Source organism: Ictidomys tridecemlineatus, chromosome 2, assembly GCF_052094955.1.
Source record: "Ictidomys tridecemlineatus isolate mIctTri1 chromosome 2, mIctTri1.hap1, whole genome shotgun sequence".
In the NCBI taxonomy this organism is placed as follows: Eukaryota; Metazoa; Chordata; class Mammalia; order Rodentia; family Sciuridae; genus Ictidomys; species Ictidomys tridecemlineatus.
The window spans coordinates 77,954,221-78,025,696 of NC_135478.1; the positions used below are offsets into that span (position 1 = coordinate 77,954,221).

The 71,476-nt window shown below is 44.7% G+C and overlaps 2 protein-coding genes across 2 annotated transcripts; both read right to left on the reverse strand.

Moving 5' to 3' along the window:
- Positions 1-18,251: 18,251 nt before the first annotated feature.
- Positions 18,252-29,058, reverse strand: LOC144375184 (2'-5'-oligoadenylate synthase-like protein). Its single transcript, XM_078038981.1, has 4 exons — positions 28,859-29,058; positions 24,698-24,980; positions 22,777-22,952; positions 18,252-18,454 (listed from the first exon to the last, which is right to left on the reverse strand). Exons 1-4 carry the CDS (start codon positions 29,054-29,056, stop codon positions 18,380-18,382), a joined length of 732 nt encoding a protein of 243 aa, XP_077895107.1. The 5' UTR covers positions 29,057-29,058; the 3' UTR covers positions 18,252-18,379.
- Positions 29,059-36,140: 7,082 nt separating this feature from the next.
- Positions 36,141-49,854, reverse strand: LOC144375185 (2'-5'-oligoadenylate synthase-like protein 2). The gene is made up of 6 exons (XM_078038982.1): positions 49,599-49,854; positions 41,982-42,267; positions 41,000-41,175; positions 38,870-39,111; positions 38,274-38,415; positions 36,141-36,763 (listed from the first exon to the last, which is right to left on the reverse strand). Exons 1-6 carry the CDS (start codon positions 49,794-49,796, stop codon positions 36,281-36,283), a joined length of 1,527 nt encoding a protein of 508 aa, XP_077895108.1. The 5' UTR covers positions 49,797-49,854; the 3' UTR covers positions 36,141-36,280.
- Positions 49,855-71,476: the final 21,622 nt, after the last annotated feature.

The following is a 71,476-nucleotide window of genomic DNA, read 5'->3' on the forward strand; positions in this document are numbered from 1 at the left end:
TGCATTTCTTTCATTGTTAGAGATGATGAACATTTTTTCCAATGTGTGTGGATTGGTTCTATTCCTTCTTCCATGAAGTGTCTATTCAGTTCCTTAGCCCATTTATTGATTGTGTTATTTAGCTTTTGGTGTTCAGGTTTTGAAGTTCTTCATATATCCTAGAGATTAGTGCTCTATCTGAGGTTTGTGTGGTAAAGGCTTTTTCCCATTCTGTAGAATCTCTCATCACGTTATTGCTTGTTTCCTTTGCTGAGAAGTATTTAGTGTCTGTCCATCCCATTATTGATTCTTGATTTTACCTCTTGCACTTAAGATTCTTACTCCCATCAGAATGGCAGCCATCAAGATTACAAACAACAATAAAAGTTTGCCAGAATGTAGGGGAAAAAGCACACTCATACATTGCTTGTGGGACTGTAATTTGGTGTAGCCAATCTAGAAGTAAGTATGGAGATTTCATGGAAACTTGCAACATAACTACCATTTGACCATGCTATCCCACTCTTTGGCTTAGAAGAAAAACAGCTTACTACAGGAACACAGAAACATCAATGTTTATAGCAGCACAATTTATAATAGCTAAATTGTGGAACCAAACCAGATACCCTTCAGGAGATGAATACACAGAGAAACTTTTATTTATATACACAATGGAATATTACTCAGAACTAAAAGAGAATAAAATAATAGCATTTACAAATAAATGGGTGGAGTAGGAGAATATAATTCTAAGTGAAGTAAGCCAATCCAAAAATACCAAAGGCCACATGCTTTCTTTGATATGAGGATTCTGACTCATAATGATGATAGCAGGGCATGGGAGGAATGGAAGAACTTCAGATAGGGCAAAGGGAAAGGAGGGAAATGGAGAGGTCATGGGGTTACAAATGATGGTGGAATGAGTTAGACATTATTACCCTAAGTACATATATGAAGACATGAATTGTGTGAAAATACTTTTTGTACAAACAGAGACTTGAAAAATGGTGCTCTCTACGTCTAATATGAAAGAAATTGCATACTGCCATCATATATAACAAATTAAAATAAATAAATATTTTAATAGAAAAGTGAATAAATAAACAGGAGGAGGCCATCCACCTTGTTTTCATGAAATTAAGAAATAAAGCCCACAGCAGCCATGGCAGTGGAATTTGGCAACCATGCCAGTGGTCCAAGGCAGGAGTCATGAAAGAGGAAGATTAATTCAAAGGACTGGATTAAATCCTACTAAATAGAAAATAGTTTTGTTTTCAAATTTAAAATAAGGGGGATGTGATCTTAAAATTTCTTCTTCCTGAAAATTTCTTCAACTCTTAAAGGATAATACTTTGTATATATTTTCATTCTGAATCAAAAAGACATTTTAATTTTTTCTATCTACAAATGTTTGGAGGTTCAGAAAGATTGAGACATGTGTAGGTTTAGAATTAAAAGCCAAGAATGGAATCTTCTTTGATTCTCAAAACTATAGCTATGCATCCCTTTCATCCCATGATTTTTTGATCAATGAAATAATTTTGGAAGTAAATCCTTTTTCCTTAATTTAACTTATTTTCATAAACAAGAAATACTAATATGTGGGACTAGGTTTCAGTTTTTGAAGCAATTCACAAACTATTCAACAACACACTTGGACATGAAAATACACTTACTAAAAAAACATTAGCAGCTCAGAATGTACCATGTGCTCACAATGAAAGTTCCATGGTGTCCAGTCACCATGGTAATGTGGGATGCACATCTTACCTTCCATTTCCACTCAGTTGGTGAGGTGAGCGAGGTGGTTTCAGTGAAGGTTGGAGAAGACTAGGGAGGTTTTGAGTTCTTGGTTGACCATGGAAAATCTAAACTGCTGCGGGGAAGGTATGTTGTCAGTGATATTTTCAAGGCTGTTTCTTCAAAGGGCAGTTAATGTTTACTGAATATATTTTTCTCTTGATGTTTTCATCTTCAACACTGAATCTTCTCTCCTGAGATTGAAGTATTTGGTGATATTGTTTTATCACAAAATTCATATATTTGCTTGTTCTATTGACCTGGTTACTGAAAATGTTTTTCTAAATTTAGAAAATGAACCATTCCTAATGCCAATAACATGTGTGCTCTTACAGTGATTTACAGGATAATAACATGTGTGCTCTTAAAGTGAATTACAGGAGGAGGACACCCACCTTGCTTTCATGAGATGAAGAAATAAAGTGAGAGAGTATATGGATGCTAAGTAAGGCAATATATATCCCATGACAGGGCAATTAGAAACCAAACCCATCTCAATGTATATGAACATCTAAAAAGAATGTTAGAGAAGTCTAAATCAAGACATTTGTAAAAGAAAAGAGGACTGAGATTTCAGGAAAAGTTTCCAATTGGTTGATGACTACAGGACCCCAGGTGTTTGGGGACTACTGGGAAGGAGGCAAAAAGGACAGTGCCTTGAGGTCATTGGAGTGGATGTCTGATAATGGAGGAAATGAGGGCCTCAGTGGTCTACAGGGGGAGGATCCATTGGTGGAGGTTCACAGGTTAGAGTTAGTGGTGGTTCCATCTAGGCAGATAAGTCTCTGGCCCCTGGCCATGCAGGATCTAGAAAAAGGCTTGGAAATCCAGGAGCAGTAATATGCCTGATCAGAGCTAGTGCATCTAGAGAAATGGCATTTTAACCAGATGACGACTGAGCCATGACTCCTCAGATGATGGCTCAAAATTTTAGACTGCAGACATGGGGCAGGCCAGCTTCTGACATGGAAACAACAAAGCATCAGCCCAGAGTATTCGTTTCCCTAATTAATCCCCTCTAACAGGCCATCCAGGTGGGAAAAGCACAAGAAAACTTCATTCTGGGCACAGCCATCAAGTGGCAGTTTGTTTAGAATGTCCTAATTTCTCAAAACAGTTAGTAAGCCCCAGAGAACTCTGATGATTTAGATGGTCAACTGCTCATCAGGAAGGCTCACTGGGAGGCAGCTGGCAGTGAGTCGACCCTGGGGGAAGATGGCTACAAGTGTGGACTCTACCATTGACATGCAGATAGGCTTCATTTGCATGAAATCATCATTTTTAAGTCAGTAATTGTAATGAAGAGACAGGAGCCCAGGTTATGACTTGAACATTTTTCATGGTGTCTGCTACTGAAACCTCATGCCAAAGAGGCCTGAAGGAAGGAGTATTTGAAAAGAACTGAGAAGGGTTCTGGCTTCCTGGTTCTAGGATATATGCTAGAGGACTCAATTGCTCAGGGATTTCTGGTCCCAGGTAAATAGCTACATTCCTGTCCCACATCCACTGCTCATCATTCTTGTAAATCTGGGCAAGTCACATAAAATCTTTAAATTACAAACACCTAAACTCAAAATTGTGGTGGACAGACTCTGCTCCACCCATCCCTTTAGGCTGATATGGAGTCACAGAAGGTCACAGATATTATCCATCTGTAAAGAATGAGAAATAGACTTCTTTACCTATTGCTCTGGAGGATGACCTCTGTTTGACACCTCTCTGTTCAAACACTGTCAGCGATTGAGCTTATTTCTCCACACAATTAATGAAGTGTCCTATTTAATGACAGGAAACATTAGCACCCATATGAAGCTCCAGTCCTCTTAAGGATGCATGGATGTGATCATTGTCAGCCTTATACCATTACGTGGATCAGATGCACACTTTTTTCAAACAATTGAGAAGGGGTATATTTAACTGCACAGGTATTTAATTTTTGAGGTAGGATTTGAACAAAAGCCACATACATAACCACAGCCTCTGCTGATGGTCACTGTTTTCTCTGACTTTATATGATTCTGCCTTACTAATTCTTTTTGACCACATAATATTGTGTTGGGTTGTAGACCTCACACATTGCAATGTTATCCTAAAGCACAATCTGAATCAGGTGCTTTGCTGCACCAATGGTGAAAAATGAACTCAGTAGTGTGAACTCTAATAACATTCAAATCCCTCCTTCAAAATTTATTAAACATAATTTTTGTTATTTTTAAAAATCTTTATTATTTATTCCTGGACCTTTATTTATTTATGTATTTAAATGTGGTGCTTGGAATCAAACCCTGTGCCTCACACATGCAAGGCAAGCACTCTCCAAATGAGACTCAGATTTTATTATTTTTAACTCTGTTAACAGACTGCAAATAATACATCAGAACTTTTTTTTCTAATATTCAATTGTAACATTGTCTTCCCTGCTCTGCTAACTAATACTCTATTCTCACCTTCTATGATCAATTTTTCAGTTTCCACAAAAGAGTGATATTATGCAGCATTTATCTTTGTGTCCCAGGCCAATTTCTGATAACATAATTATCACCTCTTGTTGTTGAAAATGACAGAGCAAAAAAATACAAGAAATATTTAAGTTTCTGGGCATGCTATTAGTGTATAAATATATACTTGAATTCATAGCTCAAATTATACCCCCAGATATTTACAATGATCACTTATCAATTAAAACTGGTTGAGCTGTTATTTGAATTATTATTGATGACCCTGTGTTTTCTTGCTAGCATCTTATCAACAGCTCTGTTTTATCACATTTCCCAGGCTGTTGCGTCCCATGTTGGAAGAAACCCTTAAAGGCAGAAGACTTACGCAGGCCTTGGTAGAGAGGAGTGCGCCTCTGGACACCAAACAGTGTTGTGCCAAATGAAAAGTTCAACAAAGGTACTGTGGAAATCCTGAAATTGTGTCCATTCTGCAATAATGATTCTAGTTGATTCAGAGTTCCAATTCTTCTTTTATTATTTAACATGTACAAATTTACATGCTTTGAGTCATTCAGCAGTGCTATAGCTCCAGAAGTAAAGATCTAGTTACCTTTAAATTTTGTGCACTTGATTCTTTCAACTGTTGATGGACATCTGGGTTGATCATACAATGTATTTATGGTGAATGCTACAAACATTGAAGTGATTGTATCACTATAGTATGCTGACTTGTAGTTCTATATATTAAGCAGGGAGGGAGTGTAATAGCTGAGTCCTATGAGTTCCACTCTTGGGCTTTTCAGGAATCTGCACATTGCTTTCCAGAGTTGTCACAATAATTTATAGACCCACCAAAATTTTGTCAGTGTACCTTCTTTCTCCTATCCTTCCTGGTATTTCTATGCTTATCCAGTTTGCCCAGCACTATTGGTTTAAACCATAATCTCCTCTCTAACAAATATTTTGGTGCTGTTGTCTGGTATCAGGTGGATGTAAGTATCAGGTGGGTTGTCTCTGTGTGGTATATTCTATTCAAGGATCTTCATATCTATTTTCAGTTCAATAAGATACTGTTTTTGCTACTCATCTCTGTAGTAAAATGTAAGATTGGTTATTACATTTTCTTGCTCAGAATTGCTTTGCCAAATAATTGTTATTATTATTATAAAATAATAATAAATATAATAATTAATATAATAATAATAATATTATTACTGTTGTTATCATCATCATCATCTCAAATGAATTTCAGGGTTGGTTTTTCAATACTGTAAGGAATATCATTTGTAGTTTGAAGGGGATTGTATTGAATTCATTGAACCTGGATATTGCTGTTGATATTATGGCCACTTTGAAAATATTAATTCTGCCTATCCAAGAACACAGAACTTCTTTGCCACTTCTGAGGTCTTCTTCCATTTCTTTTTCAGTGTTCTATAATTTTTGTTGTAGAGATCTTACTTCCTGTTTGGTAGATTTATCCCCAGGGCCTTTTTTATATTATTATAAAAGAAATGGTTTTCTTGAATTCTATATCAGTTGCATCAATGTTGGAGTATAGTGACAATATTGATTTATTTGTGTTGATCTTTTATCCTGCTACATTTCTAAATTTATTAGTTCTAGAATTCTTCTGGTGAAAATTTCTGGGCCTTCTAAATATAGAATCATGTCACCAGGTAATGTGGACAATTTGAATTTTTCTTATTGTACCCTATTAATTTCCTACATTTGCCTGATTGTGCTGAAATTACTTCAGAAAAATACATTGATTAAAATTGGCAAAAGTAGACATTCTTTTCTTCTTCTTAATATTTGAGGAAGACCGTTCATTGTTATCTCTGTTCAGTGTGATGTTGGCTTTGGATTTCTCATATATGACTTTTATAATATTGAAACTAAGTTTTTTCTATTCCAGGTTTCTCCTTTGGTTTGAAATGAATTGTTTCTCCTTTTTAATCATTAGCTTTTCTACATCTATTTTATGAATATTGTTCTTAATTCCAACTATGGGTCTGCTAGTCACCTTCCCCCCACCCACTCTGCTGCCTGTGGAGCAACCTTTCCATGCTTTCTGGGCTTATGGTCTGGGCAGCTATTCAAAGCAGCCCATTTTTACACCAGCTCCTTAAAATTCTCAGTCCCCTTCAGCTGGTCCTGGGAGGCACCAGACTCAAGGAGGATAGAACCAGAGCTTTCCTGCCCATCTCTGACTTGAGTTCCCCTGGGGAGAATGCTCTCCATGCCTTTTACTCTAGCTCAGCCAGGCAAAGCCTAGGTGCTGTGGCAGATGCCTTTCAGGTCAATGTGTGCCTACCTGCTCAGATCTCCCAGGTCCTTCCTGGCTCCTGCAGTGGCAGTATCAGCTTGGCTGTGTCAAGGTGGCTCCTGCCTTGCTCTCTTGGGACAGAAGGAATCACAGATCTCCCTTCATGTACAGTGCGCAGTGCAAAGAAGCCTCTTCTTCAGCCAAGAAAACATTGCCTCTATGATCTCAGGATTTTCACACTGAATCTGCCTGTTTTGTTTCTGTGCATTTTTTCCTTTTTCTGTGATCTAGCTGTGCCACTATTCCTGCTGCTGCTGCCACAATCAGCTTGGATCCAATGTACTTTCTTTTTTCGTCTTTGTTTAATATAGCCAAGTTTCTGATTCTCTAAGACTCCCTGAGTGTCCACTATTGAGTTTTAGTGAAACCCCTCTTTGCCCACCTGGAAGGAAGGAGTATTCACGCTGTTTGCATTACAGGTTGTGGAGCTGCAAGAAATAAAGGTTCTCTCTATCTTAAATTTGCTTCTGTCTTGTAATGTATTATTTCTTTTGCTTGAGTTTTTGACTTTATATGCCTGCAGATTTTTTCCATTCACTATTAAGTTTTGGTGACTTCCTTTAGTTCCTCTCTCACTGAGAAGCAGTCTTTTTGCCTTCTAAGTCTGGCACTGAAGAACTGTCGTGGGTGCATCCGTACTCCAAATTGCCAACTTCTCTTCTCCTGACAGCAAATTTGCACAATTTCTCCACATGCCAAGTAAAGTTTGGTACCAAAATATATTTTATCTTGATAAATACCTCATGTTAACTTGAAAACAAATTTTATTCTCTCACTGTTGTATGAAGTATTTGTACAAATGCCAAATAGATCTATGTGATTGATAATGGTTTTGGTAAATTCCTAGGGTGGCCATGTCTAAATACCAGCTTTCATGGGTTGAAGTAATGCAAGTGTAGTATCTTAGAGCTCTATTCCCTAGAAATCCCACATTGACCTGTTAGCAGAAACAAGCTACTTTTGAAAACTTTAAGGAAGGATTTTTCCTGCCCATTCCTAACTGTTACTGATTTGTTGGCCATTCTTGATCTGCTTTGTTTTCAACTGCAGCACTTTACGCTCTGCTTGCATCATTACATGGCATTAGTCTCTCATGAATGTGACCCATCTTCATAAGAACAGATGCCCTAGTTGGGGAATGGGTCCACCCTGTTCAAAGAGGATACTTTTAATTGCTAAGATCACAATGACTCTCATTTCAAACTCAGTAAAATTTGGAGGTACTGTTTAAGTTCTAACTTAACCATGTTTAGAACTTAAACATGTATTTGCCTGGAAGTAATTTGACCCATAACAGAAATGATTGATTCACAAGTATACTTTTTCTTTACTTCCTGATGGATCTGTCAAGTGTTATAAATGAATGCTGAAACCTTCTAGTGTAAGAGTAGAATATTTAATTTCTCATTGTAGTTTCATCAATTTTTTGTCTATTTTGTTTTTTTTTCCTTGTATGCTCCTTCTCTTGCCATTCAGTAACAATCATGTTCCTGCAGTAATTGAGCCTGTGTGTTTTAAACAACCATCTCCATACACTTTAGACCCATGTCCACAGTTAGGAAGCCCCTGGAGTGTTTCTTCAGCAAACCAACATACTGACAGTTACTCTATATTTCCCTAGATTGTTATAAAGTCATAATGGAGGTGGTATCCGTTGATTTGGGAGGAGACCAACAAAATTATATTGCTGAGGTAATGTGACCCTTCTTTGTCTAAGATATAAGTGTTGTTTTATGCCTTTTAATTCAAATTCCTTCATAAAAATATGACAGTGTTCATTATAGGTGACTCATAGGTGGTGAAATTACAACTGCTCATCTATTCCCTGTGAGAATGATTCAAGATGACATTCACATATGAGAACAACCATTGTCAAATGATTGTAGTGAGCATTTTCTTCAGTGGCACTTTTTCTTGATAGAACAAGAATTTTTTTCATGTCATCAAATTGTACCTGAGAAATCCCTCATGCAAAGCTCATGTCTTTTAACAGATGCCCTCTGCCTTACTTTGTGATCTTTGCCCCAAATGCTGTTTCCCATCTAGTTAACTAATGTCACCACAGCCAACAGTAGACTTCTGAAAATGATCTCCTGCTCACACTGTCTTCATTTCTGTAACTACAGGTAGCCTCTGCAACAAATGAGCAAAGTAAGTATTCTCAACTCCCTAACATGCTGAGGAAAACCTGTGTATTTAGATAGGTCAGATACTCCTTCCTGTTTCTATGTAAAAAGTTATCCTGGATTTAGATTATGTTTGGAAATGAGGATTGGGATATGGTGACAAAGTGATAATCCAGTGAAGGATTGTGGCCATCTACCATGATCCTGAAACAGCTGTCTTTTGGGTGGTGTGCATTTATGTGAATGAGCATGGGGCGGTGTATCTGAGCATGTCCATGTGTAATAATTGTGTATGTGTTTGTGAGGCTATGGAAGCTTCCTCAAAAACTCTCTTCTAACATGTCCAGAACAAGCATCCATTTTCTAAAAATAAAAACCCAAACTAATGCATGATTTGTTTGATATAATTTCTTCCCACTTCATGACACCCAAATGTAAAGTTGTGGTTACTAGGCCCTCTCTGTAGATAGAGATATTGCTGAGCCAAAAGTACAGGTTTTTCACTCTGTAAGTGAAAGAAGCTTTAAGAATTCAGGAGATTATCCTGATGGTGATGCTTTGAGATAGAAAACTATATACATCACTTAGCAATATAACACATTGCAGGTGATTACAATATATTAATAATAACTAATCTCCTACAGAGATGTGAAATATTTTGCATACATTTAAAGTGGCCTCAGTGGTCATCTCTAGAGACAAACATACCTCTAAAGGTACAAAATAAGAAACACACATATCACACCTGGTTCCAATCTACTGGAAACCCAAACGCTGTGCTTCTCATTCATTCTTGTTCTTATCTTTGCTGTATATTTTCACTGATGTCCATATCAAGTAATGCCCTGAACTATTCATAAGCAATAAATCAGTATACTAATCGTTATTCTGCATCCTCCTAGTTCCCCCAAATGGCATGGTGGAGTTCATTCCTGAAGAAAGCATGAGTCGAGAGACCCCATCAAAAGCCATGGTAAGGTTGCTTATCTTCCTCTGAAATCCAAGTGTTGCTCTTTAGTTTCTCTTTCTCTTGTAATATGATATGGTTTCCTTGAGATGACATATACAATTTGCTGAGTGTGCAGATTCTCACCGGAGTGTCTGTTGCCAAATGAGACCTCACTGAAGGCAACATTAACAAGAAACAGTATCAACTACACACTGTATGATATCAAGCTTTGTGCCTGGCTGTGGTTTTCCCTCCTGGCCATCGAATTCTTTAATTATCACCTAATATAGACCTGTGACACAAATCCCCTAGAAAAGCTGGTGTCATTTGGTGAGAGTGCATTTGCTATGTGTTCCCTTGATTTGCCCACATTCTCATTGGATTTTCTAATGTCACCAAGTAAACAAAATACATGAGCACACAGTACAGAGCATGGCTTGATCTTCATAGTGACACCTTTTTGTATTATCCGGAGGATTCAAGAGGATCCATAGTTGGTATGTATCCTGGCCTCACTCTCTTTCTGTTGCAAAATGTAGATGATGCCAAGAGTCAGAAAGTCTTCCTTCCTTTTGAGTGTAGAGTCTCAGTGATTCCACTACCTCCTTGAGAATGATAAGTGAGGGGGTTGTATTCCAAATTAATTTAAAAAAAATCTATGGCATTCTGCATATTTCCTTGAAGCACCTATGTATGTTGAGCAAATTGGTTAGGTCAATGAGAGTTTTATACATGTGTTTCTGTGTGCATTCATGCAACATGATTCTGAGTGAGACTTTGTGTTCGTTTTTGCACATTTTTTGTTTCTCTAGATATATACATGCCAAGATGCCAATGTTTACATGTTTAAACAAAAAAAGCCATCTCAATTAGATCATGATTTTGTATATGTGTAAATAGATCAAACTGTAAACTTTCCATGTGTGCAGTTCATCCACACCAATACCTCAATTAACATGCAAAAAATATCCCATCAAAACCCAGAAAATTTTCATGACACTCTATATGGAAAAAGCTCGGGTTCATTCCTGTCACTGCATCAGTAGCAACTTTATTTAATAGCAAACCTCACCTGTCAGTAGGCCCTGTATTTAGTCAGTGCATGTGATTGTTCACAACACTTCACTCATGAAAAATTTTCACGTTCATATACATTTTCTGTGAGAGGTGTCAGAATTCATCTTCTAATCCCCATTCTAGGCACAAGTTTCTGGACAGGGCCAATCCTTAACAGTGACCCTCAGGTCCACCAATGCACTATGCTCACTTATGGTGGGAATCTGAGACACAGGATATACACAGGCCAGAGGTTAATGTAGCTAAGGAAGGGCTTAGTTTGCATGTTCCAACTGACAGTGAAAGCTACCTTATTGGGTCTTTTTGTAGACATTTCTTTGTAGAAACATGTTTTAACTGGATGGATTTTCATGGGGCCTGATAAGCACAACTGCAGCTCATCTAGTTACAGAGCAAAAGGTGGGCTCTAGTGAAGGTCCAGCTAAGCACAGCAGTGGTGTTCGATCCCTAGTGTAGATCTGTGCTGCTCTCTGTGTGGCCTGCAGGATATCACATTGACAGTATATATGATAGGTCTTCATACTGTCAGTCTCAAATGCTGTCCAGGTCCTTCTATTCATACATACATAGATACTGACACTGACTGGTCACTGTGAGGATAGAACTACTGTGGTCATCATTCCTTCTCATCCCTGAACTCCTCCCTGGGCAGAGTGTCTTCATCTTAGTCCATGTCATCATTGATAAATGCAACTCTATGCTAAGATCTTACTTGTCAAGCATGTGGGGCTCTACAATGAACCAGGTATCCACCTGGGATCTGACCAGGACCAGCCAGAATCAGTAGATAAGTTAAGAAGATAGCATTGTGTCCAAGCTTTTCACACACATATCTCATGAGCTCTAGGTGGGACGTGCTTGATCTTGTGCAGAGCCATATGGATCTTAATGTTGACTTTGTTTATGTAGATTCCTCAGGCCCTCAGAGAGTTCCTGGCACTTTTCACTTTTGCATGACTCCACAGTCTACTTATAAATGAGGAGTATGAGGAGTGAGAACATGCTAGCAAACTGCTGTCCAAAGAAACCCAGGGGAAGAAAATTATTGCCTGCTTCATCTTTTAACTCCAGGTCTTGGCCATCCAAAATAACAGTATTTTAAATTTTATTTTAATTTTAAAACAAAACTTTTAAAGTGGCCAGTAGACCCATGTGCATAAAGCAGAGAACATTTCTTTTTGTCTTGTGAGCAGCTAGTTGGATGCTGGCACAGTATATATTCTGCGTGTTTATGTTTATAATCCTGAAACTATTGGCATTAGAGTTTGCATGTCAGTTTGGTCTGTTTCACGGAGACAGTGATAATGTTCTAATGGAAAAAAGTAGTTAAAATTTGACTCCTTACAACTCCACTCTCTCATTAGAAGGTTTGCCATTGTTTGCAGCATCCTGTTTGAGGCCTCTGACTCCCCATAACTCAGAGAGGGTCTGAGAACCCAGAACAGAGATGAGGATGATCCTGACTATTAATATTAGTATCGTTATGTTTTTCTTTCTAATAAGGAAACCCAGAAACTGAATAAATTACACAGGTGGGTGTGTTTAGCTTACAGTTCTGGAGATATAAAAGCATGGCACTGGCAAAAACTTGGCTTTAGTGAATATACCCTTTTACCTGAATTGCATGATTGGTGGTGTCAGCAGGGATGCAGGTGCAGGAGGAAGACATCACATGGGGAGACAGGAAGCCAGCAAGGATCAGATGATTTATTTGCTCTTCTTATATAACAGAATCTAACAAGGGTTTGAGAAATCTATATTCTTACTTCTGACTCTCATACCGTCAAATGTCCTCAACACCTCCAAGCACACCCTTCCTCACACAGATTTCACAAAGCTCATTGTGGCCATACTGAGAACCAAGCCTCAATCACACAATCTAGTGTGGGATAAAAAACATCCAACCCTAGCAACCATCATAAGCTTAATTGTGTAGAAGAAAGCATGAGTCAATCTTAAGTAACTCTGTTGATGGTGTCTGTGTCTCTAAAGGTTGGATATGGAACAAAGATTATGATTCAAGCAGTGATGTGGAAGAGACTGCAGGTAGGAACAGCCCTTGGGGTATGACAAAATGGGAAAGGTTTCATGGTACAATTTGAGTTCACATACTCATGTGGGAAATTAGGGATGGGAATAAAATAGAAATAAACAGAAATACGTGTTATTTTTATAAAAATAAGAGTTAGTAGACCTTCGGACATCCTTTTCATAAGAAGACAACTTTTGCTTTGCCAGTTAAACACAATCTTTCATGTTAAGTCCCATTCTGTCCTAAATTCGCCTCTAATAAACATCAAGTAGCTTGGCTTTCATTATTGATTATTTTTTTGCATCATGCATGAAAGAAATAGGATCTTCACTTTAGGTTTGACTGACAATGAAAAGAATCTAGTTGGACATACTTTCTTAGAAGCACTTTGAAAACCTGTAATTGAAGCTCTCACTAGTGATAAGCAGTGAGTATGAAGTCACAATTCCACTCTGAATGTTCTCTTTTTAGAGCAGCACTTTCTCTTCTGTTTTTTGTCTATTTCTGGTTGAAAATAAACTCCCAAATGTGGAAGACTTAAAAAAAATTGTTTCAGTTCTCCTTGAACAGGCCACTGTATTCTCCTGTAAAAGAATGGAGAGAAGTTCCTCCTTGAACATGTTTCTAACCTCAAGTCTTCATTTAATTCCCAAGCCCTTGGACTAGGAGGAAAATCTGAATTTGCTTGTATTTAAGAGGCCTAAGTCCAGAAAATCAGGGAGACTGTGGCTTCCTCTTGGAGGAACAAGATGACACAGAATCCCTACCAAGTACAGTGGCAGAATGTGAACTATAAAAGAGCTCCTGGGATGCTAGATCTATTTTTCATTGCAGAGGTGAGGTGATGGAGGCAAGGAGACAGGAATGCAGACAAGAGGAAGAATGGAGAGCTTTGACTGTGGGTTCTAGAACACCAGGAAAAGGAGCAACTCTAGTTCTCACCGTGACTTTATCTCTGCCTTTCCTTTTTCTAAGGCCACATCATCACCATCAAGGCCATGGTCCCCAGAGAAAATATACAAAGTGATTTAGAGGATGAGGAGGAGGAAAAAAGGACCAGAAATCTGCAAGTAATTGATTTTCTATTGGTTTCTCTTAATTATTCTTTCTTATGTAAAGGCTGTAGATTTTCCATGTTTCATCTTTCCCACATTTTATAACTTTTCTAAAGGTACTTTCCTCATCCAGATCTTTGAGTCCTTGGACCTTCAATGTCTGTTAAATCTCTCTGCACTAACATTCTTAGTCATTCCCTGTTTTTTTTTTTTCACCACAGGCAACACCACTTAATTATGCTGAGCAATACTGCATACCCATACACTGAGTTTGAGTTGTAGGGAGCATCAGAAATACTGAGTTGTTGCCTGATGCATGAGACACAAACAATATGGTTCTGTTTTACTGACCACTGAATAGCTGGGTTTTTCTGCCTTTGCTGGCTCTGAGCATGCATGAATTTACCCTTCCTTTTCTAGGTTAAGATTACACAATTCGAATGTAAGTCCCCTAACATGAATTGTTTCCAGGGGCCCTCTTCTGATTTAATATGTGGGCTCAATATAGAAAAAGTGACAAAGCAGTTTAGGAAAAGGAAATGTGAGTCTGGAAAGAATGGGAAGGAGAGAAGAGGTCAAATCAGTCCACATATTCTCCATTGCTTTCTTAAGTTTCTTTGTTGCACTTTATGCAATCCATCAGAACCAATTAGTGCACTGAAGGTTCCATAGTTGCATGTGACCATGGCCATGCAAGAAAGGTACAATTTGGTTAAAATCAGTGCAGGAAGCTCTCTGAGAAATGGCGCTACAGAGGGTAGGGCTGGAGAAGCCAGGGTCCTTGCTTCACCCTGTGTCATCACAGGTGCTGCTCCTCAGGGTCTCAGGTGTGTGCTACTCAGCCTTTACACCCAAATGTTCTAGAGAACCCTTCCCATTGACTCATGTTCACTCTCTAGGGGAGCAGCTTTAGAAAGGTTCTGAAGGTGAATGTCCATGGGAATTTGCTCCTGAGGACATTCATAGACACTCTTCCCACAGTCAACACTCTCAGCTGAGGGCAGCATACCAGCCTCAGTGCTCCCTGCCCAGACCCCAGGAGAGATCAGCGCCCAAGTTCATCTTGCATATCCTGAGGACAATTGTGGTCCTGGCCACTCTCTGTTGCCAGCAACTCATCCCAAGTGACCTTTTTACCTTGTTCTGTTTTATAGACCCCATAAGACACCTGGGAGATCAGAGATCTTGGCCCAGGGATACAGGAGAGATGATACCTGCAGTGCACAGAAGCTGAAATTAAACCTGTAAGATTCGAAGCAGGAGCTAGTTTTTCGGTTCGAAAGACACAACTGTCTATATTATATCGAATTTGCAGATTTATATGTTCTTTGTTTAATAATTTTAATATTAGTATTTCATGTTAAATTTTTATATTAAACTATATTTACTTAGTAACAGTTGCTTTTTAAATTCATTCTGTAAAATAAAACACACTAGGGAAGAGAGGTGGGAGGGAAAGGGAGGGAGAAGGGGAATTTCATGGAAGATGGAAGGGGAGACCCTCATCATTATACAGAATACATGTATGATGATGTGAGGAGAAAAAAAAGTAGTGTGTCACATTAGATTGGGTAGAGAGAAGTGATTCAAGGGGAGGGGAGGGGGACGGGGGGAAAGGAAGGTCAGCCGAATAAAATAGACATTAGTATTACTGTATGTGTATACATGACTGCCTGACCAATATGATTTGCAACCTGTACACTCAGAAAAATGAGAAATTATACCCCATCTTATTCAAAAATATGATATGTCAAGATCATTGTACTGTCATGTTTAACTAATTAAAACAAATTTTAAAAACACACACACTAAAAGAGTAATATGTTCCTGAGGTAGATCTTGATGAATTACAAAGCTTTTACTTGGTGACTTCCATCACCATCACTCCTCTCCTCCCATACCCCTCAGTTTGCTGTTTTGGTTGTTTTTTACATTGGTATTATAACATTCACTAAATAATTGATGTGGGTGAATAGATGCAATAAAGAATCAAATCATTAAATTACAAGCTAAGTTAAACACCAACTAAATTTCATAAGTGTTTAATTAATTTATCCATTCATTATCTAACTGAATCTCAAGTCAAAACACCCAATATAAGAAAGGGCTGGGCAACAATTAAAAATATTCATTTATGAAAATTGTGGTTTTACATTTTATATCTTTTTTTCAATCAAGAACAATATTTTTTGTAATATCACATACATATAAAACAAGTTGGAAAACTACATTACAAACTTGTAACGATGGATTTAAATACATTAACTGACATGTTTCTCATTGGAAATAGGTTGATTGCTGTATATATAGTGTATGAAAACTACTAATATAATAAAGTGTAGACAAAATATAAATGTCTGCTCTATGGTAACATATGAGCATCACTCTAATCTAACCATGCTAAAAGTTACATAATACTGTAAAAAATGTCTTAAAACTATATATTTTGATAAGAAATAAATTCAATAAAGAATGATAATACAGGGAATTGGGTTGTGGCTAAGTAGTAGAGTACTTACCTCACACATGTGAGGCCATGGGTTCGATCCTAAGCACCACATAGAATAAACAAAATATATAAAGGCATTGAGTCCATCTACAACTAAAAATATTTTTAAAAAAAGAATGATGGGGTGGGGTTGTAGCACAATGGTAGAGCACTCCTAGCACATGTGAGGCACTGGGTTTGATTCTCAGCACCACATATAAATAAATAAAGGTCAATTGATAACTAAAAAATTATATATAAAAAAAGAATGATAATACTGAGAACCAAGGCATTCAGATTTCAAAATTTATGCTTCTTTTCAGGTGATCCAATATTTTGTCAACTAAGTTTTCAAAATGTGTTCAAAGCCAACATTACTCATATATGTTACACATTTATTATTTCATAAATTTACTTTCCTCATAAAAGACCTTTGATAAACATCCAAAATATTCAAGTTAAATATATTTGAAATAAAGCTGAAAGAAATACTGGTATTGTTTTTCACTGTCACTTCAAGTGTTTAAGTATTACAAGTTATTCAACCAACACAACAAAGTTAAAATTATAATGGCACAGCCTGTATTGTAAATAAATCAAAACAACAGAATGTGTTACACAAAGACAGATCAGTGGCACATTAAATGAAAACTAGCTGAATACAAACAATTGACTACTGCAGAGCATAATAGTAAACAGTTCAAGTGAGACAAAGTGATGGAGAGGTTACCATGAAGGTGCCAACTGATGATTCTGCTGACCACTGTTGTCCAGAATGGAAATTAAAACATCATATTTGTAATTTGTTATTTTATAACTGCACTTTTCTGGATAATCCTCTCCCCCTAAGAAGACCCCCTTTTTTCCCCCTTGCATGAACCCCCCAATACTCACATAATGGAATATTACAATTTCTACTGCAAAGTATTGATCTGCTTCCCCCAGAAGCAGATCTCCAAATAAGGATTTGGCTTTTTTGGAAGGAGAGCCTGGGAAAAACACTAAGAAAGGAGTGAGTGAGTCAGACAAGAGAAGGAAGGAAACCTAAGAAGGGGGACGTGATATCAAGGTCATTACCACGGTAGCAGCTAGAGGTTTGTCCTGCCAGGGAACCCTGGGAACCTGTGTGTGGAAGAGGAGACCCAGAGTTCCTTCATCTGAGGTGAGCGGGAGCTGGGGTGCTCTCACAAACTCCCTCCAGTTATTAGTTGAGGGTTATTCCAGAGGGGCTCCTGCTGGGGAGAGGGGTGCAGGTGCTGGCACTTGGAAGCTGAGCCAGCTCTCACCGGAGCCATAAAAGCCAAGGGCATTCGAGGTCTATAACAGTGAGCATTTTTTTTGCAGCATCTGCCTCACACTAGATATGGCGGATCTTTCTCGCTGATTTTCGGTGACCCTTGTGGAAGTCCTGTATGGGACCTTCCCATTGCATAGCAATGAGAAAATGACACAGCTGAGACTCAAACTGGAGGCTCCAAGAATCTTTTCTAATGCATCTCTAAAAAGCACTGGAATGGTCTCCTGAGGGCCAGAGGGCTAAGGGAGGGTGGAGGGGTTGTTTTGAGGACAAGGGAAAAGTTCATAACCCCTCATGGTGATCTGCAAACGTGAGACACTAACTGGAGCCATTGAGAATCTCAGGGTCAACTACTGTGGCAGCCTTGCTGGGTACTTAAGTCAATGCAGACAATTCCATACCATGTTTCCCTCAATTCTCCTCCCTCCTTCCTTCCTTCCTTCCTTCCTTCCTTCCTTCCTTCCTTCCTTCCTTCCTTCCTTCCTTCCTTCCTTCCTTCCTTCCTTCCTTCCTTCCTTCCTTCCTTCCTTCTTCTTCTTCTTCTTCTTCTTCTTCTTCTTCTTCTTCTTCTTCTTCTTCTTCTTCTTCTTCTTCTTCTTCTTCTTCTTTATGTGAGACTTAGTGAGTAAGCAGGGCCCATACCTCTCTTTTTTGAACTGTTCTCTGACAAAGTCATGGATGATTGGGTGCTGGAGTGTGTAGTACTTGGTCCAGTAGATACAGATGAATTCATAATCCTGGAGCAGCTCCATCACTGTGCTGAGACCCTCGTCCAGCTTGAAATTCTCATTCTCCTGAGTCCCTGTTTCTCAGGCATAGATGGTCAACAGTTCAAGGGCATAGACAGGGGGCAGGTTGGCTCTGGGGCACTTGTCTCTCACGTACTGTTTAAAGAGATGGGAAGACAGAGAGACCCCGAGTTTATATGTGATGATGGCATTGGACTAGAAGCTGGAAATCCAAACTCTGGGCCTCATTCTTCTGCTTATTGGCTGTGTGGCTGTGGCCAAGTCACCTTCCTTCCTTGGGCCTTGGTTTTCTCATTTTAGAATTAGAAGGCTGGGTTAGTGCAGTGTTTCGATTGTTCTTAACAAACATAACTCCTGGCGTGGAGTCGTGAAGATGTGGCCTAAGGAGTGAGCTGGCTGGACCTGCCACCAGCATCTCAGCCTCAGAAGCACTGTTTTAATCTGTTTCAATGTGCTGAGCTTTGGGGAAGGGTTTCTTTAAATAAATGACTTTTCACTAACAATTGAGGGATTGAGGGAGGTAATGTTCTATAGTGAACCTTGGGATAGACTTTAGAAGACATTATTTCCTATACCATTGTATTGCAGCCATACTGTTTGGGTGGGGTTGATTCTATTCTTTTCTTTTCTTTTTAGGTGGAAACAATATCTTTATTTTATTTTTATGTGGTGCTGAGGATGGAACCCAATGCTTCATGCATGCTAGGTGAGCGCTCTACCACTGAGCCACAACCCCAGCCCGATTCTATTCTTAACTCCAAAGTTGGCACAAATCCAACAACATAAACTTTTACCTCTTGCCAAGTGACTGATTCAAGAGAAAAGTGTGTAATTTGAGGATGATTCAATTAGAGCATAGTTCTTTTATTAAGTGATCGAAGGAAGAGAAGTCCTTTCTTGTGTGTGGATGTGAGGGCAGGAACAACTGTGGCCATTTGCCACTACAAGGAAGACCAAGGCCCAGGGAGGGAAGGTGACTTGATCACAGTCATACAACCAGTAGGTGGCAGAAATTAGAATTCTTTTTTTTTTTTTGTATTTTTTTCTGTAACTTGCAAAACAAAACAAAACAAAAAACTCCAAAAACATTTTAACTGACACTGATCACTTCCTGTCTGAAAAACCTCTAATATTCAGCTTTGCACTAATCTCATTTCCTTGGAAGGCTGAAATGGGAGAAGCATGGATTTGAGGTCAACCTGGGTAACGTAGTGAGACCCCCATCTTTTTTTTAAAAAAAAAAAAGCCTTTCAAACAGTCAGTTAGAAAGTGAAAATTTTTGTCAAATATCCAGCTACTGATCTGTGAAAGCAAAATTGCTATCTTTCTTGTGGCCATTATAAATGAAGAGTGTATCACATCCCATAGTTAAACAGTAGCAGCAACAACATAAACAGCAACAAAAACAGACACAAGACTTTGACCTTAAAACAAACAAACACAGGAAAGCCACAGGGTCATAGGAAAGCCTTGTTCTAGTTTCCCAAATAAATGGAACTTGGAGCCTTCCTAGAGGTCAGTGACTCCTTACAAAAAACAACTTTATCCCTGACCTAAAATCGTTTTTAATTTAACTCAAATTTATTTATAACTTGCTATAGCTTTTCATGAATCCACACTTAATGCTCAATGTTATAAATCCTAATGAATCAATTATAATTTTGTTGGAATTTAAACTCATGTCAATACAATTTATTTTCTCCCCAAAATGTTGTTTTCTCCAATACCAGTGAGATTTTACATTCTTAAAACTTAGATATTCCCAAAATACAGAATGCCTGTAGTTGTTCAGATGTAAACTTTAGGAAAAATGAATCCTATACATCAGATAGGGTGTGCATGCCTTGTAATTACTGCTGCTGGGGAGGCTGAGTCAGGAGGATCCTTTGAACACATAGTTCAAGACCAGACTGGGCAACATGGAACACCCTGTCTCAAACCAAAACAACAACAAAAACCCACAAAAAATTTCATTCCTTAAGAATTTTTGGAAGGCTATTTAAAAAAGACCTATGTACTCCTCTAGGGCTGATGTTCAGGGATGCTGGGTGGGTTAATCAGTCTTCTGTCTTCATAACAACTTAATAATCAACTTGTGAAGAAATAAAGTTGAGTGAGGCATGGTGTTGCATCCCAGTGGCTTGGGAGGCTGAGGCAGGGGGAAGGCGAGTTCAAAGCCAGCCTCAGCAAAAGCAAGGCCCTAAGCAACTCAGTGAGACCCTGTCTCTAAATAAAATACCAAATAGGGCTGAGGATGTGGCTCAGTGGTTGAGTGCCCCTGAATTCAATCCCCAGTACCTGCCCCCTCTCCAAAAAGAAATAAAGTTGAGATAATTAACTTATAAAGAGAAGAAGTTCATCTTTATTTCAGTCGTAGATAAACGCAATACCTTTATTTACTTTACATGATGCTTTGGATTGCACCAGTGCGAGGAGGCAAGCAAGCGCTCTACCCCTGAGCCACCACCCCAGTCTAAAAATGCTCATTTTGGTTCAGAATATTGGAGGCTTCAGTCCCTGATTGACGGGCCCCATTGACTTTGGGCCTGTGGCAAGGCCAAACATCTTGGTGGGAACAAATCCACTCACCTCCAGAGAGGAAGAGGAAAGGAGTTGGGTCCTCCCCCTTCAAGGCCACATCCCCAATGACCTGAGGGCCTCCCACCAGGCCCCACCTCTTAAACGGTCCACCTCCAATTAGCACTAAGCTGGGGACCAAGCCTGTAATGCACCAGCCTTTGGGGGACAGGTAAGGTCCAACTGTAGCAGATGCTATGACTTCCTCATATTTTGGATCTCTAACTTTTACAACCTTTCTAGATAACGATAAACATCTGAGAAAACAATTTTCCACTGTCAACAGAGCCTAGCTATAGACCTCGTCATCTTGGTACTGTGTCTTATATATTTTATTGGGTTAATCCTTTTCTTCTGCAACCTGATTCCCTTGCAAATTCTCTGCAAGCTTTCACTTAATAAATGAGTTCCTTTTTTTCTTGTTTTTTGAAAATTTCTTTGGGACAGGGTCTTGCTATGTTGCCCGGGGTGGTCTCAAATTCCTGGGCTAAGCAATCCTCCTGCCTGCATCTCCCAAGCAGCTGGAACTGCAGTGTACGACACCACATCTGGCTGTGTTGTTATCTCTGATTCTGATTCTTGTTTTGATTTGGTTGGGGCCACTACACCCCTGATGATATAATCTGTGAGTCCAGTTTTAGGTTTTGACCACTTGCTGGTGTTTATTTGGAGGTAGATGGCACCCATTTATTCCCTAGGAGACAGTAGTCAGTGGGTTTTGATTGTTCTTTCTTTGTCTTGAGAATTCTGATATCTCTTGGGAGCCTCACACCTATTGTCTTACATGTTATTATGCATTTAAATCAATCAGTGTGTGTGTGTGTGTGTGTGTGTGTGTGTGCTCGGTTAAATACAATTCCCGGAAAAACAATCCTGTGAGACTATGTGCTGGCTGACTGGTGTACTTTCTGTCGTGTTTATTTTTGTCTCATAATTAAAGTTGTAAAACCAAAGCTGCTGGTTCATTGTTTTTATAAGTGAAAAAAAAACATTTATATCACTTTTTTTTTTAATTAGAGTGGTCTCATTTGCTGTATCATTTATCTTTGGGCAATGTCTTTCTCCCTACTCCACTCCAGCGAACTTATGGAGTAAAATTGGAAATAAATTCATGGGCAACGATTAATATTGAAGGGAGGGAATGGCAGGGAGAAGGGGAATTGCATGGATGGTGGAAGGAGACCCTCATAATGTACAAAATACATGGAATGAAGATGTGAATTTGGTGTCAACATATCTTGTCTACAGAGATATGATAAATTGTGGTATAAAGGTGTATTAAGAATTGTAAGGCAAAAAAATAATAATAAGAGAGCTCATGTAAAAATAAATAAATAAACAAATTAAAAAATAAATAAATAAATAGAATATAAATTTAAAAAATAAATATACATATACAAGTGCGTGTGCGCGCCCGCTCACACACATACACACACACACACACACACGATGAACATTGACACCTAAAGGGACTGAGTCAGAATTTTACCAGACTTATTCCAAAAGCAGGTGACTTCATAGAAACAGACTGCTTAATGAAAGACAAATAAAATGAGAATGAACTAACTGCAAGGCTAGTGTTCTATACACCGTTAGATTAAACTCAGTAATGACCATGACGCTGAGGAACTGGATCATTGAGGGGGATGGATGTGGGTGGAATTCAAGGAGTCTTTCTTTCCTCTTGGAGTCCTTAGCTTGCTGGGATGGATGTGGGAGTGAAGGGCACATGAACTTGACATTAGACAGGAACCACAGCATGTCCAGCACTTCATTACTGAAATACTATAGACCACCTACTTTTCTCTTTCCTTCTCTTTCTTTTCCTCTCCTTCCTCCTCCACCTCTCCCTCCTCTACACATCCTGGCAGCCCCCTTACCTGCTGGTACCAGTGTTTGACCAGCCGCAGGAGACTCTTCACTTTCGTTGGCCGATGTTTCACGAAGCTTCTCTGCAGCTCACTGAAGAAAGGGGAGAAATTTCCAGGGTATCCACAGGCCTTGATCAGATTCACGTAGACCTCAGGGGGTGGCTGGGAGTTGGGGACAGCAGGCCCTGAGGAGAGAGGAAGCAAAGTGAGGGATAAATAGTCTCTGGAGGAGGGCCGACTCGTTCATGGGGGTGACCTTTCCAGGGAGACTTGAGACCTCATGTCCCTGGATATGAACAGTTTAGGGTTTGATTATCCTTCTTGTGAGATTCCTCCTCTGGAGAGCCAGTGTCGGGCTTTCTATGCCTCAGTCCACTCCAGGACTATTATTGTCCTCCTTGGATGTCCCAAACACTGTCAGTTTTCCTTAACATCTGTTTTAGACTGCTTTCTAGTGATCCATTGGAATCTCTCAATATCAGAGAGGAGAACCAGTTCCCTGGCACTGTCTTTCTTGATAAGATCAGATCTGTCTCTCTGACATCTTCTTCAAAGGACCATTCCATGCAGACGCTAATAGGACAATTCATAGGAGCTGGCGACGATATGGAACCTGCTGCCATTTGGATCTTGAGTGTCTCCCAAAGTCCCATGGGCTCAAAGGTTTGGTTGCCAGCCTGTGGTGCTATTGAGAGGTGTGAGATCTTTAAGAGGTGGGGCCTAGCGGGAGGAAGTTAGGTCTTTGGGGGCATGCCCATGAAGGGCTATAGGGATGCTGCTCTGTGTTTCCTTGCCAATATGGGCCAATAGGCCTCCTGACCTCATGTTGCCGCCCTGATGTACTGTGCCTCAAAGTCCAAAGCAACAGGGCCAGGTGACCACAGACTAGAACTTATGAAACCATGAGCCAAAATAAAACTTTCCTCCTTTTGGGTGGCTTATCTCCTGTATTTTGTCACTGAGTGACACAGAATTTACATCAGCTGGTATATTTTATTCCAATAATCTAGGACTCTCTGCCTGAGGATTAACCATAAACTACATCAACTTAATGCTCCAAGAAGCAACGCTTAGCAAGTGCCTTCTAAGAAGTTTGTAGATCAACACTCTAATAGCCCTTCTGGGATAATGTTGAGATGGGCTTTATATTATTAATTTGAGTCCCGCAGAGGCATGAAGCCCAGTTGTTAGGAGTGATGACTTGCTCAATAATGTACCTTGTGTTGATTCCTCCCCTCCCCTGTCTTTTTTTAAAACCAGTGTTGAACCCAGAGATGCTTAACCACTGAGCCACATCCCCAGCCCTTTTTTAAAAATTTGAGACAGGGTCTCACTAAGTTGCTTAGGGCCTTGTTAAATGACGGAGGTTGGTTTGAATTTGCGATCCTCCTGCCTCAGCCTCTGGAGGCACTGGGATTACAGGCGGGTGCCACCAAGCTCAGCTCCCTTCCCTGTCTCAATGCCCTACTTCCTTCCCAGGATTGGATCATCTTCCTCAGGCCCTTCCTGCAGGATCTGCTGCTAGGATGGTCCTAACAAATGACAGACCTCTGTACTCATAGTAAGTGCTACTTACTAAAACTCTTGGTTATTATTTTAGATCCTTTACTTCGTTAGGTCTCTGATCTTCCAGAATATCCTTTCTACAGGCTACCCAGGGCACCCCACTCTTCTCCTCTGAGCATTGACCACCATTTATCATCTGTTTATCTGTGTGATTCTTTGTTAAGCTTCTGTTTCCCAAGTTGGGCATCTTGACAGACAGAATGTGTGATGCTGGGCTCAGGGAGAAGCTCAGTCCCCAGCACAGGGCGTGGGAGCATAAATGAAGGACTGCAAGGTCTCCATGGGATCAGGAGTGACAGGTGAGGAAGTTGGGAGTCTCCCGGAGAGAGCCAGTGTGGAAGTCGTGGGCTTCCGCTCCCCTTACCCAGAGCTCTGTAGGCAGGCACGATGGTGATATTGATGGGTTCCGCGGTCCCCCTGGTCTGGATGGTGAAGTCGAGAGCCCTGGGGACTCCTTGGCTTATTCTCAGGTCATTGAGCCCAAGATCCAGCAGGTCCTGGCAACACCACAGTTTTCCCCAGATCAGTCTCAGGACAGCTTGGTGGTGCTTGGCCTCCTCCCGAAAGCTGTGGAAACAGCTCAGGAACACCACCAGCTCCACGTCTGCCTCGCTCCTGAGCACTGTGCCGTTCCCAAAGGAGCCCACCTGCAGGAGACAGAGGCCTGTTACCCGGAGGCCCTGGGCCCTCTGCTGTGTACCAAGCGGTGCGTTTTCCCAGTTTGTGCGTGACCACCCTGAGGGATGGGTGGGCAAGCTGAGGTGTCCAGAGGAAGGGTCGCTCACCCAGAGCCACTCAGTTTGCAGCCTGAGCCTAGGCTGCTTATCTATTCTGCACTGCAAGGCTCCTGAGACCCAGTCTTGTCCCCCCCCCCCCCGTGGAGGAACGCCTACTCCCAGGGAACACAGGGTGAGCATCTCAAGTCTCCCCAAATCAGAAATCCAAAACGCTCCAAAACCCAAGCCGTTCTGAGAGCTGACATGACATCACAAGCGGACATTCCACACCTGACTTCATGTGACAGGTCACAGTCAAAACAATTGTGCACTCAAGGTACTGTATAAAATTATGCTGGGCGCGGTGGCTCAAGCCTGTCATCTCAGCAGCTCCGGAGGCTGACGCAGGAGGATGGCGAGTTCAAAGCCAGCCTCAGCAAAAGTGAGGCCCTCAGCAGCTCAGTGAGACCCTGTCTCTAAATAAAATACAAAACAGGGCTGGGAAGGTGGCTCAGTGCTTGAATGCCCCTGAGTTCAACCCCTGGTAATTCCCCTCAAAAAATGATATTCAGGTTATGTGAGTAAGGTATTTATAAAACAGAAGTGAATTTCATGTGTAGAGTTGGGTTCCACTCCCAAGAAATCTCATGATGTACATGTAAATATTCCAGGATCAGAATATTCAGGACCCTGGAACACTTCTGGTCCCAGGCAGTTTTAGGAAGGGATTCTCAACCTGTAATAATGCCTATTCTGTAGCATTTGAGGACTTGAGGGTGTGTATCGGAATGAACTCAATGCATTAAAAAGCAGGAAGCAGGTTTGACTATTGAATGAAGTAGAGCCGTGAGCTGTGGAATGGGGCAGTTTGACTTTGACTGTGACTCTTTTGCCCTGTCTCAGCTGTGTGATCCGGGGCTGCTCTGAGCAATGAGGGAAGCTGAGCCACTGGATTACTAGGAGGATTAGATAAAATACTGTATGCCAAGGGCATGGCGTGCTGCAGGAAGTCAGCAATGTATTTCTCTTCCTGTTTGTGTACTTGACTTAGCTAATCCTTCTGCCCTCTGGGAATCCATTTCCCATCTGGAATGGAAGGAGACTGGATGATTTTTTTTTTAATTTTTTTGACCAGGGATTGAACCCAGGAGCACTTAACCACTGAGACACATCCCCTGGCTCTCTTTTATTTTTTTACATTTTATTTACAGACAGGGTCTCGCTGAGTTATTTAGGGCCTCACTAAGTTGCCGAGGCTGGCTTTGAATCTGCAGTCCTCCTGCCTCAGCCTCTGGATCTACTGGGGTCACAGGTGTGTGCAGCACTGGACCTGGCCTCTGCCTGGATGATTTTGAGGGGGAGCTTTTAGATAGTCTGAAATTCTAAACTTGCTCTCTGAGCACTGCTGCCTGATAGACAAAGCCCCCTCACCTCTCTGGCTCCTCTCTTTCTCATCTCTGGAGGAAGAATGGATGGGGAAGGCCAGACCCCAGCGGGGGCTACATTTCCTTGCAGATGGAGTCACTGCACATGGATTTATAATTCAGCTGTGACAAGCTGAGCAGGCCTTGGGTCTGGCACCACTGGAAGCACTTTATGTATATTACCCCTTTAAATTCTCACACTCACCAATGAAGCTGGGAATTACTAAGAGAATTCCCCAATGTACAGATGAGAATACTGAGGCTGGGGGGTGTTGATCAACTCACCGTGCCTCCCCCAGTCTGCCAGGAAATCAGATGAGTTAGAACACGAGTAGCTGGCGGCTCTTCCTCCTCTTTCTCCCTGGCAACCTGAGTCTGTGAATCACAACCTACTCCTAGGAGGAGGAGGAGACACCTGCCATCTTTCCCCCACTTTACTGGATTTCAGACTCAGCATTTCCACTCCAGGTGAGAGGGTTGAAGTGGATACTGTGTGTGGGCGAAGGGCAACACCCCTGGAGACCACGTCTACCCCACCTTTTCTGCTTTTCCCAGTGGTAAGATCCAGGCCGAGAAGGAAGAACAATCTAGAACAGGCTTCGTGACTTGCTTCCATTGGAGCCATTCAAGCCCACTTCTGTCAAAGGCAAAGCATTGGCTCATGCAGAGGGCTCAGATTGCCAGGTTTTCAGAAGGTGAGAGGAAGGAAGAGTCTAGAGTCTAAATAATTAAATACATTCTTTCTCACTGGTCATTATTCTTTGGGTGTCTCTACCTTTGAGAGATTTTAGCGTAGGATCGTGGTCTGTAAGAAAAACTGAGGTTTGTGTAAATACCATTTCCTGCCATCAGAACTTAACCTGCTTGAAGCACTCCTCTCCCCAGACCTCATCCCATCCCTTCTTTCTCAGAGTTGTCTGGAGGGAGTGGGGTCTGCCCAAGTTCCCCAGGCCCAAAAGAAGGCCTAGGCCAGGGTTACAAATGTCCTTCTGTTTTTCAGCAACTACCCTGCACTGATCATCTAGCCTGCTTTTGTCCCATTTGCTTGGTGAAGGAGAGGGGAGGAGAATTATGTGCTCCAAACGTAGATGAGAGGAGATGGGATAGCTAAGGACATGCAGCAGCAGGACAAAAAGTCCCAGCTCAAACCCAAGACTGTCTGATGTCAGAATTCCTGGTTTTGCACTTGTAAATCCCTGTATCCTCAGCCTCCTGGGCTGCCTCTAAAAGGAGAACTGGAGTCCTAGAATAGGAGTCAGGAAGCCAAATTCTAGTCTTGCTTTTGCCACCAACTTGCTGTGTGACCTTGGGAAGTCTTTTACCCTCTCTGTGTGTCCAGAGTGTTTAATGAAGGTTTGGCTGGGACTGATTCTTCAGGGCCTTTAGAGCTCTGGTCCTTTTAAATTTTGATCCTAGCTGGCATAGGAGGTGACATAAATCACGAGAAAATGTGCTTGGGAAAAAATCCTGGTGAGGGGGCCCGATCCCTAGCTGTGGAGTCAAAATTCAAGTCCCAGCTTCAATACTAGCTGTGTGTCCTTGGGAAAGCCACCTCACTTCTCTGGATCTCTATTATAAAATCTTCTTATTCTCAAAAACTAAAGCTTGTAGAAAAACAGAAAGAAAACAAAAAGATATATCCAACCTGGCCAGTTCCACACACCCAAACTCCCTGCTACAGCAAGAAACTTTGTCCCTAAATACTTCAGCATCGTGTCCACAAAAAAAAAAAAAGAGAGAGAGAGAGATAATTGTCCCCCATAACCCAAAACTACTATTACACCTAACAAAATCAAAACTGATTCCCTCATGTCATCTAATCTCGAGGCCATGTGAAAATGTCCCCAAACCATATTTTACAGATCATTTACACCAGGATTCAAAGACCTCGCATCTGGTTGTTATGCATCGTAAGACCCTGAGCCTTCATTATGCTTATCTGTAAAATGGGAAAAGAACCATCTCTACTTCATAGGATGCAAGAATTAGAGATGACATGATATTAAGGGATTAGGCCCTCAGAACCCTAAATATTAACTATTGCATCTAACATTATTATTATTATTATTATTTGGTACTAGGGATTGAACCCCGGGGCTCTTAGCCACTGAGTCACATCCCCAGCCCTTTTTTATATTTTTTAAATTTAGAGACAGCGTCTTGCTAACTTGCTGAGGCTGGCTTTGAACTCTCGACCCTCCTGTATTGGCTCATTCTTAAGGCAGCGGTGTAGTGGGGCTATGGGCAGCTGGCTGGGGTGTCCTGAGATGTCAGCAGTGTGGGCCAGGAATTCTGAGGCCAGGGGTCCCTGGTATCCTCAGGTATGTGGGCTCTTGTGCTGGGTGTCCCCTGTGCTGGCCAGAGGACAGAGGGGCCCAGGCTCACCTTGACCACCTTCAGCACCCGCGCCTCCGGGTCCAGGCCGCACTCTCCCTGGAAGGCCTCCTGCCTCAGGAACTGCTCCACCATGTGCACAGCCTCCAGCACCTCCTCTTTCCATTCCCGGCTGGGCTGCAGCCACTGAGCCACGAAGGAGTCCAGCCTGGAGGCTGGGACACCGTACAGCTCCTGGGCCAGGGCCATCTCTGCCGAGGAGGGTGACACTGCTGGGCAAATATATAGCCACCAGCCCACCCAGCTCCTGAACACACACCCCCTTTTTAAGGGGGCTCCTCCCCCACTGACCTCAGACCCCTGAAGGATAAAGGACAGGGACAGAGAAGAATCCAGGGGTGAATGTGCTGCTTTTCTTGGAAGACCCCCTTGCCGCAGAAGGTGCAGTGTGCTGAGGAGACACTGGGCTGGGGCCCGCAGGTCTGGGGCCACCTTAACAGGGCTGGCATCCTGCCAACCTTCTTGCTATTGGTTTCGATTCTCAATTTCTAGAGTTTCCCTTTTATGACGTTTAGAAACTGAAATTGGCTTGAGTTTGACCTTATAGAAGCACCTCCCTGAGAGATTAGGGTTGGATGGAATCATCAGTTTAATTGTCCCAACTGGTTAAAAGGAAACAGAAACTTGGAAGGAGAAGAGCCTTGCTTGTGGTTGAGTAAAGAAGGAGACCTCGGGAATTAGTGGGGATGACTTTGAATTCCAGTGTGCCCTTCACCAGATTCGTAACCTCACTGAACCTCACTGTCTTTATTCATAAGGTAGGTTTAATGATAATACCTACCTTGCCGGATACAGTGGCATGTGCCTGTAATCCCAGTGATTTGGGAGGCTAAGGCAGGAGGATTGCAAGTTGGAGGCCCAGCCTCTCCTGCCCCACAGGGCTGGCTCCCAGAGCAGTGGGTGGGTTCCTGGGGTCCAGTGCCATGTGTGCTCAGTCACAAAAAGGGTATGACAACCTGGCAGGGAGCCAGGCAGAATTTCTTTGGGGTCACAGGTGGTGTTGGCAGACACCGGTTTGACATGATTCATAAAGACTAAGAATCAGGTCCAAAGGGCACAGCGGAGATAAAGGCGGAGCGGCCTGAAGAACCTGGATGTGTCAGGGACTTAGGCACTGGATGTGCCTTGGTGTGGGGCTGAGGTGGGGAGAGGGGCTTGAGGGTGGAGGCGAGGAACGGTCCTGGAGTGCCACTCACTCATCTGCTCACTTAACAGGTGATTTCTGAACACCTACTATGTGCCAGGCAGGTGCTGGGGATGCAGAACAAAAAGTCCCTGCATGCAGGGCACCTGGTGGTGGAGACAGACAACAAGCAGGCCGAGTTGGTGAAACTATAGTGAATCCAAGGGGATGAAAGCCAAGCAGGAAAAGAAAGGGTTGTTTTAATCCGCTTGCTACAGTGACTAAAAGACCTGCAAGAACAATGAGAGGAGAAAAAGTTTATTTTAGGGCTCAGGATTTCAGAGGTCTCAGTCCCTAGACAGCTGGTTCCACTCCTTGGGGCTTGAGGACATCATGGTGGAAGAGTTGGTGGAGGGAAGCAGCTCACATGGTGATCAGAAAGGAGAGAGAGAGGAGAGAGGGAGAGAGAGAGAGAGAGATCTCCACTTGCCAGATACAAACTATAGACCCCACAGGCCCCTGCCCAGGGACCGACCTCCTTCAACCACACCGACCTGCAGTTAAGGCTCTCCCAACGCAGGCATTTCTCCTCCAAGCCTCTTGCATTGAATCCCATGTGAGCTTTTGGGGGACACCCCACATCCAAACCATCACAGGTGTTCAGTCCTCTATGAAGTGGTCAGGGAAGGCTTATGGAAAGGAGCTATTTGAACAAGACAGTGAAGTGAAGAGCGAACCATAGGTATATGGTTTGTTCCCGGCAGAACAAAGAGCAAGTGCAAAGACCCTGTGGTGGTAATGTGCTGGGTGGGTTTAAAGACCATCATTGTGCCTGGAATGGAGCTCAAGGGAGGAGTTGAACGAGGATTAGGGCTGAGTAGTAAAGAGCAGAGAGGCAAATGGTTTTGGATTTTTTTTTTTTTTTGATACCAGGAATTGAACCCAAGGGTGCTTAACAACTGAGCCATGTCCCCAGCCCTTTAAGTTTTTATTTTGATATCGGGTTTCACTAAGCCACTTAGGGCCTCTTAAATTGCTGAGGCTGGCCTCAAACTTGTGATCCTCCTGCTTCAGCCTCCCAAGTTGCTGGGATTACAAGCAGGTGCCACTGCCCCTGGCATGGTATTGGATATTGAAGGCTACCATTAAGACTTTGTTTTTCTTCTGAATGAAATGGGGAGCCATTGGAGAGTTTTGAACAGAGGGAAGGACATGATCTGATTTTCATTTCAACAGGATCCATCCCACTGGCTGTGAAGGGAGAATTAGATTAAAAGCAGGGGTTGAGAGGGGAGGTGAGAGGGGAATCAGAGGGGAGTCAGAGGGTTAGTGCTACTGTACAGGCAGGACATATGGTGGCTTGGATCAGAGTGGTGGCAGAGAAGGTAGGGAGAGTAGTGTGATTTAAACAGAGAAAAAACTGGAATATATCCATATACCATCAATTAGTTCTCACAATTATCAGCCTATGGAATCTTTTGATGATACACCATCCACATCTTTCATTCGGTATTGTTTGGAATGGAATCCCAGGTTCCTCATTTTGATGGATCTACTTTGAGTCTAAGGCTAGGTCTTATGGATGGATAGAGAGTAATCAATAGTGAGGGGAAGATCAGAGTTAAGATGTGTTCTAAGTCTGTGGGCTTTAGCAATCAGAAGGATGGAATTGTTCTTTTTTTTTTTGTACTGAGGAGTGAACCCAGGGGAGCTTAACCACTGAGCCCCGTCCCCAGCCCTATTTTGTATTTTACTTAGAGACAGGGTCTCACTGAGTTACTTAGTGCCTCTCTGGGGCTGAGGCTGGCTTTGAACTCGAGATCCTCCTGCCTCAGCCTCCCCAGCCATTGGGATGACAGGAGTGCACCCCCATGTCTGTTTCTGGAATTGCTCTTAATTTAGGGGGAAAATGTGGGGCAAGGGTGATGTGTGGGTGTGACAATCAAGAGCTGTTTGAAACTGACCTGAGGTGCCCACTAGAGATCCAGGTGGAGACGTGGACGAGAGTTGGATGAAGGAGTCGTGATTTCAGGTCTGGACTTGAGATACAAATTCAGGAGTCACTAGCAAACAGGTATTTAAAGCCACGAGACTGGAGGAGAGAAGGAGTGTAGAGCAAGGAGGGAAAGGGACCAAGCACTGAGCCCCTAAGCCTTCAATATCATGCAGAAGTTGAGAGTTGCAGAGCTAGCAGAGAAGAAGGAGAAAGAGTGGTGTGGAAGCTAAATGATGACTCCGTTTTCAAAAAGAGGAAATGAACCACTGGGTCAACCCAGGTGAACGGGCTCTGGGTCTATCCTGGGGACAGTGGTAGATGATAAGAGTGACTCGTGACAAAGTTAGAATCGGAAAAAATTGGTCTGGCTGCTTCTGTGGTGAGGATGGATTTTAGGGGGCAAGAGCAGATGCAGAAAGGTGGGTCCAGACCCTATCCTGTGGTCCAGGCGAGAGGCACTGGTGGCCCGGATTAGGCTGGAAGCAATGGAGCTCAAGAGAGAGGCTTGGATCCTAGCTCCCTTTTGAAGGAATGATGGACAGGAGGAAAGGTGTGTGTGTGTGTGTGTGTGTGTGTGTGTGTGTGTGTGTGTGTGTATGTGTTTTGATATTAGGGATTGAACCCAGGGGTGCTTAACCACTGAGCCACATCCCCAGACCTTTTTTTATATTTTAGAGACAGGATCTCGCTAAATTGCTTAGGGGGTCTCACTAAATTGCTGAGGTTGGCTTTGGACTCAAGATCCTCCTGTCTCAGCCTCCTAAACTGCTGGGATTACAGGCGTGTGCCACTGAGCCCGGGTAGGTGTGTGCAGTTTTATGGGAGATGTGGAAGCAGAATCCAGGTTAGAATGAGTTTAGGAAAAGTGGGGTGAAGGCGGGGGTGGAAACCAGAAGTGCAGATAATCCTTTCAAGAAGTTCGTCAACCATGAAAGTATTTCAATGTAAGCTTTCAAACTGGCTAACCCCAAATGGAAAGCATCATGTTTTTAAAAATATAATACTTCACAAAGTCCTCATGCTTCTACTGTTTGATATACCATATTAAAATAATATTTTAATATGATTTGTAATAGTAAAATAATTTGATTTAAATTTAAGTAAAATTTAAATTGAGTTATTTTAAAGTAACATTAAAATAATGTAAAGAGTAGTAGCAATTTCACAAACTTAAGTCAACAACAAAATAAGACTCTGTGGAATGAGGATATAGCTCAGTTGGTAGAGTGCTTGTCTTGCAAACACCAAGCCCTGGTTCAATCCCTAGCACTCCCCCGCCCCACTAAGATCCCAACATTTTCATATGTTTATGGTGACAGAGGATGAACTCTGGGCTGGGGTTGTGGCTCATTGGTAGAGCACTTGCCTAGCACGGGCGGGACCCGGGTTCGATCCTCAGTACCACATAGAAATAAAGGCATTGTGTTGTGTCGATCTACACCTAAAAGATAAATATTTTAAAAAAAAGATGAACTTCAAGGCAATGAAAAGTCATTCACATAAGAACCATTTAGACCTTACATATTAATTTTTTGTTCACCTTCAACAAATCTCTGAGGGGCGAACAGCTGTCAATCATTTGATCACTAATATATCACTTGCCATTTGAAAAAAAAATATAATCAGGATGACCTGAGTTTATTCACATGGTCACTAAGAGGGAAAGTCCCAATTAAATTATTTATTTATCCTAATTTGTTACACATGATGGCAGAATGCAAGTCATTTCATATCACACATATAGAGCACAATTTTTCAAGTCACTGATTGTACACAGAGTATTTTCACATTATTCGTGTCTTCATACATGTCCTTAGGGTAGTGATGTCTGACTCATTCCACCAGCATCCTACCCCCTTGCTCCCTCCTTTCCTCTCCCTCCTATTTTTTAAATAATGCCTATTTCTCATGTTAGAAGGTAGAACAAAATCCCTTCTCCCGATTCAGTATGGCAGATCAAACTTCTCATATGGCATTGACACCCCAGTCTCCAAGTAGACATATAACAGCTTGAATGAGCTCTCTCCACATAATGTTCATGTGAGCTTCTGTTTTCTATCAAACGGGAGCAGTGGTTAACAATCTAAGCTTCTTGTGATCATGAACTAAATGCCAAGCGCTCTGTGCTGATAATCCCAGAAAATACTCAAGAAGTAGCAGCACCCAGGCTCCAGAACTCATATTCTGATTGGCTTAGCCCAGGTAAGGGTTGAGTCTCTCCTGGGCCAGGTGATCTCTCCTAGTCCAGTCAGTTGGGCAGAGGGTGAAGCATTTGAAATGAAAAGATGAAAGGAACCGAAGTCTGGAACTCAGGTCAGTGTCCACTGGCGGAACCCAGAGAAGGTAGGAGAGGAAGCTCTTCCTTGAGACGGTGTATGAGAGCTCAAAAGTTCCCACTGAGGTTGTCATGGTACCCGAACTTCCCCGGAAGTTGACCCCGGACATCATTTCCTAACCTCTAAGCCTTGAGATCCTCATGTGTAAAATGAGGAAGTGTTTTTATTTCTACTCGTTCCTCCATTTCCAGGGCAGCTGTGAGGATAAGAATCAAATGACATTGTGCCTTTGTATTAATTTTGCTGACCTGCTGAAACAGATCTTAGTCAAAGTTATTTTTTCTTCTCTGTTCTTCCTGGGGACTGAACCCAGAGGAGCTTTGCCACTGAGCCACATCCTCAGCCGTTTTCACTTTTTTTTTTCTTTTTCTTTGAGACAGGGTCTCACTAAGTTGCTGAGGCTGGCCTCAAACTTGTGGTCCTCCTGCCTCAGCCTCCCAACTCACAAGGAACTGTGTCCCCATGCCTCGCTTTAGTCAAAGGTCTTGGGACAGAAAAGATACCGATTCTGATGTATTCAATGGTGGCTGCTTACCCGACTGAGATGTTGAAGAAATTTAGGGGGAACTTGATAGAAAAAAAAATGTCAGGACTGACATCCCCATCTTCTCTTCCTAGGGATGGGGAAGGACCTTTGATCCTGTCTCTGGCTGTGTGTGGTTCCATTCTCTGGGCTGTTGACTCTCTTTACTAAAATATGGGCTTGGGTGGAGTTCTGCTCTTCTGTTTAACCACAGCAGGAGCTCACTGGACCTGGGTGCACTCTCCAGTGCTCCGAATCTGATTGGTGAAGGAGAGCAATGGATGGCTTCTATCCTGATCACCTTTGGCCCAGTTAGGGTTAGACAGAGAGGAAAGCATCATTGGCTATGAGCATGGAGACCAGATCCACCACTCTAGCATTGTTTTTTTTTTTCCCAAAAAAAAAAAGACATGAGCTCAGGGGGGTACCCCAAACAATGTGGGCTCCAAGATGGCATTGGGACAAGACCCTCATAAAGACAATGGTGAAGGATTCAAACCCATACTTGGGCTCATTCCTTTACTCAGAAAGCATGGGCCAAATGTTTGCACTGGAGAGGGGCCATTCTAGGCCACGGGCACAGGAATAAAGCACAGTTTGTCAGGTTTCACTCGTAGAGGGCGACAGATGAAGGAACACAGGGAGGGTGCCCAGGTACTTCCACAGAAGTCTGATCTGGGTGAGGAGGGGAGGTAAGGGCAAGAGACGCCTTGGCCAGCTGTATGGGGCAGGTGTCAGGGGTTCCCAAACTGCAACACGCATCTTGGAAGGCTTGTGAGACGCGGCCCCGCTGGGTGTCACCACCTGAGAATCTGACTCAGGTGAACTTGGGAGAGTTGCTGTGAGTTTTCCTGTCTAGGGAGTTCCCGAGTGCGGCTGGTTCTGCTGGTCTGAGGTCCACAGGTTGAGATTCATTCAATGACTTAGAAGTGTGAGCATTAAAAGAGGGGAGAGACCCTGGGGATGTGGTGTGACGTGGTAGCTCACTGGCCTGGCATGCTCGGGGGCACTGGGTTCCATCCTCAGCACCACATACAAATAAAATAGAGATATTGTGTCCACCAAAAATTTAAAAATAAATAAATAAAAGAGGGGAGTCATGGGAGAGGGGAGAGTTGACTCAAAGTGATGACATTTAGTGTTCTGGAATGGCAATTGTGTGGGAACATCTGGTTTGTTTTGAGTGGCGAAGGCAAACTGAGGGGTAGAGCAAGGGGTAAAAGTCAAGGACCCCGAATGCACAAGCAAAGGAACTTGAACTGCATTCTGTAGGTAATGAGGAGACACCGGAGGCATTTAAACAGGAGAGGGCTATGCACATATTCATATTTAGACTTCAGAAAGTGCAGAGTGGGTAGAAAGGGCTGGGATTGGGGGAAGGGACCCCAGGAGTCTACAGGGTGAGCCACCTGACCATGGGCAGTCCTAGGGACCTTCAGCTTCTCTTAATGAGCGTGATGGTGTCACAGTCTTCTATGTCCAAGTCTTCAAGCCTGTGGCGATTCCACAGGGTCCGACCTTGGGCTTTCAGTATCTGGTCCTCTACTAAGGGTCCTCCAGCGTCCTCGATTTTCTCTTTCAAGTCACGGATGGTGTCATCAGAGTAGATGGCATAGGGTGTGCTCTGCCCATTAGCATCCTTCACAAAGACCTGGATCTCGGGAGGGATGGTCTCCAGCACGCGGACATTCACCTTAGAGAAGATCCCATAATCGGCCAGAGTCTGTTGGCTGCTGAGCAGTTGCCTCTCTCCCCCGGGCTCCTGGAAGGAGAGACGATACTGACTCTGGGGGCTACTTGCCCTATTTGTCCTCTTGATCTCTGCTTTCATCTTCCAGATGGGACTGTACGGGTTCACCGAGAGCGTCAAAGGCTTCTGGCCGGTCTGTTTCACAGTCACCTGGACATCTCTTGCTCTCTGAAAGAGAAGGAGCAACCTAAGAAAGTTCTTGGGTGGACATGGCCATCTTGGCCTCCAAAGCTTCTCCCTTCTAGCTACTGATGATGCAATTTACCAAGATACTCTCAGAAGTCCAAGGAGGGGCTCTTAATAACTATGGGGGACAACAGGACTCAGACTGTTCCAAGTGAAGGAAACTATTTGGTCCTTCTAGGCTAACAGATCCATTGGGACAAACTCTTGTCTTTTAACTCACCCAAACTCGAGGAACAACTGGTCTCAAAATCACACTCCTGCTACATGGACTATTCAAAGTCTTCACCTGTCGCCTGGTGACAATGTTTAGTATCTCCATGAGCACATCTAAGTGCTGATGTGAGGTTAAGTGATTTAACGTCGAGCTCTGGGAGACATGTTCAAGGGTATTCACTGTGATGGCAAAAGCCTGAAAGCATCTTCGAAATCTGCCCCACGATACGGGTTACACAAATTAAGACTTTTCATTCATTGAACTAGGATGTAGCTGCTGAAAAAAATTCACTGGTTCTGGGCTGGTTTTATGTTCGTACTCGTTTAGGGCAGTCCTGGTGTAGATCACTTGACCTGGCACAATGAATCTTCCTGATTTCATGCTCAGAAGTGTCCTGATTTTTTTTTTTGTATGGTTAGGCCTATTGGGTATATATGGGTGGATGGGGGAATGGTCTGTAAGATAATTTAATTTAGTAATGGAATAACCCATTGAATAACAATTCAAGTAAAGTCAAAATGCATCCGGACACAGGTGTGTGCTCGGGGGTCTGTGGTATGTCCATGGCAGTGGATGAAGTAATGGAAGAGTGGGCATTGGGAGGTGGTGTTTCATGAGACAGGGTATTGAGGTGCGCGGGAAACCTACTTTAATTCTATCTCCTTTCCAACAGTTTCCTTTGATTTTGTCTCTCAGGACCCAGGGTCCACTGGACATTCCCAGCCAATGGTGTGCGACTGGGTGATGGCTTCTCTGTGGTGCCTTAGTTATCTGCCTTGCTTCTGGTGCTGTGGGGTTGCTTTTGAGGCCAGACTCAGAATTTCCACGCAGGATACGAAGAGTGGGAATGGTGGCCAGATTTCTCTCCAAGTAGCCGGTTGAGCAAATCGGCCTCCTAGGGGAGCTCATCTTCAGAGTCCTGGTCTCTGAACATGGATTCCTACTTAGTGTTAGACACCTGGGTGGGACCAGCTGTGAGACACAGCGATTGTCCTCAGGGGAGTCCCTGTGATCCTTGCTTAATTTGGGGGGAATTATTAAGTCTCTTGTATTAAGAGCAAGAATCCAGGCAGGGCCGATATTTTCCTGCCATTTTACAGGGGAATGAAACGAAGCCCAGACATTCACAGTACAAAGAGAAGAATTCTAGAGCTGGGGTGGGTGGGGATGTCCACATGGGAGAGGGTCGCCTGTCCCAAGAAGCCGTGGGTCCTGTGGCAAGAGTTGGGGAGTCTGTGTGGAGACAACCTGAGCCCTGACTTGGAATGGAAGTCCTACCTGGACATGCCAGCCGTGGCCGGGGTCCTCTGTCCTGCAGCAGGCCTGTCTCAGGCAGTAAACAGCCTCTCTGGCCATCAGGTCCCATCCTCTCCCTCTTCCCAGGTTGTTGGTGGGGTCAGCCGGGTCTAGGATAACGGGCCTGGGGGACAACAGGAAAGCAGAGCTCTGTCACACTTAGACCAGATGCACTCATGTTGTGCGTGCTTTGGTGTAGGAAGAACTATCTCTAAGATGAAAGTCTTGGTTTAGGATGACATTTGTAACCCAAGCTGCCCAATCAGAGTGAATCTCTTGAGATTTTGCTTGGAAGGTTTCCTCTTGTACCAGAAGGTATATGTCTAAAGGAGAAGCCTAGAACTGATGTAACCATAAAGGAATGAACCTGATTTTAATGGTAAAGCCCTGGAAGGGGCAGAGCTGAACAAATCATAGAAAGGGATTCGGATGACATAGCAAGCACCTAGATCATGCCATACCTGAAGCTTCTTTTACGTTTTGGGCTTTCCAGTTGCAAAAGTCCTTTTATTTTAAGAATTATTCCAGTTGGCTTTTCTATTCCTTGAAGTGGAAAGTCAGACAATCAACACACTCACCTGTAGTCCTTCAACTTTTGTTTGATAAAGTTTCTGATGGTCTCATTTTGGAAATCATAGTACTTGGTCCAGTAAATGCAGATATCTTTGTAATCTCTGAGGAGTTTCATGACAGCCACAAGCCCTTCGTCCATGTTGAAATTCTCACTTTCGTCTGCACCCCTTTCCCAGGCATAAATGGTCAGTAGCTCCAATGCATATTTTGAAGGCACTGCTTGTCCTCGGTATTTATCTTTCACGTACTGGAGAAGGTATATTGGTTGGGGTGGGGGGAGGAGAGAGGAAAGAGAGAAGGCAGGGGAGAGGGAGAAGGGAGATTTATTATATAAGATGAGTGATCTTATATGGGCCATCAAGATTTCAATAAAAGAGGAAGTTAGGGTCACTTATGGACCTTCAGGGCCTCTGAAGTCCATTTTATTCATTTGGAATGGACGGAGCAATACACTATATTAAATATAGGAAATAATTGGAGAAAACTAAGTCATACAGACAACAGAAAACAAAATCAGAATAAACTGAAAGGCGAAGGGGAAAGAATAATATCAAATGATCAATTCCTCCAAAATGAAGTTAGACATTCATTGAAAATTTCAATTAGAATCTCAGGGTTGCCTGAAGATTCATATTAGAAGTACACATGCCTGGGAAAAGCCAGTTAATTATGAAAAAAAAAGCTTGATTATTTGTCATCTTGGATATGTCACATAAAGCAGTGGTAACAAAAGCAGTATGCTTTGGGCACAGTAATGAACTGAAAGGGTAAAGTTTCTAAGCTGGAAAGCTTGAATTAAAATGTAAAAGATTAGGTATTATTGAGTTCCTCTGTTACACCCAGATTCCTGAGATAGTTAAGACAATGCCCTACTGGCCATTCAGCCTAGGGCCCTGTGCAGTTTGTCACAGGGCCCAAACCAATCAGTTTGAATGTGTACCCCGCTTAGGAATGACCAATCACCCCCGCCCGACCTGTTCCCGCCAATGAATGTGCCAATCACGTCTCAGAGTTGCTGTTCAATTTTCCCGTGCCTCATGATGATTTGTTCTGATGTATGCAAAGCCCACCGCCCTCTCCAGAAAGTATACTTAAGCTCTGCTTGACCTCAGCTCTGGGCTCCGGGCTGCTCTCCCTTCTTGAGTGAGCATGGGGCCCCAGCGTGCTGGAATGGATCCCCAATAAATCCCCTTTTGCCAATTGCATGGAGTCAGTCTCTTGTGTGGTCTCTTTCTCCGACGCTCTGCCGGACCCTTACAGAACAAGAGTCAAGTTCATGGAAAAAATGCACTAATGACACTACTAGGTAATTCCCCCAATGTCATGTCCAATGGCAAATGCATTTGAGGACGGACTCAAAAGAAAATGATAATATAATTCGACTCGTGATTGTTAGCACAAGTTGTAGTCAGACACTCCTACGCCCAACTCTTAACTCCATGTTAGTTTCGAGTCATTTTTCTTATCTCCAAAAAGGAGGATAATGAATAATATGTGGGAGCTGCTCTCAATGACCACACCTTCTAGTCCTGGTGCACCAGGCTCTGACCCACCCCTGCAATCCTTGTGGCTGGGGCTGTGACCCACTCAGATAGCAAGGCCAGTCTTCTGAGCAGGCAGACGCCTGGAGTTGAGCTACACTTACCTGTTCCTTTGTAATCCTACCCCTTTGCCCTGTTTGGGATAGAATGTTCCATGGAAACTCCCTCTGTGTGTCCCCTTCTCTTGCTCTGCCCTTGGGTGTGGCCTTCCTAGATGTCAGTCACCTGCTGACTATAGGTTACACAGGGCTTCGGTCACACTCTTTCACTTACACTCTTTAACCCGCCTCATATCCTTAGACAGGTTGTTTCTATTTTTTTTTCTTCTTTAAGAAATTTTGGGCTGGGCGCAGTGGTGCACACCTGTCATCTCAGTGGCTCAGGAGGCTGAGGCAGGAGGATCTCAAGTTCAAAGCCAGCCTCAGCAATGCCGAGGCACTAAACAACTCGACGAGACCCTGTCTCTAAATAAAATACAAAATAGGGCTGGGGATGGGGCTCAGTGGTCAAGGGCCCCTGAGTTTTGATCTCTTATGTGTCAACCTTCCTCTCCCCTTGTCCCACCCCTCCCAGTCCAATGCCGGCTCTTCTCACCTTCAGGTACCAGAACTTTACCAGCCTCAGGAGGTTCTTCAGTTTAAAAGGGCGGCTTTTCACAAAGTGTCTCTGCAACTGGGTGAAGCTTGGCGAGAACTCCCCGGGGTAGCCAGAGGCATTTATTAAACTTTCATAGATTTCTGGCTCTGGTTTAGAGTCTGGGCTAAAGGATCCTGAGGAGAAAAGCACCAAGTCAGGAAAACCTACCTTTAAGATAAGGAAGATGGGGAGAGGATGACCCAGCATAGCAAAGGCGTAAATTATGTCACCCAAGGCTCACCTATGGTGCTACTTCCCCCCTCTTATGCCTCAGTAAGCAGAAGCTAGATGGTGTGGTAGCTCGCCCCCAAGTCACATAGATTTTAAATGATTCACATTGGCCAAAGATTGACCGTGTCTCAGGCACTGGGTCAGGCTCATGGGATCCTCAGAACAGCTCACTGAAGTAGTTGATTTAGGTGGAACCATAGGAAACTGCCCCCTTTTGCAGGTCAAACATGGTCAAATAGTGTCAGTTTCCTATGGCTCCACTCAAATTTGATATCATCTCATTTAATAGGTTGGCGTGTTCGGTCTTGGAGCTTTTAAATGATTTGCCCAAGGTCACACGAGTAATAAGTTTGAGAGTCAAAATTTTGTATCAAATGCACTGATTTAAAGATGATTCCAATTTAGTTCTGTGCAACTCCAAGTGCCTTGAATTACTCGCTTGACCTGGTGTTTCCCAGACAGTGGGAGAGGAATCTTCTTCTTGGGTTGGGCAGGAATTTTATCATTGAGGAGAAATTCTCTTTCCCCAGGCCATATTGGGACAGGACAGCACATGCATTTATAGAAGGACTGAAATCTTCAGGATACGTATAGCTCCAGTGTCTGAAAAAGAACAATTCCATTGGTTTCTACTTCCCCACACCTCTCTCAAGACCAGGGAAAGGGGCCCTGACGAGTTTCTCTGGCCCTGATCCATCGCCATCTTTACCCAGAGCATCAAAAGCTGGGAGCACGTCCATCCGAAAGACATCAGTGCTCTTCCTGCACTCGATCTCTAAGGTCAGGGAACGAGGGATCCTGTTTCCCTCCCTGTGATGGATCACAATGATGCTGTAGGCCAGGCTTCTGCTACAGCAGTCCAATTTCTCCTCAATGAAGTCAAGAATGTATTTTCGGACCCACTGGCTTTGGAAGCTTACAAAGCAGCTCAGGAACAGAATCATATCCAGGTCAGATCTGTGGTTCAGAGTTGTCCCTTTTCCTGAGGAGCCACCCTGTGGAGGACAAATGCCGAGCTTTACTTTTCTGCTGAGACTTGTTAACTTTGAGGCTGAGAGTGAAGCCGGAGACACTCATGGTAGGAAGTCTACAGGGACCTCCAGAGGAGCCCTTGGCCTCCTCCCCGGGTTGCAGGGTGAGCATCTCAGTCCCAAACTCAGAAATCTGAGATGCTCTAAAATCCCCAATTTTTAGTCTTGACATTGTACTATCCCCTCCCCCCCTGCCCAAAGTGTAAAATCACCTTTAGGCAGCACATATACTGAAGTTAGCTAGGCATGGTAGTGTATGCCTGTAATTCCAGCTTCTCAGGAGGCTGAGGCAGGAGGATCTGAAATTTGAGGCCAGCCTTGTGGCAACTTAGCGAGACCTCAAAATCAAATCTAACAAAGCAGTGGGATATATAGCTCAGTGATAGAGTGCTTTCCTAGCCTGTGCCAAGCCCTGGGTTCAATTCCCTGTTAAAAAAATTAATCACGGGGCTGGGGTTGTGGCTCAGTGGTAGAGCCCTCGCCTAGCATGTGCGAGGTCCTGGGTTTGATCCTCAGCACCACATAAAAATAAAAAAAATAATAATAATATTGTGTCCAATTACAACTAAAAATAAATATTTAAAAAAATTAATTCCTTTCAGACTAAGTGTATAAAGTATATATGAAACATATATGAATTTCATGTGTAGACTTAGGTCCCATCCCCAACATATCTCCTTATGTATATGCAAATATTCTAAAATCTGGGGGAAAAAAAACATTAAAAAATCCAAAATACTTCTGTTCCCAAAAATTTTCAATATTTAGAGGACATTCAACTTGTACTACATCTTTTCACTGATTGAGAAAAATTAAATACCTCATGAACATTTTAAAGACATAAAAGAAATGTAAAATTCCAGCCCCCTAATGACCTTTAACTCCCTTCTCCAGAGGTAACCACAGTTACCAGTATTTTATGTGATGTTCCAAATAACTACCCAGGAGCTGGGGATGTGGCTCAGTGGTAGAGCGCTTGCCTGGCATGCATGAGGCATGGGGCACTGGGTTCCATCCCCAGCATCAGGGGGGAAAAAAAAAGACCTGCCCTGTCTAACGTGGCAGCCAAAAGCCACATGTGTGTGTTTAAATTTTAATTAATTAAAATGAAATTAAAACTCAGTTCTTCAGTTACATTAGCTTTATTTCAAGTGCTCTATAGCTGCCCAAGATAGTGGCTATTAGTTTTAATAACACACATACATTGTATTCTCATTATAGAAAGTTCTCCAGGACAGCTCTGGCTTGATAAACATATTTTTGTGTTTATATTTTGATTATATGCATATTTTGTATTATAGATGTATGTGTATATGTACAATACTTGGTAGGCTTTATTTTGAAATAATTAGATTTATAGGGACCCATAAAGACAGGAGAGAGGGGTTGGAGTCTTCTCAATGGTTGTGTCTTATCTAAATAGAGTAGAATAGCAAGACCAGGAAATTGATGTGGATATGACGTATTTAGTTCGATGAAATTTTGTCATGTGTGTAGATTCCTGTGACCATTGCTGGATCGAGATAGAGAATTATTCCTTCAGTATTAAGATCTTCCTCATGCAGCTTCTTTATAATCAAATATGCTTCCCTCCCCTTCACCATCCCTCAACCCTGTAAAACACTAATCTGTTTTCCATTTATATAATCTTGAATGTTTTAGACAGTTGTGTTGGTGCAGTGGTGCACACCTGCAATCTCAGGGACGCTAGAGGCTGAGACAGGGGGATGGCAACTCCCAGGCCAGCCTCAGCAACTGAGTTAGACCCTGTCTTGAAATAAAAAATTAAAAGGGCCAGGGATGTAGCTCAGTGGCAGAGTACCCCTGTGTTCAATCCCAGTATTGGGGGATATAAAAAAAAAAAAGAATGTTGTATACAGTTGTCCCTTAGTCTCTCAGGGGACTGGTTTCAGCACCCCCTCAGCAATCCAAATCCAAGGATGTTCAAGTCTCTTAATAAAACGGTGTAGTATTTGCATATACCCTATGTAATTCTCCAGTACACTTGAAATCAGCTCTAGTTTACTTATAATCCCTAAAATAAGTGCTATGTAAATAGTTGTTATACTGTATCTTTTATTATTTTGTTGCTGTATTGTTTTACTGAATTATTTTTATTATTATATTGTTATTATTTAATCCTTCCTCCAATATATTTAGACCTTTGCATCTGAAAGTTCCACATGTGCAGATTCAACCAACCTTAAGTCAAAAACATTGGAAAAAAAATATATGTACTTGTAGACGGATAGAGTACTTTATTTATTTATTTATTTATTTTTTGAGAGAGAGAGAATCTTTTTTGTAGATGGACACAACACAATGCCTTTATTTTTATGTGGTGCTGAGAATTGAACCCGGGTCCCGCCCATGCTAAGCGAGCACTCTACCGCTGAGCCACAATCCCAGCCCCCTTTTATTTATTTTTTATGTGGTGCTGAGATCGACCCCAGCGCCTCCCATGTGTCAGGCAAGTGCTCTACTACTAAGCCACCGTCCCAGCCCTTTTGGCCTACTTTTATAAGCTATCAGTTCACTCTTTACTGTGCAGGGCGAAGTTCTCTGCACAGTAAAGAGTGAACTGATAGCTTATAAAAGTATATGCCTGACTTCTAACTCCTTTGCACAACTGAGTTCTGTTGAATTTATCCTGTCTAATGTTTTTCTTTCAACAATACATATGAAAGGAAACATTTTCTAGTTATTTACAAATGTTTGAAATGTGCTTATAGTATACTAAGATGAGAATAGTGCTTGCAATTATATGACTTTTGAAGTCATTCATTTTGTAAAATAAGTTTTTGTATTTTCCTATTTTTTGTTACTGTTTTATTTGTGTAATTAAAAAATCATGGAGCAATTTTGACTTAGATACTTATGTGTCCTTGATTTATACATTTTTTTTCTTTTTTTTGGTACTGGGGATTGAACCCAGAGGTGCTTGACCACTGAGCAACACCCCCAATTTCCCCTTTTCTTTTTAATATATATTTTTAAGTTGTTGATAGACCTTTATTTTTTATTTACATGTGGTGCTGAGAATTGAACCCAGTGCCAGGCAAGTGCCCTAGCGCCCCCATGCCCTTTTTAGTATTTTATTTAGAGACAGGGTCTCACTGAGTTGCTTAGGACCTTGCTAAGCTGCTGAGGCTGGCTTTGAATTTACAATCCTACTGCCTCAGCCTCCTGAGCTGCTGGGATTATAGGTGTGGGCCACTGTGTCCAGCAATTTAGATATTTCTTGATCTGAGGACACAGAATAGTAAAAAAAGAACAGAAGGATAAGACAGAGGTGGTGATTAAATACAGCAAGAGATGTCCTTGTAAAACTTACTCACGGTCCTAGAAGACTCTCCAGGCCACTAATGGCAGGAAATCAAATGGAATTAGCACATTTGACACTAGAAATATACCACTCTCACCCCAATATGAATGGATGATACCAGGAAAAATAGATGCAACTAAGAAAATTTCCTGCTGAAAAAGGTCAACAAAGGAAGAGAGAAAACAAATGTTGAATCATGTGCAAATGTCCCCTTTCCTCTTAACATAGGATAGAAATGTAATTTAAAAATATGTCCTTGTTGTCATTGCTTGTTTATCAATGTTTATTCAGATAAGATCTTCAGTGTCAGTCGTATTTTATTCTAGGCATTTTCTATGCTGCTCAAAATAGGTGATGCTAATTATTTTAGGGGTGTTTTGACTTTTGGAAAGAGATTGTTGGGAAAGGAAGAGGAAAGATAAAATAATTTTTTTCTTATACAGAGGAATAATCTTCACTTGATGCATATACCTGTACAAGTGGGAAAAGGAACTTCAAGTTATGGATATTTGGGGTAACATAAATGTATATTTCCCATTGAAAGAGCACATTTGAACCTGTACAGAGCTTTATTTAGAACGTATATCAAACCACCTTAAGACCCATCCTTAAGAGACTCTTGGCATTTCATTTCTGGTGTTGGTGGGGATTTCCTTTTTTTTTTTTTTTTTTTTTTTTTTTTTGCAGATCCTGGAAACAAAGATGGGCATATACAGCTCTGGGGCTGAGGTCCCCTACAGTGAGGTCAGAGTAGGGAGTCCTCAGAGTCCACAAATGCAAAGCTGTATCTTTTAAAGCAACCCCAGGAGCTTGGATTTGTGTTTTGAAGGGCAGGTTGCTGATAACTGTCCTGAATCTTGGGTTTCAGCTCTTTTTTTAAAGATTCTTCAAAACTGCCTGTTCTTCCTCCCCAGTGCTACCCTGTCCAGTCATTCCTTTCCCAGGGAAAGCCAATTTACTTCCGTTAAAGGGAGATGTCTTTCATTCTAGCAAAATGAACAAAATCTGGACTTATGGTTCCAATGTCGCGGGAAAACAGACTGGCTGAGAAGCAGCTAGCAACACTGAGAGAGGACGAGAACTCCAAACTTATTTTACACCCGCAGGCCCAGAGGAGGAAAAAAAAAACAACTTCCAATGCTGAGCCCTGACCCACATTTTCTCACAATATTTAGAGGTTATTTGATATCATCTTAGACCCAGCCTATCACTGGGGCTTTTTCTTCTTCTTCTTTTTTAATTCCTAGTCTAGGTGGCTGAAGGTCTTGTGCAGAGTCTCAGAAAGCAATAAGAAGAAAGGGTTCTTCTCACAGGCGTCTGCTACATTTCAAGAGGGAGTAGGCAGACTCTTAGGACAGTTATTTTGCAATCCAAAAGGTAGGGACCTGTGGTTAATTGGGCTTCCTGGAAAAAGGCTGAGAGAGGGGAGCAGAACTGACCCCTTCCCCAGGCGTTGGTTTCTTACCATAAGGTTTTTGTAATTTCATTTCATTACCAGGTCTGGTTTTGCCATCACACATAAACACTTTTATTTTAATTTAATTTTATTTTTTTAGTTGTAGATGGACACAATACCTTTATTTAGTTTTTTATGTGGTGCTGGGGATGGATCCCAGTGCCTCACTGTAAGGATGGCCTTAGGCCTGAGCCTAAGCAACTCCATTTTAAAACTCCAGTTTGAAACCTGCAGTCTCACCAGGCCACCCCTACGGTGCACAAACAAGTCACTTCTCCCCACAAACTCAGAGTGATGTCTCTGTCACACATCCTTGCCCCATAAGGGGGAGAGGCAAGAAAATCAGGGTGGGGGGGCTGTGGATGTGGCTCAAGTGGTAGCGCGCTCGCCTGGCATGCGTGCGGCCCGGGTTCGATCCTCAGCACCACATACCAACAAAGATGTTGTGTCTGCCGAGAACTAAAAAATAAATATTAAAAATTCTCAAAAAAAAAAAAAAGAAAAGAAAATCAGGGTGGGGACCCCCAGACCAGATGCTTTAACCTCAGGGTGAATGACGTCACTGAGAAACCGGTGGCAGCTGATAGGGATTTTGAAAGGGTGGTCAGAAGCCCCAGAATCCAGTATAAATGGAGGAGCAAATGACCAGACATTCAGCCAGCCCACACTGATGCCCTCAGGCTGGAGCTGAACTGACACCCCCCCTCTCCTCCTCTGCCTGATCCTCTGCGTTGCTCTCTCTGCTCTTGAACTCTACAGCCACATCTTGACCCTGGTGAGAGCTGCAACTTCTCCCTACAACCCTCTCCTCAGCCGGCCATCAGCGCCACCCCGGGAGAAGCCTGCCTGGGTCCCTGACCTGACCCCCGGGGTCTGAGTAAGTGGGCATCTGCTGGACTCGGAGCCTGAGGCTTGAGACTTTGGATCTGGCCCTTGAGCTCAGCATGCAGAGGGAATGTCTGTCACGGGCCTGTCATGATTAAGTGTGTTTGCAGTGCTTAGACCTAATCTAGAAATGTTTGTTGTGGATGGATTCTGTCGATGGCAGTGCCCAGCATTAAGGATTGTCATTTTCTTGATTAAAAACCTAAGAGTGAAATTGTATTGAGCGATTTGAGTGAATAAAGCATTGAAAAGGGCAGAGAGCGTGGACATTCTTTATTTCACCCCTAGAGTGCATAAGGTGCACCGTTTGCCCATCGTGACACTCACGTGTGCTAGGCAAGTGCTCTACCACTGAGCCACAACCCCAGCCCACACATACACTTTTAATAAGATCCCAATGTTAAAAGTTGGATTAAAATATGGTACTTTCTTAAGATAAACTAGCCTTATAAATAGATGTTGGATTGTAGGCTCAGTTCTTGAAAACCCACTGAATTTATCAAGTACCTCCCTCTGGTATTACCTGATTGGTAGGTAGTTTCTAACATGACCAATCAGTACCATTTTAGAAGAAAAATATAGATTTTTTTTTGTGTGACTTTGGAAGTAAAGTGGGATTTCTTTTTTAATATTTACTTTTTAGTTTTGAGGTGGACACAATATCTTTATTTTCTTTTTATGTGGTGCTGAGAATCGAACCCAGTGCCTGACGCATGCTAGGCAAGCGCTCTACCACTTGAGCCACAGCCCCCAGCCCCAGGGATTTCTTAAACAAGAAGCAAAAAGCATAAATTTTATAAAGACCTGATATCTACATTCCATCTAACTCCTTGGCATTCAGAGACTGAAAACCAAATCATCATCATCAATCACCCTTCAGCTTTGTAGAATAATTGACTGTGTTAAGAGCATCTTTCCATGCTCTATTCCATTTATTGCACATAAGAAACCTAGGTTAAGAGGAGATGAAGTGGCACTGTTGCCAAAAGCTTGATCCTTGCACCCAATGCCAATAGAGGGACGCTTTTGAGAAAAAGGAAAAAGAGGGTTGATTGTTTTGCTAGAAAAGGAGAAACAAAAAAAAAAAGGAGAAACAGGGGACCTCTGTCCCAAAGGCTGATTCTGCCCATGGGTGGGGGGAGGGGGGGAGGGTGGGAAGAGGGGAGGGGGGAGGGGGGAGGGTGGGAAGAGGGGAGGGGGAGGGGGGAGGGTGGGAAGAGGGGAGGGGGGAGGGGGAGGGGGAGGGGAGAGGAGGGGAAGGGGTGGAGGTTTAAAGAGGTGATTGCAAAGGTTACCTTCCATGTGTTCTCTGTCTGAAGTTGTAATTTGCTTGTTAATTTGGGAGCTAGGCATTTCTGAGATCTTCTAGTGCCATCCCCCAAAGTCTGGATGACTTCGTTCCTATGGTGGGTGGGTGCTCAGGGGCAGATAAGTCTGCCTAACTAGGGGAAGAAAGGTAATCCTGTTCCCCTTGAGATTAGGGAGGGGCAGGGAGAGAGGAAGAGAAAGAAGCATGTTCTTTTAAATAAGTTGCAGTGGCCAAGCAGCAAGGGCTACATTCAAAGCATGGAGTGGAAAGGTCTCACAGGGCAGAGCTGGGATTTGAACCCTAGGACCCCAAGTGCTCACCTTCACCACCTTCAGCACCCTGACTTCTTGTCCCAGAAACAACTTATCTTGGAAGCACTGATCCTGAAAGAACCGCTCCATTCTTTGCCAGACATCCTTCAATTCTTCCTTCCAATCCTCCTGGGGCTGAAGGCTGTGCTTCAGTAAGGCGTCCAGCCTGTCCCCAGGGGTCTCATACAGGTCCGGGGAGGGATTCATCTCTGCAGGGCTAGGATGCCCCTTGCAATATATTCTTGGTGCTCCTGCTAGCCCAAGAGCTGCACAACGTGAGGCGGAGGGGATCTGTCCTGTCGGTTTGCAGCTAGAGCTGGAAGACTTCTCCGGGCAACCCAGACTCCTCCCCCAGGGCTGCAGCGAGCCTCTCGCCACACGGGAAAACGAAACTGAGCTTTCTAAAGAAAGGAAACCGAAATTTTGCAGAGATGGAAATTTCTCTAAGGCGGTAAGGAATAATGGTTGGGATACTGGGCCAAGTGCACCACCAACCTCCCTGCAGGATCAGCCTGGGAAGTCCCCAGAGGGTCCTGCTGTGCTGGAGGAGATTCCCCCCACCAACACCCCATGCCCTACAGGGCAGAGACCCAGGTCAGGGGTGCTGCCTGCCTGGGGTGAGGGTAGGGCCTGCCTGAGCCTGGGGGGTATTTTGAGCTTCTGGGATTGCCTGAGCTATTTATTTATTTATTTGAGAGAGAATTTTTTAATATTATTATTTTTAGTTTTCAGTAGACACAACATCTTTGTTAGTATGTGGTGCTGAGGATCCAACCTGGGGCTCACGCATGCCAGGCGAGCGCGCTACCCCTTGAGCCACTCCCCAGCTCTGCCTGAGCTTTTTATTTTCCGAGGGCAAAAATGTACACAGCCTTCCTTGCTTTATTTAGATTTTTTTTTCCTTTATCTAGGTGAACCCTCGGCCCCCATAACCTATGAGAAGGAGGAGTCTTTAAGAAACCATCATCAGAGGGTGTTAAATGCTTGAGACTCGAAGATCTCTGAAATAAAGGGTTCATTGAGCTGTTACAAATACTAGCCCAAAGGAAAAGGAGAGATGATGGGGTAACTTCCCCTGCTACCAGCAACACGGCCAGATAGCCCTTGGAGAAGGTTCACTGGGTCTAAGGAGGGATTTTATAGAAGATTTTGGAGAAAAAAAAACATAATTTACACTGAACCTACCTTGGCCATAGATTAGAGGGGCAGGTGAAGCTGTCACACTCCAGGATAGGAGGTTAGTCCAAAAAGGTTTTTGCACTTCTTTGTTGGTTGGTTCTGAAAGCAGAATGTGATATGACTGAGATGGCTCATCTTCAACACAGTGTGGCAGTTTTTTCCCCTATTTTATATTTTCTGTTAGAAAAAAATATATATATATATTTAGATCTTTCTTTGCTTATTTATATGTGGTGCTGAGGATAGAACCTGGTGCCTCACATATGTAAGCAAGTGCTCTGCCACTGAGCCCCAGCCCCTGACGTGGTATATTTATTTTTGATGTACTTGCGACTTTGGTTTCCATAGGGATTTCTCCTTCACAAGGTCTGAGACTTGCAGCTCCTTCTGCTGAAACCTGTCATTCATATGTGGAGGTCTTAGAGGCACAGGGGGAGGTGTGGAGGGAGGAAGCCTTCTTTCCTCCTGAGACCACTCAGTGCCTGAGCCTGAGATGCTGGGCTGTGACTTCCTCAAGTCCTTCTCGTTCCTCCTTCTCAGGTGTGACTGGAGGAAGCTCAGAGGGAACTGGAGGTAGATATTCCCTTCTCCCAGGTGAAAGTCTAGTGGGGGGTTAGATTTGCGTTCTTCCCTTAGTAAGATTCATGTTCTCTTTTCTTCAAAGTTAAACCTGTAGTCTGAGTTTCCTAATATGTAACACAAACGTGTTTGTTGTAATCCAAAACCTAAATTTCATAGTGTGCAGTTAGGTGGAGCTATTTTTTTTAATTTATTTTTTTAATTGTAGTTGAGGTGAAGCTATTTTTATTTTATTTTTTAATATTTATTTTTTAGGTGTAGATGGACACAACACAATGCCTTTCTTTTTTTATGTGGTGCTGAGGATTGAACCCGGGTCCCGCCCGTGCCGTGCCAGGCGAGCGTTCTACTGCTGAGCCACAGTCCCAGCCCTATGGAGCTATTTTTAAGTTACAAAACTCACGTGCCCTTCAACAAATGCATGGATAAAAAAACTGTGGTATATCTACACAATGGAATATTACTCAACCTCAAAGAAGAATGAAATTATGGCATTTGGTGGTAAATGGGTGGAGTTGGAGAATATAATGCTAAAAGAAATTAGCCAAACCCTAAGAACCAAAGGCTGAATGTTTTCTCTGATATGTGGATACTAATTTACAACAAGAGGTAGGGGGGAGTATTAGAGGTATTTTGGACTAGACAGAGGAGAGTGAAAGGAGGGGAGGGGTCATGGGGATAGGAATGACAGTAGAATGAATCAGGCATTATTGCCCTATGTGCATGCATGATTAATGACCTATACAACTCTACATCATGGGCAACCAGACAAATGAGAAGTTATGGTCCATATACGTATGATGTGTCAAAATGCGTTCTACTATTATGTGTAACTAATTAGAACAACTAAAAAAAAATACTTAAAAAAGCATGAGGTTGAAAGGTACCCATTTTGAGCCCCCCAGTATATTTCCCTTTGTCATGAGTCTTCCAATCATAATGCCTGTAGTGTGGTTGGTGATCTGATCATAACTAAAGCCCTTCCCCTTTCTCTTTCCAATTTTAAATGAGTCAGTTGTGTAGATTATAACCCTGAACTCCTCCTACCGGAGCAAAGGGCAGTGCTGCAGTGGGCATTAAAATCTGGGCAGACCTCCTGCCCAGTGTGCTCGCTTGCTAAACTTATTTTGGTAGCATATCCTTCTGCACATCTGATTTCTAAGCATGTGTTTGGTTCTTTCAAACCAGTTAGGCTCTGCTCAGATGGTTTCTCCTGAGGGCAGAAGTTCTTTTCATGAAAAGGAAAACAGAGCCAGGTGGATATAGTTCTGAATGCTTTGGATTTTCGCTTCTTACTGGAAGCATGAGGAAAGCTTTCTCTGATTTTTAGTTCTGAAAAACTGGTGGGGTAACTGGAGGTAAACACGTGAAAGTGTGAGGAGCCCCAGGACATGGGTTTTGGTTGTCCATGTGACCACGCTGACCTCCAGCTATTCGCCAATGACAGTGTCAGCTTTCCTACATGACTACAGTCTCCAGCAGAGCCCCCGCTCAGTTAAGCTGATTGTTTGAGTTTCTAGCCAATTCAGTTTTGGAGCAGTGGTTGGCCCTTTGACCTCAACTCTCTGATGTGGCTGAGAGCTGTAGGGTTGTGACATGAGCATGATGACTGCAAAGGGGTTGCCAGCCAGATGATTGTGGGTCCCCTGTTGGTCCACAAATTGGAAGCATTTGAGTCATTCTTTAGCACTAAAATCTATCAAACTTTGCTGGTTTGCCCAGAAAGTAGTCTCCTACCATCCCTGTATCGCTCCTCCTTTGTCAAACCAGGATGCCACCCGTCCCTCAAAAATATGGGACATATTTGAATACACTTGAATTAGTGTTTTCCTAGGTTCAAACCCAAAGTGAGTTTTCCATCCTTGTTCTTCCTGGCCCAGGTGCCCGGATGCCAGGCCTGCACTCTCTGGGTGAGATGTTCATGTCGGTGATTGGCCCAAGACTCACAAACAGCAAAAAGGATAAAAAAGAGGAAGCCACCTCAGGAAGGACAAAACATGTGCAGTGGAGTCCCCTGGTGGATGTGACAGATAAGGCAGTGCATTCCTGGTCAGGTAAGTGGGTGACAAGTGGAAGCAATGACAGCAAGCGTGAGTTTTCTCTTTATTTTTCCAAAGGGTGCACTGGTATTTGGGCCACTGTCCCTTAAAACCAAGAGACATTTTGACTAGGCCAGCACCGGGGATGCTTCATTTTTCAAGAATAGATCTATAGGCCAAGAGTCAGGGTCTCCCTTGGAATGATGTTTGCATTCCACATCTGTTGGGGAGCCCAGTCTATTCGGTGGGGTGTCCCAGAGAAGTGATGTAGTGCATCAGGACGTAAGGCAGCTCTCATCCATTCAGCTTCTGCCAGTCGCCATCTGGCTCCAGACCCTGCTCCACTGCCTTTTCCCAGAGTGACGTGAACCTCTGCTTGTCCTACAGCAGACATGTTTTCTCTTCTCAGCCTCGATTTTGAACATCTCAGGACTCTCTTGGTTAGAAGGGGGAAGGAGGCATTTTATGCTGGGCATGGCAGAATGAACTCCCTCTGAGTTTGAGCCAACTGGAAACCCTGCCATGCACTTAGATGGGCTGCCTGAAATTCCCCTGTTGGTCAGTGGCCAGCAGAGGGAGCTCTGCACAGTCCCAGCCATCAACCTGATGCTGGAGCCCAGAAGCTGAGGGCCCAGTCTGGAACCGCCTGGAAGTGAATGTGATCTGATTTAGGGAGGAGTAGAGAAGGTCAAAAGGAACAATAGTTGAACACATGACTGGTTGAAATGTCCCATCCCAGTCCTCTGAGGAGTGATCTTGTAAATTCTGTAAACATATCCGGCCCATAATGACAGCCTTGGTGAAGACAATCCACTATGGCACACTCCAGGGTCCTGGTAATAAAACAAATCTGTGGGGACTCACCCTGCAAGTGGCAGGAAATTCCCAATTCCTGGAAACCCTGGTCTGGAGCTCTCTTTAGCATCTGCTCCCAAATATTCAGGGAATGTAGTTCCATCCATTCAGGACAGGGGGCAGGATGGTGGACTGGAGGCACACAGCCCTTGCCTGCTTGTCCAGAGATGAAATCCAGACAGGTTTGTGACCATGGGAGGATGCTGAAGTTCAAAAAGGACAGGCACAGACCCGAGGAACCCTGAGGAGTGTGCTGGACTGTGAGAGAGAGCACCCAGCACCGACCATAGGGAGCACAGCAGGGCTCGGGCAGTACTGCCTCAGCAAGAGACTGTGACTTCTCATTTCCCTTGGTAAGATTCATGTTCTCTTTTCTGGTCAAAGAGGGAGAGTCCCAGGACCACGAGAGGCACAGGACTCAGCACTTTGCTGCAGTGTAGTGCAAACAGATGGCAAACCTGGGGTGTGTGTGGTGAACTGGCTCTGGGGAAGTGCTCTACCCTTCCCTGCATATTGTCCTTGTGCCATAACTGGGAGCCACCTTAAGAGGGGCTCTGCTGTCTGAACTTACCACTCTGGAAGACAAAAAACCCCTACATTTTTTTATCTGTAGGACCTCACAGAAATATCGCTGCACGGGCTCAGTGGGTGGCATCCCTGAGACTGTTCGACCCTGAAGGGAGAGACTGTGATACAAACCCACAGTTATCCAGTTCTGTGCAGTGGCAGACTGGAGGGTGGCACGTGGTGTGGAATGTGCTGCCATCCCCACAGCCCCCAAGTACAGATGGCTGAGATCCGTGGCTCCCTCCATCATCACAGGTAACTGCGGTCATGTCACCAGCTGGCGTTACCCCGCCCTCTGAGTGTACAGCAGAAAAGACAGCGGAAGAGTGTGTGTGGAGATGGGCCTTCTGCACTTGTTCTCTGACACACTCCAGCAAGGGTGTGCACCCTGCCCCTGGAGGAACTGGCCCAGATAACCCCAAGCGGGCATCTTTACCTGGCCAGTTCTACACCCTGCCCAAGCTCCGACACACAAAAGCATCCGAGAGGTCTCCCTGACTCCAGCCACCATTCACTCCTGCTAGGCACCTGTTGAGCACCCCCAAGGAAAGAATAGGGGTGATGAACCCCCAGACATTATTCTGTCCAAGTAGTATGAACCCTAAAAAGACATGGAGAGCAGCTTGGACTGGCCCAGGTCGTAAAATATAATTTTGCCCACTCATCCAGGGCCAAAGCGAAGAGGGATTTGTTACTTCTTTCTTATTGTTTTATGCTTATTTACTTCTCTCCCTTTTTCTCTTCTTTATATTTAATTTTGTTTTTTTTTTTTTTGGAACTTGGAATTGAACTCGAGGGTCCTTCATCACTAAGCCACATCCCCAGCCTTTTTTCTATTTTATTTATTTATTTTTTAAATTTTGAGACAGTGTCTCATTAAGTTGCTCAGGGCCTCGATAGGTTGCTGAGGCTGGCGATCCTCCTGTCTCAGCCTCCCTAGCTACTGGGATTACAGGAGTGCATCACCATGCCAGGCTTTAACTTTGATTTTACTCCATATTATTTTCCCATCTATTTCTGCTATTAATGATGTTGCTAGTGATTTTTTTGGGGGGCTTGTTGTTGTTTGTTTGGTTTTTATCTGAATTTGCGAATTATTTTCTCTTCTTCCTGCGGTGCTGGGGACCAAGTGCAGTACTTTGCCCATGTTGGGGGGGGGTACTCTGATGCTAGGCCGTGCTCCTGGCTCAGCAGAGAGAAATTGCACGTTGGCATAGCCATGACACTGTCCTGATCAATCCCTGGTGTAACTTCTGCTTGAAGAATGGCGGGGAGTGGGGTGGGTGGAGGAGGGTAAAAGAGGGAGGGTCCCAGCGAGCACCACAGGTACAGGACTCAGCATGCTGCAGCAATGCAGTTTAAACACATGGCAGACATGGGATGTCCCCTGGAGGCCGTCCACCCCAAGTGGGCACAGCTAGATGAGATCTGAAGTCCCTCTCTGAGACACTCACCACACAGCAACAGTGGTAAGAAATAACACAACTACTGTGGGTGCCCCACCTACAGGGGGCCTCTGCTTCAGCTCCACCCACACCTTGGTCCATGGGACTGAAGGCAAATGCCACAGAGGGGCGGCGGGGGTGATTCTGGCCACCGCCTCTCCCTTTAACTGCACCAGAGCCTAAATGAGGATGAAAGCTCCAGGTCATCACCAAAACGAGAGCAGCCAGTAGCAGAAGTGATTTCAAGGAACCCAGCCAACAGTATCTGAGCCTGAGGAAACTCCTAACACCTAATAGGCGCTTCCCTTCCCATTGCAGGAATAAGTACGCGGAGGGCACACTGCGAGCACTGTGCTGTGTGCGTCATAGCACCTCAACTCTCAGAGGGTCACCACTCTTGCGAGACATATGGAGAAACTGGGTCCCTCAGACAAACTCTATGCCCAGAGTCAAATCTCACTAAAAACAGCCAGAGATGCAGCCATGAAAAGAGACGTTGAAGTGCATTTGAGTAAAACTCAACACTACATAACAGCATCCCCCCAGCCTTCAGCCTCAAGAGAAGCTTGCTTATTAAAAGTGGCCTCAAGGGCTGGGGATGTGGCTCAAGCGGTAGCGCGCTTGCCTGGCATTCGTGCAGCCCGGGTTCGATCCTCAGCACCACAAACAAAGATGTTGTGTCTGCTTAAAACTAAAAAATAAATATTAATGCAAAAAGAAAAAAAAAGAATTGGCAAAAGTTTTAAAAAAATAAAAAGTAAAATAAATAAAAGTGGCCTCAAATAAAAACGCAAGAGACATCCACCTCAAGGGGAGTGTAGATTCCAACACAAACACAAGAAGTTTCACAAAACAAGGCAACTTGACACCTCCTAAAGTTCCCAACTCTCTTGGCCCTGATGCCAGAGTTTTCAAAGAGGGTGAAAACTGAGACAAAGAATTCAGAAGAAAGGCTTTTTAAACATTCAGTGAAATCCAAGAGAATTTAAACAACAGCTGAATGAATTAACGAAATCTATGTGGGGTCTGAATGAGCTTGAATCTAGAGAGATATTTCCAAAAAGAACCAAGTGCAAACCTTGCAGAGGAGAAGTTCATCATGTTACATAAAACCTCTTTTGAAACTGGTCTTTTGATCAACAGACCAGTTCAAGCAGAAGGTTGAGGACACCGTGGCTTGAGGACACCATGGCGGCTCCGAGGATGTGGGGTAGGATCTGACCTCAGTGCTGTCCACAGATCCCAGGCTGGTGGTGACCGGTGAGCAGGGCCTAAGCGGCCCACAAGCCACTGGGGGTCCTGTTGGGCAGCCAGGTCCTGGCCTCTGAAGCGAGAAATCACCCATAGGCTGTGTGCAGGCACCGGACTGGTCCTCTAGGTGTCTGGCCAGTGAGGAAGCGAGGATCCCATTGCCCGGGTTGCTCCAGACAGGCCTTAGACACTGGGTCCTTCGGTCAGCGCAGGTGATCTGACGCTTGTCTCTGGCGTTGCTCTGGGATGGCAGGTGGGCGGGAGGGAGGCTTGGATGCTTCTCTGGTGCAGCCATCCTGAGAGGGTGTTGGGTGCTGTTTGAGAGGAAGGAGCTATTTCACTCTAAAGCTTTCCATACTCAGCAGCACAGCGCTGGGTGCTGGGAGCTGGGTTCCCATCAACTGTCAATCACCGCCTCTTCATGTGGCAGGTGGAGTCCTAGACTGGTTATGGAAGGTGGAAAAAACGCAGGTGAGTTGGGGCCTGATGGAGGAGGGCACCAATGCATTGTGGCCCAGGCCAGTGGCCATGATGTGCCTCCTCGCCCCTGCCTGCTGCTTGGGGTGCTGCCCCTGCGGGGACCCCGTGCCCCTGTGGGTCGCAATGGGTCTTGCAGCGCCCAGCCGGCTTGTGCTTCCTCACCCAGTCGTTCCCACCAAGGCACCATCACGTAGTCCTCCCCTGTACCAGCATGGGTGAGCTGGCAGGTCTTTTTTTTTTTTTTTTTTGGTACCTGGTGTTGAACCCAGGAGCGCTTAACCACTGAGCCACATCCCCAGCCATTTTTATTTTGAGACAGGGTCTCTAGCTAAGTTGCTGAGACTGGCTTTGAACTTGCCATCCTGCCTCCCTAGCCACTGGGATTACCCGCGGGAGCCATGGCACCAGACTGGCGCTTGCCTTAAACCTCCCTCTGGGACAGGCTGGATGGGAGGCTCAGGGGCTTGCCTGGCTTCTGGGCTCGGGTAGATCCACTGTGGTTGGGCATCCAGAGCGGTGAAGTCATAGTTCTGTGGATTCCGGGGTCTGTGACATGGGGCCTTTGGCAGAGAGTGGCCATGATACCATAGCGGAACCCTAGAGGGACCCTTAATGCCCAGGAGCCAGGAGGATTCACAGGAGAGGAAAAGGGAAGTGCAGACTTCCATCAATGCCTGGGATCATCGCTCATTTGAATGGAAAGTTGTTGGATATCTATCAGCCTTTCCCAATTTGAACGTCATAGTTATCAAGTGCTTTACCTTCATTTCAAAAATGCATTGTTAGTACAGTTGAAAGATATTTGATATAAAAATCAAAGAGTGGGAAGAATTTAGTTGGGGAGGGACTGTTGGAGCGTTCAATGGAAATCACTTTTAGAAAGCTAAACTAAGTTTGATGGGTGGTAACCTGAATTGCTGGGAACAAATCAACCAACAAAGCCCCAAACATTTGGAGGACTGATAATTCAGTCAGTCTTGCATTTTGGCCAGATTATCTGCTGATTAGTATTTTTGTTAGGGAATGGAGGGAAGATGGGGAACAGATCTTAAATATACCATTCATATTGTAAAGGGCAGGGTGGGCTTAAGTTATTCCACTGTCTTCTTAAATAATAATCCTAATAAGAGTAGACTTGAATGGAGGGTGCCAGTTAGGTGGTTTGGATTAGTTGTAAATATAGCTACCAGGTTAAGTTATTGGACAAACACCAAGGCTATTGAGTCAGCTATGACCTTCTGATTGGCTGTGCCCTTTTAGCCCTTGAGCTTTCCTGTAGCCTCTCTCAGGTCCACTATCACTTCCCTGCCACCCAAGTGCTATTAGGGAAAGGGACAACAACCACTCTGGCTACTGAGAGCTCCAGAGTTGCATTGAAAGGGAATGACAGGTGGGGTCTCCCTACAGAGGCCTATGGGAGGAGGCAGGTGGGATTTGCATGACTATCTGTGGCTGGATGGACACCAGGCAAGAGAGAGAGAGAGAGAGAGAGAGAGAGAGAGAGAGAGAGAGAGAGAGAGAGAGAGAGAGAGAGAGAGAGATATTTGTGAATACACAAATGAGGAATAAGTAAGGGTCACATGTTATCAACTTAGAAAACCCTGGAACATCTGAATGAATTAAGGAACACATAATACTCAAAACAACCAGAAGAATGTCAATGAAATGACAAGAACAACTCCACACCTTTCAGAATAATCCTGAGTGCACAAGTTCTTCATTCTTCAATTCAAAAATGCAGAGGGAAGAATTGGATTTATTAAGAAGACCCCAAAATAAACTGCCTACAAGAAATTCCCCTCACCTGCAAAGCAGAGCAAGACAGAAAACGGAAAGATGGAAAATAATATTTTAAGCAAATGGAGTTGAAGGCCGGAAGAAGTCACCGTTCTTTTATTTGACAAACACACTGGAAGCCAAAGCCAGGCAGAAGAAACAAATAAGGTCTCTCTGTGTTTATCAAGGGAAACACAGCAAGAAGATATCATGAAAGTATCACATGTATAGATGAACCCAATGTCGGAGCACCCAACTGCATCAAACACTACTAGGCAAAAAGGAAGCCATAGGCCCCGGAACAATAAAGTGGACTTCAGTGCCCACCCCTCACCAGGAGGTGGATCTTTCAGATGAACAATCATCAAGGAAACATCTATGTTAAGTTTCACTATAGATCAAATGGACTTAACAGAAGTTTACAGAATATTCCATGCAAAAGCTGCAGAATACACATACTACTCATTGGCACAAGGAACATTCCCCAAGGTACATCACCTATTAGGCAAGTGTTTAGATTCTAAAAAAGGCTAAAACAACACCTTGTATCCTTTCTAATCACAAGGAAATAAAGCTAAAATCAAGAGCAGGTGAACCCACAGAAACCTCACAAACTCATGAAGATTACACAGCAATTGAAACTTTTCTAGATTATACAACAATTGAAAATTCTCTAGAATCAGAAGAATATGGAAAAACAGCATACCAGAACTTGTGGGATACAGAAACAGCACTATGAAGAGGAATTTGCAGAACACGTGCCTACAAGTAAATTGCCTAAGGATGCATCCCCAAGTCTTAGAAAAATGAAAACAAACCAAGTCCAGAATTAGTAGAAGAAAAGAAATAATCAAGAACAGGGCAGAAATGAATGGAATAGAAACTAGAGGAGCACCACCAAAGTTCAAGGGAACAGAGTAGTTCTTTGAAAGGATAAAACAATTGGCAAAATTTAGCTAAATTAACAAAAGAAAGGTTAGAGATTAGAGAGATTAGACCCAAATCAATAAAATGGGACTTGAAAAGGGAGGTCTCACAGCAGATATCAAGAAAATTCAGTGGGACTGCAAATTGGTGCAGCCAATTTGGAAAGCAGTATGGCGATTCCTGGGAAAGCTGGGAATGGAACCACCATTTGACCCAGCTATTGCCCTTCTCGGACTATTCCCTGAAGACCTTAAAAGAGCGTACTACAGGGATACTGCCATATCGATGTTCATAGCAGCACAATTCAGAATAGCTAGACTGTGGAACCAACCCAGATGCCCCTCAATAGATGAATGGATAAAAAAAAATGTGGAATTTATACACCATGGAGTATTACACAGCACTGAAAAATGACAAAATCATGGAATTTGCAGGGAAATGGATGACACTAGAGCACATTATGCTTAGTGAAGCTAGCCAATCCCTAAAAAAACAAATACCAAATGTCTTCTTTGATATAATGAGAGCAACTATGAACAGAGCAGGGAGGAAGAGCAGGAAGAAAAGATTAACGTTAAACGGAGACATGAGGGCTGGGGATGTGGCTCAGTGGTAGCGCGCTCGCCTGGCATGCGTGCGGCCCGGGTTCAATCCTCAGCACCACATATAAACAAAAGATGTTGTGCCTGCCGAAAACTAAAAAATAAAGATTAAAAAATTCTCTCCTCTCTCTCTTTCTCTCTCACTCTCTCTTTAAAAAAAAAGTTAAAAAAAAAAGAATTAAAAAAACAGAGACATGAGATGGGAGAGAAAGGGAGAGAAAAGGGAAATTGCATGGAAATGAAGGGAGACCCTCATAGCTATACAAAATTACATTTAAGAGGTTGTGAGGGGAATGGGACAATAAACAAGGAGAGAAATGAATTACAGTAGATTGGGTAGAGAGAGAAGATGGGAGGGAAGGGGAGGGGGGATAGTAGAGGATAGGAAAGGTATCAGAATACAACAGTTACTAATAGGGCATTATGTAAAATTGTGGATGTGTAACCTACATGATTCTGCAATCTGCATTTGGGGTAAAAATTGGGAGTTCATAACCCACTTGAATCTAATATATGAAATATGATATGTCAAGAGCTTTGTAATGTTGTGAACAACCAATAAAAAAAAAAAGAAAATTCAGAGGCTCATTGGGTGGGGGGTGGTTGAGCAACTATAAGCCAGTATGTTGGAAAATCTAGGAGAAACAGACAAATTTAGGGACCCAAATTGAATCAAGAAGAAATAAGCAAATAATATCAGTAACAAGGAAGGAGATTGTAGCAGGACCAAATTCATATGACCAAGAAAAGCTCAGTTCCTAAAGGAGTCAATGCTGAATTTTACCAGATTCTAAAATAAGCTCTAACACCAGTGCTCCTACAATTATTCTGTAACCCACAAGTGGAAGGAACTTGTCTAAACTGTCTTCAAGTCTGGTGTGGCCCTGATTCAAAACCTGACCAGGATAGAATTACAAATAAAAGCAGAACAATGTGAAGTGGACGTCCCTGCCCAGGAGGGGAAACAGGAGTTGAGAGGGATGGAGACGGTGGTGAGTGCAGTGCAGGTCTCCTAAGTGGCATGTGGGGCTGCAGGAGAGCCTGCTCCTGGGCCTTCCTGCTGCTCCTGTAACAGGCACAGGCTGATTAGACTTGTGTCTTGAGGGAAGCACCTGCTGGACTGGGGAGTGTGTGGGGTGTCTGCCTGGTGAAGGAAGAGAGCCTTCATTGGGCTCTCATGAAAGAGGAGATCACTCTGGTCAGCAGTTTTTGAGATATAAATGGGACAGCAGGAGGCAAATATGTGCAAAAAGGGTACCATAGTTTCTGAGGGTCCCCATGCTAATTCTTCCTATTTAGCAGACCAGAAGATGAGATCAGGGGATACAGGTTGAAAGAGAGAGCCAGTGGCTGACCTTGGGATTGCTGCCTTGGGCTCACACCAGGTCCTGCAAGGGAGAAGGTGGATGTTGGCTTAGGGAAGCATTTTCCTCCTGGACCCCACAGGAGGGAGTCCTGACTTCGAGGAAGAGGATCTGGAAGCTGCCCCAGTGCCCCTGGTTCCAAGAGAGCCCTGGCCAGATGAGGTTGGGTCCTAAAGGCCAGGCTCCTCTCCCCGTGCAGAGCTGCCTGGGTGAGAGGCCAGGACAGATGTGGAACTAGAGGCAGACTTGCTCCTGGTGGTGTTGGTCCCCTCAGGTGGACGTGGGGCTTCTGCAAGGGGAGCCTTTGGCACTTAAAGAAGTGGCCCTCATGGCTCCAGGAACAGTTGTCCCTTGGCCTATGTAAGGTGGTCACCACAGGGATGTTCTGGATAGTGAGACTGCAAACATCGAGGCCCCTTAGTGCTCTCTAATGCTTCTTGTTCCTCCACTTTGGGAGGAGATGAACATGGCCCCAGAGGCAGTTCCCCGGCCTCTGAAGGAGGAAGCAATGACAGGTGACAGGCGGTGTGCCAGCACATGCTGGTCCTGCAGGTGTGTAGCCTGTGAGCAAATGGGGATAGGTCTTCAGAATCTTGCTCACTGGGCCTGGGACAGGTTACTCTGTCCTCCTGGGTCCCAACGAAGGTGTGAGCTAGTGTTCGTGTCCAGTCTTGTGTCCAGCGGGCGGGGCTGGGTTTGACAGCTAGGAGCTCCTGCAAGGGCGGGAATCCCTCCGCCCATGCCCTGCCCCTGAGCTGTCAGAGCTGTCAGCTGTCCCTCATGGGCCTGGCCAGAGGGAAGGGGAGCTGCCGGGGTGAGCGGCATCTGCAGGAATGACACCTTTGGAATCATGGCTGGGTTTTTCTGGCTTCCATACCGAGGGAAGACTGGGTACACATGGTCCCAGTCCCTCCCACCTGCCCTGCTGAAGCCCTCAGCCAGACGCTGGGTGGCGCCCATGATCTGTTCTCTTCGGATGCCGCCCCCCCACCCCAGTGTTCCCAGCGGAAGTACAGGAAGACACACAGGCCAGGATACCAAGGCGGCCACCACCTGCATATGCTTCCCAACCAGGAAACTTGCTCCCCAGCAGGTCCTCTTGTGTCTGGCCAGGCCCTAGAGGGTCAGCTGACAGCTCCGACAGCTCAGGAGCGGGGCGTGGGCAGAGGATTCCCGCCCTTGCAGGAGCTCCTAGCTGTCAACCCAGCTCCTCCTGCCCTCCCCTGAGCAAGACTGGACAAACACTAGCTCACATTTCACTGGGACACGGGAGGGCAGAGTGTCCTGTCCCAGGTCTAGCGAGCGAGATCCTGGCGATGCCATGCCCTCTTGCTCACTGGCTGCACACCTGCAGGACCAGCCCTGACCCGGCACACCTCTTATCTAATGCCCTTGCTTTCCTCTTCAGAAGCCCAGGGAGGCTCCGCCTGCTGCCCCACTCCAGGCTTGGTGGCATGTGGGGTGCTCATATTGGCCCCGCGACAAGGCCAAACTTTCCAGAGAAGAGCCCCCCAAAGAAGCACGGGCATATCCCGGTACCGGAAGCCAGGAACTGCCAGCCAGGTACCCGCTTATGTCACCCTAGTCCCCATCTGCTCCACATCCCAAGAGCCACCCTCCACCTCCCAGCCAGAGTCTACTCAGTTGTCCTGCCGCCCCCTCCCCCGACCTCCACCGAACTTCAGTCCACTTGCGCAGCCATCCTGCCCCCCCCCACGCCCCACCTCCACAGTCCAGTCCACCTGCGCAGCTATCTTGCCTGCCTCTGGGGAGGAGCCAGGACGCTGCACCAGACCGAGGGCAGGAATCCCCGCCATTGCTCTGATTGCGGACCCTCAAAACCAACATCCACAACCCTTCCCAGATGATCGGGAACCCTCACTGGGTCAGCGATGGAGCAGCGGGATCTGGATCCAAAGCGCCAGCGCTCCGCACTCCCCCCAGGACCCACGCACACACCAGGCAAAGAGTTCCCGCTCTTGTGCCTATTGTGTCGACTGTGCGCACGCAAACCTTGCTCATAAACTCGTCCTTTCCTGGCGCGAGCCTGCCTCCTGCCGCGTTTCAAGGGTTTTCTGCACGTGCCCCGGGTTCTCTACTCAAACCTTCCAAAGCTGCGACCTGGCAACAGGTCTCTGACATTGCCACATCCTCTGAAGCCGCGTTGGCAGCAGCAGAAGGGCCCTTTGCCGTCGCCATTAAAATTTCGGTATCCCTCCTTCCCTAATGCTGCCATGGGTACTTTCCAGGGCAAGCTTGGTCCCTCACCCCTGTCCCTGGCCCTGACTGTCCAGCAGGAAGCCTGGTTACAGCGCCCACGGACTTCCCCACACTGATTGGCCACTCTGGGCTGCCTGGTCCCACGGAACACTCTCAGATCACCCTGCCGCCATCCCGCGACTGCGCATTGGCAGTTGAGAAAAGCGCCTCCTAGGTGATTGTCCCAGGTCCTGCAGACCCTTAGATCCTTTCTGGGAGACCTGGACATCACCCTCACCCTCCGCATGCCTGGTCTCCTGAAGAAGATGCTGCTATCAGCTGCAGCTTTCACTGATTCCCCCAGACCACCCACTCAGCAAACAGACGCCTTGGGTGGCGCAGGAGCAGGGAGTGGCTCCCTGCCAGCTTCCAGCACCACAGGAACCCTGCCCAGGGAGGACTGTGATCACAGCCCCTGGAGACAGTGGCCAGTGGTGGCTGAGCAAGCGGAGGACCCTGCAGAGGGGCCCCAGGTCCTGGAGGAACACAGTCTGCCTTTAGGCCCCTGGTGGCCCACAGCAGCCTGCCTGCCTTTGTGCCCAGGCCTGGGGCTCTGCAGGGAAACCTCTGCACCCAGAGCTCCCAAGACAGAGCTGAGAGCTCCCAGACAACCTATAGAGCTCCTGCACCGAGAGAAATCCCATCAGCAGCTCATACAGCTCTGCCCAGGACCTCTGAGCCCTGAAAAGGAGGGCTCCAGACCCATCCAACTGGGAGCTGCCCCTGGGATGTTCTTCATCCCCAGGGATTCCCCCAAAGAAGGCCCAGTGTGAGATGGTGGCAGAAGGCAGGCAGGACAGCCATTTCCCAGGAAGAAGTCCTCACCCATGGGAGACACTGGTAGGCCACAGAGATGGAAGTTTCCTCTCCAGCCACGCTGCCGGGGGTAACGTCTGATGCTGCCACCACTTCTGGAACTGGCCCGTCTTCTCACCACTGAGGACCTAGACTGGGATAAGGAGAAAGCCCTGTAGCCCATCAACCACTCTCTGATGGGTGAGACCCAGGCCATGCGGGACAGCTGTACCATGGCCCCACAAGCCCATGTGCGGCCCCCCTCTGCATGGGGAGGGGCCAGGCCTCTGTCATAAGTGGGCCTCAGCCAGACCTTTCCCCACCCCCCAGCAGCACCACCATGGTGGCCTCCACCCCAGTGTGGGTGGGCTCTGCTGTCCCCTCCCAGAGACACCTCCCACCTCCAACCTTAGGGGGCTGCTCTTCCCCAGCCTGCCGATGGCTGATTTGGCCCTCCTCCCAGGCCCTCTCCCAGCACATTGGCAGGTTGGCCCCACAGCCAGTGGCCCCCTTTGGGGTCACCCCCTTGAACACCACTATGCCTTCACAGAGCCCCATCTGGGGCCTCCCTCCACCTCGGGTAGGAGCTTCCTGTCCTCTCCCCAGGGCCCAAAGCCCACTAGGACTCACGGGTTCTCACCTGGAGACACTCCAGCCAGATGGCTCCAGGGATGCAAAACACGCCCCACAGGGGAAGCAGCCTCTCCCCCTGGAGCCACCATCCCACCCATCCCTGGGGTTCCTGATGGGAAGAAGCCCAGAGCCCTGAGCTTGGCCAGCTGTCAGCAGCTTGGACACCGGCAGCTCAGGTCCAGGGACAACCCCAATGCCACCCTTGATGGCAGGCCCCCCAACCTTGGGCAGCCCAAACCACTCAGCCCTTGGGGCTGACAAAGATAGCAAGGCCACCGTGGTGCTCATGCCAGCACCCAGACACATTCAGTGACCTCAATAGCAGCTGGGAGGACAGACTTGTTTCTGGCTCTGACATCTCCCATGGAAGTCATGAGCATCTGCTCAAAAAGTAGAGGGACCCCCAAAATCAGAGTGCACCATGGGGCAAGCTTGGGAAATAACAGCTGCACTGCCCCCAGCCAGTGCACCACCACGGCACCAGGAAACACACAGAAAGGGTAAACATGGGCAAGGGAGCACTGGTGTTCCTAGTCTAAGTGCCATCCCCCAAAGCCTGCCCACCCAGAAACACCTACGCTCAACTCAGGGGACAGCATCACCCCCCGAGAGGCTGCCTCTACTTCTTCATCTGTTCCTGCAACATCAATGGGATCTGTGAGCACTGATTTGCTCCCTGACCTCATTTCAGTCCTTTGGGGCCATGTGCATTTCCTCCCAAAGAGCACCGACCCTGAGCAACAGACAGCAACACGGGGCAAGCTTGGAACAGAACACCTCCAGTGCCCCTAGGCAGAACACCACCATGGGGACCAAGGGACAGAAGGCAAGACACACACAAGGGAATGCACTGGTGTGGCCACAGTCACTGCCATCCTCCAAACCCTGCCCACACAGAAACGCTTAAGCTGTCCTGTGGGAACAATAACCACATCCAGAAAGGCCACCTGTACTTGTCTGTCCCTCCAACATCAATGGGATCTGGGAGCCCAGACTTCCTCCCTGATCTTCTTTCTGCCCTTGGGGCCATGTTCATCTCCCAGAGAGGAGGAACAAGAAGCGGGACACAGCACTAAGGGGCCTCAATGTCTGCAGCCCCACTATCCAGACCATCCCATGGTGACTACCTCACATGGGACAAGGACAACTGTGTTCCTAGAGACACCAGGACCCACTATGTTAAGTGACAAAAGGCCTGCTTCCCTTGCAGAAGCCCCCACATCCACCTGGGGGCACCAACGCCACCAGGAGCAAGTCTGCCTTTAGTTCCACATCTGTCCTGGCCTCTCACCCAGGCAGCTCTGCACGGGGAGAGGATCCTGGCCTTTAGGACCCATCCTCATCTGGCCAGAGCTCTCCTGGAACCAGGGGCACTGGGGCAGCCTCCAGATCCTCTTCCTCGAGGTCAGGACCCCCTCCTGTGGGGTCCAGGAGGAAAATGCTGCCCTAAGCCAACATCCACCTTCTCCCTTGCAGGACCTGGTGTGAGCCCTGTTTAGACACATTCCTCAGGGCTTTTCCTGACCTCTGTGATCCTGGGGAAAAAGGGAGGCTCAAGACACAGCCTCCCACCCACTTCCTTATTTGGGCTCACTGGTCGGGGTCCTCACCACTACAGACACAGGCCCTGGGCCTGGCTCTCTGGTTTCCTTGTGGTTTGCAGTTCTTTGGAGCTCTTTGGGCTTTAGCCATATTCTTGATCAGGGAAAGTGAAATGCCAGAGAGTGAGAAGGTGTGGAAGGCACACACAGGAAGCAGGCTTTTGGGGAGATGTCTGTTGTCCTGATTAACTGTGGTCAATGCTGAGCCCAAACCATCAGGAAGCTCCCTGGGGAGAATTTTCACTGACTGCTCTGCCTGTAGCTCTCAAGCTGTGAACAAGAAAAAGATGACGCCCTGCTGGAAGATGACATGGAGCAGGTGTGTGGCCGACCCATAGGCATGGCTCCATGAGTGACTATTGTATAGCTGGATATTGGGGTCAAAGTTCAGGAAAGTGAGATGGGATGCCATGTTCCAACCTTTCCCATCTTTAAACGATCAAGAAACTTCTCGTGGTGCAGGGCATTGGGCACCAAAAGAGAGGCCTCTGCTGGATGACAGCAGAGATGTCCAAAGGGAAGACAGAATGATGGTAACTGCTGTAACCCTGATGCCCCCACATCCCAACAGGGCCTCCACTCCCCTGAGCTTGGGCTCCATAGACCCTGCCTCCACTCTTGAGGCCACTGGACATCCTATTGCCTCCTCCAGAGGATAGTGAGTCTGGCATGCTCTGTCCCTTGAAGACTTGTCAGGGTGCTCAATTTGGCCAGGGCACCCACCACAGTGGGCAGGGCCATCCGCACTAAGACAACAGCCCATGGGAGCAACCTCAGGGTCAACTACTGGTCTATCTCACCTGTACCCCCTCTGCTCTTCTGGTCTGCTGAACACAAAGAATCTTAACTTTCTTAACCACAATGACCCTGAGAAATAGTGGAACCCTTTTTCAGCATCTTTGCCTCCTGCCATCCCACTTACATCTCAAAAACTGCTGACCAGAGTCATCTCCTCTTTCATAAGCCCAGTGGAGGCTCTCGTCTTTCACTAGGCTGATACCTCAAACTCTCCCCAGTCCAGCAGGAGCTTCCCTCAACACGAGTATAATCATCCTGTGCCTGTTACAGGAGCAGCAGGAAGGCCCAGGAGCAGGCTCTCCTGCAGCCCCACATGCCACTTAGGAGACCTGCACTGCACTCACCACCGTCTCCATCCCCCACAGTGCCTGGTTCCCATCCTGGGCAGGGACGCCCACCTCACATTGTTCTGCTCATAGTTCTTTGCTTCTTTTCTGGTCAGTTTTGAATTGGGTCCTACTGGACTTGGAGATGGAGTTTAGACAAGTTCCTTCCACCTTTAGACTATGGGATAGTTTGGGGAGCACTAGAGGTCATTTCTTCTCCTAGGATCTGATAACATTCAGCATTGACCCAACTGGTACCTGAGCAATCGTTGTCATAAGAATTTGGTCCTGCTGCAAGTTCCTTACTTGTTACATTATTTGAATGATTATATCTTCTTCATTCAATTTGGGCCCCTAAATTTGTCTCTTTCTCCTAGATTTTCCCAACATACTGGCATATAGTCATTCAAAATGCTCCCTCATGAGGGCTGTGGTTGTGGCTCAGTGGAAGAGCTCTCACCTAGCATGTGTGAGGCACCGGGTTTGATCCTCAGCACCACTAAAAACAAAGTGAAGGTATTGTGTCCACCTACAACCAAGAAATATATACATAAAATGCTCCCTAAAGATCCTTTGAGTTTCCTTGGTATCTGTTGTAAAACCTCCTTTTTCAAGTCTAATTTTATAGATTTCAGTCTAATCTCCATTTCTTTTGGTAATTTAGCTAAAGGTTTGTCACCTTTGTTTTATGCTTTCAAAGGACTACTCTTTGTTCCCTTTAATTTTGGTGGTGCTCCTCTACTTTCTATTTCATTTATTTCTTTCCTGATATTGACTATTTTTTTTCCTCTCCTGATTTTGGATTTTGTTTGTTTTTCATATGACATCATTAGGCAATTTATTGAAGTCTCTGTCTTTTATAGGTACAAGTTTCTGCCAACTTTCCTCAAGCACTGAAAGAACAGAGGCGCCTTCCTGGGTGGGGTTTCTGGATTTCATGGGTTCTGTTCTGTTGTGTTTCCATATTCTCATGATTCTGGGGATTTTTCACTTTTTAGATGCTGTGTTGCATAATCTACAAGTGTTTGTGAGGTATTCGTAGATTCTTCTGTTCTTGATTTCTAGTTTCATTTCATTATGATTGGAAAGGATACAAGAAATTACATATATATATACATATATATATATAGCATTTCTTTTTTTTTACTATGAATTTTATTTTATTTTTTTTCTCTTTTTTTATTGGTTGTTCAAAACATTACAAAGCTCTTGACATATCATGTTTCATACATTAGATTCAAGTTGGTTATGAGCTCCCATTTTTACCCCAAATACAGATTGCAGAATCACATCGGTTACACATCCACATTTTTACATAATGCCCTGTTAGTAACTGTTGTATTCTGCTCCCTTTCCTATCCTCTACTATCCCCCCTCCCCTCCCCTCCCATCTTCTCTCACTACCCCATCTACTGTATTTTATTTCTCTCCTTGTTTATTTACCCGTTCCCCTCACAACCTCTTATGTGTGATTTTGTATAACAATGAGGGTCTCCCTCCATTACCATGCAATTTCCCTTTTCTCTCCCTTTCCCTCCCACCTAGTGTATCTGTTTAATGTTCATCTTTTCTTCCTGTAATAAAGTGGAACTCCTCCAGTGACTTGTCTTGCGTTGGTTCTTCTTTCATTGGTGCTGTGACTTGGATAGACAAGTGAGCTCATTTTAACAGAGCCCTGTCTCCGGCTCTGCCGAGACTTCTTGCCCATGTCCACCTTTTCAGACGCTGGCTCCTTACACCCACCACTGATGGGGCTTAGGTAAGTTCCCCTCCCCGGCTCTTCACCCTCTTCGGGCTATAGCAGGAACTGCGACTGTGATCATCCAGCACACTTCTGATGCGCAATAGAGGAGAGAGACCCCACCCCACTAAGGTCTTTACAGCCGCAGTGGACTCTCTGATGACCCGCTTTCCTTTGGGGTGTGAGGCTTCTGGGTTCAGGTGAGAGACCCCTGTTTCTTCCTTCTCCTTCTCCTGTAACTGGTAAATCCTAGTACTAGGTTCTTCGTGGCCTTCGGCTTTTGTCTCTGGCTTTTTGCCTCCGGAGAGTTGCAGTTCGGGTGACAACCCTCACTGCCTCTTGTTTCCCCAGCTCTTCCTAGAGTCCCGAGATCCCCAAGGTCCTAAAAGGGGACGCCCTTTTGGCCCTTGCTGATTTTTTCCGGCCTGAAGATTCTCTCTTTCTCTCGCTCTGTCTTTCTGTGAACATGGGCGCCTCCTCGTCCATACCTGAAACCTCGCCCCTCAAATGTTTAATAAAAAATCTGACCACACTCTCCCTCACACCAGACATCAACCCAAACTTCTGATCAAATTCTTTACCCAAGATTGGCCTACATATCCTCTGGATAATGGCAATCATTGGCCTCCAGAAGGCTCATTAGATCCAAATCTTCTCCGGGACCTTTTTA

Coding starts and splice junctions, on each gene's coding strand:
- LOC144375184 (XM_078038981.1), bottom strand. CDS start 29,056: ATGGCCCTGGCCCAGGAGCTGTACGGTGTCCCAGCCTCCAGGCTGGAC. Junction 24,981..28,858: donor GGGTGCTGAAGGTGGTCAAG/GTGAGCCTGGGC, acceptor TGTCTCCTGCAG/GTGGGCTCCTTTGGGAACGG. Junction 18,455..22,776: donor TCAAACACTGGTACCAGCAG/GTAAGGGGGCTG, acceptor CTCTTTAAACAG/TACGTGAGAGACAAGTGCCC.
- LOC144375185 (XM_078038982.1), bottom strand. CDS start 49,796: ATGAATCCCTCCCCGGACCTGTATGAGACCCCTGGGGACAGGCTGGAC. Junction 42,268..49,598: donor GGGTGCTGAAGGTGGTGAAG/GTGAGCACTTGG, acceptor TGTCCTCCACAG/GGTGGCTCCTCAGGAAAAGG. Junction 41,176..41,981: donor CCCAGCTTTTGATGCTCTGG/GTAAAGATGGCG, acceptor TTTTCTCCTCAG/GATCCTTTAGCCCAGACTCT.